Here is a 68,740-nt window from a genome sequence, read left to right as displayed (position 1 = left end):
AGAGAGAAGAGTTATGGCGTCGGACGTGGCGTGCTGTGGGACGATGTTTTCGGTTTATGTGGTGGTTATAATCGGGTTGGTTGGCTTCGCTGGGTTGATGGCTGGCCTAACACTGGGTTTAATGTCTTTAGGCCTCGTCGACCTTGAAGTACTCATCAAGTCCGGTCGTCCTCAGGATCGTATTCATGCTGGTACTCTCTTTCTCTTACCTTCAATTTGTAACCTGTTGATGAAACTCAAACTTAATTTGGAAATTGTTGATCCCTTTTGTTCTAACAATTTACTTAGCCTCCTGGTTAATTGTCCTTATCATCCGAAATTCAATAAAAATGAATAAACCTTTTATACACCTTGGTTTTGATATGGTGTGGTAAAGTGGGCCACTAAGTTGACTAACTGAGTTATCGGTGGATCATCTTGTGTGTGGTTGGGTTCTAACTCATGACATTCTAACTTATGACAATCTGATTCATGAAGTGATCTGTTTGATTCTTTTTGCAGCTAAAATATTTCCTGTGGTGAAGAATCAGCATCTTCTGCTATGTACTCTTTTGATTGGAAACTCTGTTGCCATGGAGGTAAATTGCTAGGTTCTATGTAGTTTACGAGAGAAATAATTGCTAGTTTTTCTCACTCTTGTTTTCTCTCTCTTCCAAATAGGCTCTTCCCATATTCTTGGACAAGCTTGTGCCTCCATGGGCTGCAATTTTGATATCAGTGACTTTGATTCTCATGTTCGGAGAGGTTACTAATTTTTAAACTGATTAAGCATTATTTCTGTGAAAAGGTATCTCTTCTCTCAAGTACTCTAATCTATCTATGATTTTATTTCTGGGCATAGATAATGCCACAAGCAGTCTGCACCCGTTATGGCCTGACTGTTGGAGCAACAATGGCACCCGTGGTCCGTGTTCTTCTTTGGCTTTTTTTCCCTGTATCTTATCCAATTAGTAAGGTGTGACCGATTCTTAACGTCAATGTTTGTATTTTGTTTTTGTTTTTGTGCACGTTTTGTTTGTTATTGATGAGTTGTTTGGAATTACTTTCGCCATTAAATTGAGTTTTGAGAGGTTGCTTTTCTCTTCTTAATGCATGTATAATTGGAGGTTTTGGATTGGATGTTGGGTAAAGGGCAGGGGGTTCTTTTACGGAGGGCAGAGCTAAAGACTTTTGTGAATTTTCATGGCAATGAGGTATCAAGTTTAACATTTCTTGTTTTTGATCAATTGCGCAAACAGGTTGAGGCATATTCAGATCAAACTATCTTAGCCAAATTTTCTGATGAATCATTGCATATGTACACTTTGTTTTTTAGGCTGGGAAAGGTGGGGATCTAACTCATGATGAGACTACTATCATCGCTGGAGCGCTTGAATTGACTGAAAAGACTGCAAAAGATGCCATGACTCCAATATCAAAGGCATTTTCCCTTGATCTGGATGCAACTCTTAATTTGTGGGTTTTTGGATTCTTGTTCATTCTCTTTTGACTGTTTTATGTGTTCTTCATATGTTCTAATTCTCTGTCATTTTAATTTAGGGATACACTGAATGCAGTAATGGCCATGGGTCATAGTAGAGTGCCAGTTTACTTTGGAAGTCCAACAAATATTATAGGCCTTATTCTGGTAATTTCCTTTCTGTGATAAAATATTCTACTATAGTTTATTCAAATAATCAAATAAAATAATATTACACCCTACATATATTTTCACTACCTTACATTTACCATATACCCCTAACTCTATACACATAACTTCTATCACTCCTCCTCAAACTGGAGCATATATATCTATCATGCCCAGCTTGTTACAAATATAGGTTACCCTTTTTCCAACTAGAGATTTAGTAAAGAAATCAGCTAGTTGTTTCCTTGTTCTAACATGCTTAGTGAAAATTAATTTCTGTTCAAATTTTTCTTGCACAAAATGACAATCAACTTCTATATGCTTTGTCTGCTCATGAAAAACTGGATTGTTGGCTATATGTATGACTGCTTGGTTATCACACCACAAGTCCATAATCCCTGGATCACCAATTCCAACTTCTATAAAGAGATATCTTGTCCATATAAGCTCATAAGTTACTTGTGCCATAGCTCGGTACTAAGATTCTGCACTTGATCTAGCTACAACAGGTTGTTTCTTACTTTTCCAAGAAATAAGATTCCCTCAAACAAAAACACAAAATCCAGTCACAAAACACCTATCTACAGATGATCTTGCCCAATCTGCATCTGAAAATCCTTCTACTTTACTGTGGCCATGATTACCATAAAGGATCCCACGTCTAGAAGCCCCTTTGAGATATTTCAAAATATGAAGAACCGCATCCCAATGAGGTGTCCTAGGAGATGACATAAACTGACTTACCACACTCACTGAGAAAGCAATATTTGGACAAGTTATTGTAAGATAATTCAACTTTTCAACTATTCGTCTGCATTGCTTTGGATCATCAAACACCTCTCCATCCTCAGCATTCAATTTTATGTTAATAACCATAGGAGTATCACAAGGCTTGGCTCCAATTAGACCTGTTTCAGTCAATAAATCTAACACATACTTGCGTTGAGACAAGACAATCCTTCTCCTACTTCGAGAAACCTCAACTTCCAGAAAATACTTTAAAGAGTCTTAAGTCTTTTATGTGAAATTTGGAAGCCAAAAAGATTTTCAAACTGTGAATACCAACACTATCACTACCAGTGATTATAATGTCATCAACATAAACAACAAGAAGGAGAATACCAGAACTAGATTGCCTATAGAAGATAGAATGATCATAAGCACTTCTGTGCAAACCAAATTCAGTCACTACATCAGTAAATCTCCCAAACCAAGCACGTGGAGATTGTTTCAAACCATATAAAGATTTCCTTAGTTTGCATACCTTTCCAGACTCCCCTTGAGTAACAAACCCTGGTGGTTGATCCATGTAAACCTCCTCAAGAAGATTACCATGAAGAAAGACATTTTTGACATCAAGTTGGTGAAGGAGCCAACTATAGGAAGCTGCAAGAGAAATAAATAACTGAATAGAGGTCATCACAGCAACAGGAGAAAATGTCTCCGAATAATCAATACGATATGTCTGAGCATAACCCTTAGCAACCAACTGAACTTTCAACTGGGCCACAGGCCCATCAGGATTAACCTTCACCGTGAAAACCCACTTACACCCAATGACTTTTTTGTCACCAGGTAAATCAACGAGATCCCATGTACTATTATGCTCAAGAGCCAACATCTCTTCTTCCATAGCCCTTCGCCATCCATCATGAGCAACTGCTTCAGACACTAAACGGGGAACAGACACGGAATCTAAAGAGGCAACAAATGACTTGGAAGATAGAGACAATGAGTTATAAGAAACAAAAAGGGAATAGGATAAGTACAAGAGCGCTTACCTTTACGTAGAGCAATGGGAAGATCTAGGTTAGAAGGAGGAGGAGTTGGCTTCGGGGGTGAGGCAAGCAGTAGGGGCAATGTCTCAGGTGTCTCAGATGTCGATACTGGTGCTAGTGCCGGTGCCACTTGCTGTGGTGGAGGGCGGCGAGAGTATATCTGAGTGACATGAGGACGAGACAGGGGTGAAAAACTATAGTGAGTAATGGTATAAATAAGAAAATCAGCAGTGACCAAAGAAGAAGTTGGAATGGAATCGTCAACATAAGAAGTGGTTTCGAAGAATGAAATATCAGCCGAGACAATATACTTATCTAAAGTAGGAGAGAAACAACGATAGCCTTTTTGATACCGTGGGTAACCCAAGAATATATACTTGAGGGATCTAGGGTCTAATTTGGAAAGGTGAGGGTGAACGTCTTGAACAAAACAAGTACACCCAAAGATTTTGGGAGCGAGGGAGAACAAAGGTTGAGAAGGAAAAAGAATGGAGTAAGGTATTTGGCCAGACAAAATAGATGAAGGCACACGATTAAAAACTTTACTATGAAAGAGAAGTTTACGAGCGACCTCTAATAAATGACGATTTTTTCGTTCAATAACTCCATTTTGCTGAGGCGTCTACACATAAGATGATTGATGAATAATACTCTGGTAGACAAAAAAGAAGAGAGAAAAGAAGAAAAATATTCTTTGGCATTATCACTTCGCAAAATTTGATAGATAAAGCAAATTGGTTTGGCATCTTAGCATAAAAGGCACAAAATATAGAGAATAATTGAGAACAATTTTTCATAAAATATAGCAACGTAACACGTGAAAAATCATCCACAAAAGTATCAAAATATTTATAACTAGATTTAGATGAAACGGGACAAGGACCCCAAATGTCAGAATGTATAACATCAAAATGAGTAATAGCTCGTTTATTTTTTCTAGGACTAAAAGACACTTAATGGTGTTTCCCAAATTGACACGCTTCATAGTTAAGCTGTGACATTGATTGTAAACTAAGACATAACTTCTTCAAGATTGGAAGAGGAGGATGACCAAAACGACCATGGAAGAGAGAGGAAGACAAATCACTGATACATGCAACATGTGGCGGCACTAGAATAGAGATGTCATCAAGCACATACAAGCCACCTGAGACAAGGCCCCTATCAATAATCTGCTTCGTCCTAAGATCCTAAAAGATACAATGAGTAGGGAAAAAGTAAACACCACAATCAAACGCAATAGTGATTTGACTAACAAATAAAAGATTAAAGAAAAAGTGAGGAAGACACATAACAGAGGAGAGAGACATAGATTTGGTGGGATTAGTAGTACCACAACCCATAATCGGTACAGTAGACCCATTAGCTAAAGTAACAGAAGACAAATCAAAAGAAGGTGTAAATGAGGAGAGAATACCTGTATCACCTGTCATATGGTGCGTAGTACCAGATTCAATGACTCAATTACGACTAGAAGTAGATACACAAGGTTTTGGATTACCTAGCTGAGTTAATGTAGCAGCAGTTAGTAGAATGGATGACTGGGGGCCAGCAAGCTGAGTGAGGCGAGCATACTCATTTGCAGATATAGTAACCTGTGAAGGAGTACGTAAAATATCATCTTGAGCGGCACCATGAGCATATTTCTGAGTGCTCGACATAGTTGGAGGTTTTCCATGTAACTTCCAACAATTCCTTTTGACATGACCTTCAGCACCACAATGGAAGCAAGTACGAGGACTATTACCATTGCCACGAGTACCCCTGATATCCCGATTAGCACCTTTGTTGCCTCTACTACTATTAGACTTCATGCTATCAAGAGCCGCATGATCTGGAGCAAAATTCTAAAGATTCTCCCTGTCTTTAGATGCTCCTCTATCTTCCCCATTACTAACCTGAAGAAGATGAGCATAAACCTTCGTTAGGGAAGGAAGTTTGTTGCTATTAAGGAGTTGTGTCTGAACTATCTCATATTCTGGTCTCAGCTCAGCTAGAAAACATTGCACCACCACTTGCTCTTCTTGTTCTTTCACTTGCACAACATCTGCAGTCACAGGGAATATAGCTCGTTTTTCCTAAAAGGCTTGCTTCACCTCTGTATAGTATTCAAGTAATGTTTTCTCTTGCATATTTGCCCGATAAATCCGCAATAACAGCTCATGAACATGAGACAAGTCCTGTTTACTAGCATACAGAAACTCTAGATACTCCCATAACTCTTTAACTATATCACAATGATCAGTAACATCATCCACTGTGGAATCCAGAGTATTCTGGATCTGATTAAACAATTTATCATCCTCCATGAGCCATTTCTTCTGAATTCTCCTAACACACTCTAATTTCTTATCACTACCCTCTGGTTGCTTATCACTCTCTGATTGTGGAAGTGAATCCGTAGGTGGATCCTCAGTCAAATGATCCCTCATGTCAATGCTAGAAACATATCTCCTAATAGTTCGTCTACATTGAGCATAATTCTGCTTTCCCGGTAACTTCCTATCAGTAATCTTTACAGATGAGTGGACTGAAATTTTAATCACCACCTGTTTACCTTCCACTGCCATAGCTTAATCAAATCAACAATGATTCTCTACTAAGCTCACAGACAAGATCACCTCTAATCACCAATATCCAGCAAACCCAAATCACCAATTCACAACAAATTTACGACTCAAATCCAACACCATAACTAGAACAATTATAAATAAACATAAAAAAAAGGAACACAATAACCAGAAACTGTAGAATAATAAAAAATAATCACCAACTGGAAACCACAATCAGAAAACAGGAGACGCGACAAACTTAGTCATCGGAAAAAGTAACAACCTTGAACAGTGTCTCGTGAACAGTATCACGTAAACAGTGTTGCGTGAACAGTGCCTTCGGGGCCACCAGAACAAAACCCTAAGATTGGTGCTATGATACCATGTGATACAATATTCTACTGGAGTTTATTCAAATAATCAAATAAAATAATATTACATCCTATATATATTTTCACTATCTTACATTTACACATATACCCCTAACTCTATACACAACTTCTATTACTTTCTTCTAGTACATGAGACAATAGTTTTGTGGATTGTTTGTAGTGTGGATACTTCACATTCTTTCTTCAACTACTTTGATTTTGGTTATCATGGTCACGTTTTCTGTTATTCTTAATTGATTGGGAGAAAATGTTACCATAAGATTTTTGTAGTTCTTCTTTATTTTCATAATCTAGAAGATGTACATTTCCTTAAATACAAGGGTGGATGATATATGAGTTAGGCCTATGTACTTTCAGAATTATTCTTTTAAATACTGAAATCGAATAGTTTGATTTATTATCAGAGGTATGGATGCCTGGACTTTTCCCTTATTTCACCTTTTCTTTTTCTGTTCTCTTCCTTGGCCTTTTTGTTCTACAACTTAAAGCTCAAGTTATTTTTCATAGTTGCTCTGTGCTGTTAATCATTATGTCATGCTCGCTACATGATTCATAGCAACTAATTTCTTCATGTTTTTCAAGTTTGCCATCAAACACAATTCTTTGTAACCCTAACCAAATCTCAAACCCTCCTTTTATGTTATGCATATGTAATATAAATGATGTAGATCTTATGATCTCTTTCTTCATGATATTTAGTTGAACTCACTAGTTTCATCTGTAATTTGGGCAGGTTAAAAATCTCTTAACAGTCGATCACAGAGATGGAGTTTCTCTGAGAAAAATGATCTTAAGAAAAATACCTAGGTATGATAATTTTTTATTTTCTCTTGAAGAGAACTATATGTATAGAGCTAAGTGATATTATTTCTCTCTCCCATTCATCCCACAGGGTGTCAGAAGATATGCCTCTGTATGATATTCTAAATGAATTTCAGAAGGGTCATAGCCACATTGCTGTCGTATATAAGGTTTTAAACGGGAAAAAAGAGGGTGAACAGTTTAAGGACAGCTGTAAGAAGCCAAGAGGACAACCTGAGAAATCAATGAAAAAAGGTGAGGATGTTGTAATAGCAATATATTATTACTATGTTTGAGTTGCAGGATCCTGACCTAAGTTTCTTTCCTTAAAGTTTCACATTGTATATTGCTACTCGTAGGATTGCACTTATTTTTCAATGAGTAAACATGTGTTCATTTTTCATTTATACCTTATAAGTCATTATTGAAAAGTTACATTAAAAAAATTCCCCTAATGGTTTCAAATTTCTCAGAAATCTTTATGTGACAGCTGTTGCCCTGACCTCATTTTGTGATCATTCCTGATCAGTTCCTGAAAGTGCTGTTCTGTTACTATCATAATTGTGTTTTTCCTTCATCTAGAATATTTTGTTATTTGTATACGTGGCACGTCTAATGTCTGTGATAGGTTGTCCGTTCCAGTGAGGAAAAAGCCTGTAAATTTCACTGTTCTTACTTCTGCAATTGTTGCTTTCATTATGAGTTTCCATTGATTGCTATTGCAAGACTACTTTACCAGTCTTGGTTCCCTAGGTTGCTTGATCTTTTTCTTCAAATTAAATATAACTGGTCTTTGGTTGAATTCTCAGTTGACAGTGAGGATAATGCTTCTACCCAACATTTGGGGAATAAATTGGAATCAACAAAGAAAAGTCCACCAGCTGCTTATGCCTTTAAGAAACGACATAGAGGTTGTTCTTTTTGCATTCTGGACATTGTGAATGCTCCTATTCCTGAGTTCCCAGCCAATGAGGAGGTTGTAGGTGTTATTACCATGGAGGATGTCATTGAAGAACTTCTTCAGGTAAATCTAAGACTGAAATACATTATGGCCATGTGTTCAAGTGAGAGTTTATGGACAGACCATTATATAGGCCTTAATATGGGTTTTCTTAACATCTATTCAATGTGTTAATAATGATGATATTACGCCTCTTCCCTGAGATATGGGACTCCTAGCAGGGAACTATTACTTCCAATTTACTGCAAGAAACATGCTTAGGCAGTGTACTGGAGTTTTACATTTTTATTGACTGATTATGTGAAAAAGTAGTCTGTCTGAAAATGTTGGTATAATGACTATAACTGCAGTTGAAATTTTTACTTATAGAGTTGTTGTTGCTCTGTTCTTTTAGTTTTAGTTTGTCTGTGCTGATCTATATTTCAAATTTTTGCGTATGTCAGGAGGAGATACTGGATGAAACTGATGAGTATGTCAATATCCACAATAGGTAAAATTTGATTCTTCTATCTCCATCTGGTTCTACTGCTGTGTATTGTTGTATTTGGAGCCTGCTGGTGCTGGTTAACCAAGGTGCTGTTTTCTGTTACAAGTTTTGTTTGTGTCCATGAAAGATGGAAAGCCATGGTTGTTTGGCATCATCTTATTTGTTTCACTGTCTAATATTGCAAGCACGACATGGCAAGGCTTCATCCATCCTATTGCTAAGCAGGATGATAGAACTGCTGATTTCTTCCTCCATTTTTAAATGGATTTAGAACCCTTAAGACTTGTTGATTCACTATGTTGTATGGAATAGCAGTTGAACCATGCAGGTACACGTCTCATGAATGCACTAACCTAGTGGTTCTTGTGAATCCAGGATAAAAGTTAATATGCATGCGTCTCAAGAAAAGGCTCCTGATTCAGATTTGTCACAACCATCATTCAATGGCTCGTCTGCCATACGGAGCTCCAACCCAACATCACCAACACCCATGGGTTTCACTGTCACTCAGAACTCCTCAGTCTCTCCTTCCTTGGTGGCCTCCACTCCAACTCTCTCAATCTCTAGCAATACTTCAGTCACAGGTTCACCCACCCCAACACATCATGTTTTAAAGGAGACTTGTTAAAGTATAGATGAAAATTTGGGGTTTTCTCATGCTTAGTCTTGATATGATAAGTAAGGATATGAACCCTATAATGGAGTTACATAACCCTCAATATACCTGGAAAATTAGGTAGAATGCAGCAAAAGGATATGGTGTTCTTATGTAGAAAGGGGTGCTTTTCTTGTCAGATGTGATGAAAATGAAATTTCCACGGTTTCTACTGTAGGTTGATGTAAAATTATTAAGTGAATGAAATTTTCAGTTCATTTATTGCAGAAGAATTCACATTCCAAAAGGATTAATGATGTCACTGAAGAGAAAAGATGCAGTCATGATTAGCAAACTGTATGAGAAGAAAGGGGTGTAAAACTGTTTCTTTTTTGGTGTACACTGTACATGTAGAGGCAGTATGGAGGCAATGAGACAAAGAAGATAACTAATTTACACGCAACCAAATTAGATATGGAATAGCACAAAAGTATCTGCACCAGATATTTGAAAACTAGAGACTACTGGTGTGCAAGGATTTTAATAGATTTTGGACTCCAATTTGTTTCCTCCCATAGACATGGCAAGACGCAAGATCCTCAATGAATGACTCCAAAATGTGGACTTGTAAAACTATTCTGTGTTCTTATAAATTTGCTAAAACATGACAATATCCCCAACTTAAAACTAAAAGAAATAATTTGCTAGAGGAAGTAAAGCGACTGCAATATTCTGGGGTTCGCAGTAAAATCGGCTTGAAAAAGCTTTTTCCTTAAACATGTTTCCAACGGTTGTACTAATCAATCAATGGATGCCTATAATTTCTTTTTTCCCTTAAAGTTTATGTAAAAAAAGAGAAGAAGAGGAAAACTAGGAGTAAACCACTGGCGGATCTTTTTCTTACGGGCATGCCAAAATCTTTTTCTCATTTCACATTTCATAGCAACTACCACTGGCGCATTATGCGCAGTCACATGCATGTATAAAACATCAGACGGCCCATCTATTGAGTAAGCACTAAGCAGTAAGCAGTGCACGCCCTCTAGCAGAAATTCGGTACTATTATGCCTAAAAAAAGTCAGGTTAATGTGGACTCTTATCAGCAAGAGTCAATCAGAATTCAGAGAGGATTTATGTCATCTAGACGTTTGCCACATCGCGCAATGATGGAAAAGGTATAATTCTCGTTAGTGCAGTAGGTGAATGTCATGCTTATAAGTGGCTAGAAATCGTCCATATGCCCAAGCCTTACATAATTTAAGGTTATTTCTCGTGCAAATAACCAATGAGAAGCGGGTTAGAAATTGTACTCCACTTAACAAATTACAGGCTTATGATTATTACCTTAAATCCTCCCACTATAAATAGAGAGATACTCTCTCATTTAAGAGATTAGTTTATCTTAGTCTTAAACAACATGCACACTCTCTCTCTATTTTCTCTCTAGATTATAACTCAACTCATTATATGCGACCTAACCATAACCTTTTATTAATACAATTACAATGAACGTAAAAATTGCTTTTGAGTATCTGAATCACTTTAAAAATTGTCTTTTATTTACTCTCTTGCTATACATTTCCATATCTGTAATCTCTAAACCCGTTTAACATTTTACACACGTATGAGTCGCATAACGTTGATGTTCAAAACCGAAATTTTCGCAGCTGGTCCTTCCCACTCAAAGTGCCTTTTCTACAACATCTGTCTCACACTCACCCATGCTCACTGATTTGTCCACGCTATACCTCTATATTATCTCAACTCTTAACTTAACCCTTCTCTGATCTCTCTTCTCAGCTCTCCTCCTTTTTGTCTTTTTTTTTTTTTTTTTTTTTTTAAAAAATTTGAATTCGGTAGGTGCCAGCCACTGGCCAGTACAATTATACTATACTATCCCAGTTGATAGCTCAACTAATATTTAGCGTGTTAACCAATCTGTGCACTCCAAATTTCTTGCTTTCCAAGTGTGGTTGTCTTGATGAGATTGAGATTTTCTTCTTTGCTTTTTTTCCAGATTATAACTTCTCCCCTTTAACCTTTTCATTATTTTGTTGTATATACATTATTATTCGTTTCTCATAGATCTATCTCCTCGCTACTCATTTTTAAATTTTTAGTACTGTATTTCGTATTCGATGCGTTTTGTTTGATTACTTCTTTCGAAGAAGAAGATTGATTGCTGAGAAATGGCTATAGCTCGGTTAGCTCGATTGGGCCGCCAAGCAAAACGACCGCATGGATTGTGCATAAAGATGAGTGCAGTTGCAATCTTGGGCCTTTGCTTCATATTCGTTTGGTCTATGTTCTCTTCTCCTGCAAATTCAGTAACCTCTCAAAGGGAAAGCTTTGATGACATCTCTGAACCCGTCGCAGCTAATACAAAGGTAACCAATTCTTGGATTCAATCTCAAGAAAAGAGACCACAAAAGCATAATCAAGAAGAAGACAAAAAGGCCAAACTTGAATCCGATTTGGAAAAGAAAGATGAGAAAAAGGTTAATGGATCTGTTTCTGTATCTGTTCATAAACATGAATCTAAGAAAAAGAACGAAAAAGATGCGAAGAAAGTCAAGCATAATGTAAAGTCACCAAATGAGGAAACAAATGAGAAAACTGAGATTGATGATTTAGAAAATGAAAACGATGAGGAACTAGAAGAAGGACTAGTAGTGGATGGTAAGGAAGAAGAATTTAATAGTGAAGGTGAAGTGATTGTGGATACAGAAGGTAATGATAATTTAATTCAGCAAGAGAATGAAGAATCTGTGGAGAAGGTTGAAGGTGAGAGTGGTGGATCAACAAGTACTGGAAAAAAGAGGAAGATAAAGGGTCCTGTTTTTTATCCCAAATCACATTATAGTTGGAAATTATGTAGCACAAGGAGCAAGCAGAATTACATTCCTTGTATTGACATTGAAAGTGGTACTGCAAAGTTTCTGAGTCATCGGCATAGAGAGAGGAGTTGCCCCAGATCTCCTCCTATTTGCCTTGTTCCACTTCCTCATGCTGGTTATGGACCTCCAGTGCCCTGGCCTGACAGCAAATCAAAGGTGTATAAAAGGGTTTATTCTTTTTTATTGAATTTTGGATAGATTTTGATTGATGTCCTGATCTGGCAGTGTGTTACTCTTTCTGCAGATATTGTATAAGAACGTGGCGCATCCAAAACTTGCTGCATATATTAAGAAACATAATTGGTTGGTGGAGGATGGAGAGCATCTTACATTTCCCCAGAATCAATCTGAATTCAAGGGTGGAGTGCTTCACTATCTAGAATCCATTGAAGAGGTGCATTTTTCTTATTCGTGAACCAAAAGTTGAATCAATAAATTTTCTGTTTGAGCCCCTATACAGAGATAACGATATAAAAGCTATTAAACTAACAAAAGAATTTGAATAGACAAGCTTTTTCCCTCTTCAATATGATAATATTCCATTTTTACCATGCCAAAGGTCACGTAAGCCTTTCAATCTTTCTCAGTTCAATACAAAAGTTTTAACGCTATATGTTTCTCAAGTTTACTTTCTTTCTTTCCTTCTTCTTTTAATTTAACCTCCTTTTTCTAAATCATGTACCTCATATGTGGGAGGGAACTGATGACCCATGGTGAAGATTACTAATTCTAAAGCTCACCAATTGTACCACTCTGTAAATTTGTATAGCTCATCTCTGCTCCTTCAATATCATACCTATGTCAACTCACCATGCCATCTGTAGCACCATAAAATACATGATCCGTTCTGTGTAAGATTGGTGCCTATATAAGCAACAATCAGGAAGTTGCAAACGAACTTTGTGTCTGAATTATCTTAAGAGGAAAAACAAAAAGAGTGGATGTAAATACTTTTAATAGTATATATAAGTATGTTAAATTATTTAGGATATAACATAATTTCTTGTATTTTGTGTGTTATAGTTGCTTAATCAATAATTCAGTTCTTTTTTAGTTTGATTTGCCCATATTGAAAAACCCCATTACTACACTTGGCTGTTGACACTATATTTGCAGCCGCCTACATTTGTATATATCATTTTCTTTTTTTACTTTTAATTGTTTATAACCATTGTGCTCCCAGCTAACTACCAATTAACTGTAACCACAAATTCGTGTTATTGATTGTTTAAGACTTTAAATCCTTACCTTATTTAGCATTTTGAATTTTGATTGTATTTGATAGATGGTACCAGATATTGAGTGGGGAAAGAATATCCGTGTAGTTCTGGACATGGGTTGCGGAGATGAAAGCTTTGTGGCATCTCTCCTTGATAAGGAGGTGCTAACATTGTCCCTTGGCTTGAAGGATGACCTAGTTGACCTAGCACAAGTTTCTCTTGAGCGTGGATTTCCGACAGTTGTTAGCCCTTTTGGGAGTAGAAGGCTTCCTTTCCCCAGTGGTGTTTTTGATGCTATTCACTGTGGCGGATGTAGCATATCTTGGCACTCTAATGGTTTGTGCTTCCAATCCTCTTTCCTTCTTTTTATGTTATTATTAAAATAACATCTATTCTAATTCACATTTCAGTAAGATCAGTGTAATTGTTTTCTTCCACATTCAGGTGGAAAGCTTCTTCTGGAGATGAATAGGATTTTAAGGCCTGGTGGATACTTTATTTTGTCAACTAAACATGACAGCATTGAGGAAGAAGAAGGTTTGGCCTCTGTATGTCTTTTTAGTTTTGGAGCTAATGATGTTGGATACAAAACATGCAAATTCATGAGACATGAACTAGACCTGAAGTGCACTATTTTCCTCCTTAGGATTGATTTCCATAGTCCAGCTGAGGCTATTCGCTTTATTATATTGTTTATTTCTCCCTAGCTCTTTAAAAGTACTTGGAAGGTTTATTTTTTTTCCATCTCAGTCATCTTTATTGACTGGATGGCTATTATTACCATTGGCATGTGACATGCTGATAGGTTGACATGTATATTACTATATTCTATTAAACACCCTTCAAACCTTCACAGACTTGAATTAAAAATGTATGTTTTTACAGAGTTGAATGCTGGACTAGTTTCAACTCTAACTATTCACTGATAAGAAGCACTAAGATTGGCATCCCTTGATGTGCACATTTTAGCTATCTCAACCTATGTATACATGGTGGGTTTTGATGCCCCAGGATCACATCTGCGAGTAGAGCAGTTCATAGTGATTGTCAAGTTAAAGGGAAGATGACTATATACTTCTTGTTGCAATGGCAGAGAACTATTTTTAAAATCTTGCTGTGTGAATATAAGTGTAACCTTTACTAGTCTTGAATTGCTGTTTGCATTTAGCTATATACATCTCATCTCACATGCCAATGTGCAATGAAGTTTCTTCTGACCATATGTACAGAACAACTGTCTAGTCTATTTGCTGGTGCTGCAGTTCTAATAGAAGAAAACTCACATATTCTATCTTGTTTGATATGCTACTTTTTTTTTTTTCAGCCATGACCGCATTGACTGCATCTATCTGTTGGAATATTCTGGCGCATAAAACTGATGAAGTGAGTGAAGTGGGAGTTAAAATATACCAGAAACCCGAATCAAATGATATATATGAGCTGAGAAGAAAGAAAAATCCTCCTCTATGCAAGGAAAACGAAAACCCAGATGCAGCATGGTAGATCAAGATGAGCTTATTTTACAAAATTAATCTTTTTGTCTATGAATTTGTCATCCTATATTTTCTCTGGTAATGTTGCACATATGGTTTAAAATAAGTCAAGTTCACTGTCAGTGCATTAAGCTTAAGTTTTTTTCTTTTCATTAAATAGGAACAAGAGTCAAATTTGATATGAGGTTGATCAACGAAATTTTACAACAACACTTCCACATGATATATAAGTGAATTAGTATCTAGCTTCAGGCAGCCAAAGTGAACGATAATCCAGTGGTGGAATCAATTTTTTTCAACAAGGCTGTACCTTCTGCTAGCGAAGGTCAATTTGAGTTTCTACTTCAAGGATTATTGACTCTATAACTTTGCTTTAATTTGTAAGATATAACTTGAAGATAAGCTCTCAAAACACTCAAATTTTCATCAAACCAAAGAATTTAGTTTTTACTTACAATTTTTTAGTGTCACCATACAAGAATGTTGATCCTTAGATGAGTCTGATGCAAAATATCATTGTTTTGATTTTGTGCCACTTTACTTAATGACTGCAACTTTTTTTCTCTTAACAGGTATGTGCCTATGAAGAATTGTTTGCACACCATTCCATCTTCAATTGAACAACATGGAGCAGAGTGGCCTGAAGAATGGCCCAAGAGACTTGAAACGTATCCTGACTGGTTGAATGATAAAGAAAAATTGATTGCTGATACAAACCACTGGAAAGCTATTACTGATAAGTCCTATCTCACAGGAATGGGTATTGATTGGTCAAACATCCGGAATGTGATGGACATGAAAGCCATCTATGGAGGGTAGGCAAACTTTCAACCGAGTAATTTATATTCTTTGAAACTGCATAGTGCTTATTTATATAATCCATTATTTAAGTAGTAGTGTCCAAGAGCAGGATGAACAGTACATGCTATCTCTTTGATTAAGAGTAGTAGTCTTGCTCTCTCTCTCTCTCTCTCTCTCTCTTCTGATTTTCACCATCTGTTTTCATTACAAATACACTAAAATATGTTAAGAAATGGAATCCTTATGTTCATGGTAAAATGCAGATTTGCTGCAGCTCTTACACAACAAAAAGTTTGGGTGATGAATGTGGTCCCTGTCCATGCTCCAGACACACTTCCTGTTATTTATGATCGTGGTCTTGTTGGAGTCTACCATGATTGGTGCGAGTCTTTTGGGACTTATCCAAGATCTTATGACCTTTTGCATGCTGATCATTTGTTCTCACGGCTTAAGAATAGGTTAAAGTTCTTTCTAGTTCTGGCTTTGTGATAATGAGCTTTTAGCCCTCTCTAGATTTCTCTGTCTAAGCATCGTAACTTTGCTTTTTCTCTTGGCATTAGAAGTTTACTGATCCTTGCTGCCTGTTCTAAGTTCTAAACTTGTATATTACTTTGCAGCTGTAAGCAACCCGTGTCAATTGTTGTTGAGATGGATCGTTTATTACGACCTGGAGGTTGGGCAATTTTACGTGATAAGGTTGAGATATTGGATCCACTAGAGGGTATATTGAGAAGCATGCACTGGGAGATTCGAATGACTTATGCTCAGAATAAGGAGGGCATCTTATGTGCACAAAAAACATCGTGGCGGCCTTGAATGATTCTGCCTGGTTTACCTGTAAATAGAATGACTGCAAATTAGACAGAGATTACTCCCTTTCCCACTTTTACAGAGGCTCTGGGTGAAGGCAGGCGTAGCTGTTCCCTGTGTAGCATAACAAACAATACTGATTCTTCAAAATTTGTGAGGTACATGTGAAATCATTCGCCATTTTTAGCATGACGACTAGTAATGATTTTCAAGTTTCATGCGGATTTCGTATGAAGAACTGCTTGATTTTTATTTTTGGTCAAGTAAATAAATTTATAAAAAAAAGAGGGGAAAGGATATACAAAGGCTTAAACAAAAGGCGGCCAACCTATATCGGGACATGTCCTGAGATAGGGATCAAAAGTAAGCAAGCCGATTCACGGCCAAGAAAATCCTCTTGTGGTCCTATCTTAATCTCACCAAGAAGGATAAGGATACAAGAGGAGTATACAAAACTATATTCAAAGGAACTCAGACTACCACAGGACACCCTTTGGGTTAGGGGAACAAACAAAAGATAAACAATCAGGGAAAACAAAGAAAATACAACCAATATAACGGAACAAATCTTCACCCATCAAGGAGGAAATCAAGCACAACCAAACTTTAAAAAGCATCGTTATATTTGATTTTGACACTAACGATTTGCATATGTAAAGTGTTAAGTTGTTCTTAGAAGTTATACGTGAATGATCAAATAATCTAATGCAAAGACTGAATAATAAATGAAAAACGATTTTTAAAATTGTTCAGATGTTTAACGCAAGTCCTACGTCCACTGTTCTTTTATATATAAGAGATTACAAGAAGTTGCATATAACGAACAGCAAGTAGAGGTACAATAACTAATTATTCAGATATAATATCAAGTTAATCTCTTTCTCGTAAGTTTTCTTTGCTTTGAGAATATAGATTACAATCAAAATGTGAGTTTTTTGTCTTCGAATCCCGAAAATGAGAGGAGGAGTTCTTTACTTATAGTAGAGGAATTCAAGGTAATGATTACACATCTGCAAGTGGGTAGGTGTCTTGTAAGTATTTCCTTACCTTTCATTGGTTGATAATTTGGGAGATATCCTCAAATTATCTAGGATTTGAACATGTGTGCGACTTCTATTCACTTATAGACAAAACTTGAATCTGCCAAGTTGATGACATGCGTATTCTTTCTGTCTTGGGGCGACGTGACAGCTTCTGGACGGTACAAAATCTTCCTGAACTCTGATTGGAGCTAACTGATGTAAGCTTACGTCAACTCTGATTTTTTAGATATAACAATTCGTACTCATCAAATCACCAATGGGGATAGAATCATGGGAAATGGCTTTGAAAATGCTTGAGTTGGTTATGAAAGGAATTCAATTATATAATTTTGATGTGTAGATTGTGTGCAAATCACGAACTGATTTCATTTACATTTTCGTGACATAAAGGTGAAAATTTCATCAGGCGACTGATCTTAAAGGGAGATCTAAAATTGATTCGAGGCCCAGCCCAAAATCCTAAGGCCGCAGACCCATCATTTGAATTGAGCCCAATTTCTATACATACCAAACCCGCCGTCGTCTTCCGCCTCTTCGCCAGCCATTCTCTGCTTCTCTATTGCACTCCACTATGAACTTCACCTAAACAGCATTCCCTAAACCCCAAGATCAAACTCCAAAACCCCAACATGTCCTCTTCCTCAATACGTAGTCGCCTCACAGTTTTGGCTCTCCTTTCTGCCACCACCTTCTATTTCGTCTACAAATCTCGCCGCCTCAACAAACTTCTCAATCTCTCTTTAAACCTCAAAAAGCCTAGCCTTAAAAAGGGAAAGCTCCTTTTCATTTCACAAACTGGCACGTCGAGAACCCTAGCTCGCGGTCTGCACTCTCTCCTAACCTCTCAGAACTTCCCGTTCGACCTCGTTGATGCACAGAACTACGAGCCTGAAGACTTACCCAAAGAAACCCTGATCATAATTGTTGCTTCAACTTGGGAAGACGGAAAGCCTCCAGAAGCAGCTAAGTTTTTCACCAATTGGCTGGCTGAAAGCGCAAATGACTTTAGAGTGGGTTCTTTGCTGCTCTCGCAATGTAAGTTTGCGGTTTTTGGTGTTGGAAGTAAAGCTTATGAAAAATCGTTCAATTTGGTGGCGAAAGATTTGTCTACGAAATTGAGAGAATTGGGTGCGGCTGAGATTTTACCGGTTGTTGAGGGTGACGTGGATGGTGGTGAATTGGATGTTCTTTTTGATGATTGGAGTAAAAGAGTGGTTGGGGTTTTGAAAGGGGGTGATCAAGTAAGGAATGGCAACGTTGAGAGTGCCGTGGGAATGGAAAGTGAGGATGATGATCTTTATGATGATGAGGAGGAGGAGGAGGAGGAGGAGGAAGTCCTATCAGAGGTGGTTGATCTTGAGGATATTGCGGGTAAAGCGCCCTCCAGGAGGTCGGTAAATGTGGCTGAAACTAATGGAACAGTCAAGAATGGCAAGAGAGATATGGTCACTCCGGTTATTAGAGCCAGTTTAGAGAAGCAGGTATTCCTTGTAGTGTACTCTGTTGTTAGGACGATTTGAAATGGACTTTATATACTTCATTGCATTTTGAATTCTGAATTTTTTTTATTGATAAGAACATTCTTTCATGTAAAGAAAAACCATATGTACTTTAGGTTCCGCAACCTGTTACCAAAAGTAGTGATAGCTGGTGAGTTACAATTTTGATAGACACTAGTCCTGTGAACTCCCATCTATTTGTAAAATAGATAAATGTGATGATTAGTTGCTATAGCCCAGAGAATTTATACACAATAAAGAAGGTCTATTTTGCTTCTGATAAACGGTTAACAGCATTAGTTTCAACTCTTGTTTTGATTGGATAAAATTGGGCTCTTTGTATCACTTTCTATTTATGATTTTGGCTTTTGATATGACTGTTTCCTTTCTTGGGATGCGATCACAGGGATATAAAATTATCGGTTCACATAGCGGTGTAAAAATCTGCCGATGGACCAAGTCACAACTTAGAGGCCGTGGAGGTTGCTACAAGCACTCATTTTATGGCATAGAGAGCCATAGGTGATTATGAAGTTTTTATGCTTTTATTAAGCTCTGTCTCTGTTTATTGCTGTATTTATTGGTGATAATTTCATTTTCCTCCAGAATGTCAAGTAATTTGCTAATTCTTAGCTGTATTTACTTAGTCAGAATTTAAGAAACAAATACCTTGTCTTCCCCTTTTCTTCTCCTGGATATAGTTGTTTGACACCTTTAGAGATTAGAAGTTTGACACTTGGTGATATCAGAGTTCTTTTTTTTTTGGGTGGGTGGAGGCTCAGGAGTTAATAGGAAAGTTTGAACCTGTCCACAAACTCTCACACTCACACCCACACACAAATGAGAAAGGAGGAACTATATCATGGAGGGATGGACAATTTGTGGGAAAATCTGTGCATTTTTTTGAAAGCGTATCCTCTCCCACCTGCATCAAGAGGAAGAAGCTTGGATGGACATAGTCCTTTTTCTTCTGAGTTTTCTCTTACTTATAATCTTCATTCTGCCAAAACTTATGATTTACTTAATATTGATCAATTATCAAATGAAACAGATGCATGGAAGCTACCCCCAGTTTGGCATGTGCCAACAAATGTGTTTTCTGCTGGAGGCATCATACAAATCCTGTTGGGAAGAGTTGGCAGTGGAAGATGGATGACCCACTAGAGATTGTAAATTCAGCAATAGACCTTCACACGAAGATGATTAAGCAAATGAAAGGAGTTCCTGGTAATTATTATGTGTCTGCACCTTTTTCTTGTAAGTCCAATATGCTTGTTTCTACTTGATTATTCATGTGTAATGGTGAGTCTTCCCATGGAAAGAAAAAATTGCATCAATAATGGTATTTGCATTGCATCTCCCAATCTCCCATTTCCATTGAACACCATGAATTGGTCTGATTCCAGCACGTGTGAGTCAATAATGCAAACCAGTGGTTTTGAAGGTAAAGATAAAGATTGAATTTACCAGGTGTGAAAATTGGGGGTGGTGCAAATATTGGGGTTTAAATATCAATTCTGAATATTTTTCTACAGTTCAATAGATGGCCAACCTAGTTGTTGAGATAGTTTAACCTTTAATGATGTCCTAGTAATTTCTTGACAAATAATGACCAATCATAACTTCGTTTTGACTTTTAATTTTTAAATGCTGGAACCAGAGTGAGCTTATAAATGTGCTGGATTTAACTTCTTAGGTGGGTCAAAATATGATATCGCCTGTTTGCCAATGTTTTCTCGGATTTTGGTGGTGTCTGCTTTAGCATATGATTTACTGATATGCTTAACATGGAACACTCAAGCTACCTTTACTTTCATTTGTTGGAGTTGCGAAAGCGGCATACTTATGTCTGCATATAACATTTCATGGGGAAAGAAATTAATGTTCATAATTCCTTACTACTAATTGTTATGTCTGCAAGGTGGTTTGTACATGTTTAGGGTTTATTGGAGATTTTTGAAAGGATAATTCACATCATTGGCCTATCCATTGCAATTGATTAGAAAATTTTATGAATGTAGGCGTTACAATGGAGCGGTTAAATGAAGGCCTTACTCCTAGGCATTGTGCCTTATCACTTGTTGGTGAACCAATTATGTATCCAGAGATCAACTCACTTGTTGATGAGCTGCACGGAAGGCGGATTTCTACATTTCTTGTAACAAATGCACAGTTCCCTGACAAGATTAAAGATCTGAGGCCTGTCACGCAGGTCTGTGAGTTCATTTTCTGGAAGAAAACTAAATCCTGTGCGTGGAAAACTGCTTCAAATCTAATCATTGATAGTGAACCTATTTGACTTCTTTGGAACATGCAGTTATATGTGAGTGTAGATGCTGCAACAAAGGAAAGCTTGAAGGCAATTGACAGACCACTCTTTGGGGACTTCTGGGAGAGATTTATTGTAAGTAAATTAGATATATTGATATACTCTTTATTTTAGTGTGTTCTGAAAGAGTGAATTTGTGAATATCTTGGAGAAATAGACCACTGTGGAACTGGAAAGCAAAGTATATGATAATTTAAACTGTAACTAGCCAATTTTTGGTACAACAATCATTGAATATCTTATGGCTTACTTTTTCATCAAAGTTTTTCCAGATCATCATGAGTCTTTTTTATGTGTGGGTGTCATGGGAAAACCAACATGGCAAATGGTTGATGAGATGTTGGTATGAATTCAGCACCTCAGGGATTACTTATCACATTGTTTTTTCTTATATTGCCAGGATTCCTTGAAAGCTTTGAAAGATAAACAGCAGCGAACAGTTTATCGCTTGACACTGGTCAAAGGGTGGAACACAGAAGAAGTCGATGCTTATTTTAAACTCTTTAGCATTGGACATCCTGATTTTGTTGAAATCAAAGGCGTTACATACTGTGGATCGTAAGCTTTTTAATCCTGTCATGTTTTATATTGGCGATGCTGTTCTTGCATAATCTTGAGGAATTTCTTACAGGTCTGCTACATCGAAGTTGACAATGGAGAATGTTCCTTGGCATTCTGATGTGAAAGCCTTTTCAGAGGCTTTGGCTTTAAAAAGCGAAGGGGAGTATGAGGTTGCATGTGAGCATATCCACTCATGTTGTGTTCTCTTGGCAAAAACTGAGAGGTTCAAGGTCAATGGCCAATGGTTCACATGGATCGACTATGAAAAATTCCATGACCTGGTTGGTAACAGCATCAATTCAAATCTTTAAGAGTCTAGAATTTTATATCATTATTATGTATTATTTTATATTTGAGATGAAAATGCAGGTGGCTTCTGGAAGACATTTCAACAGCAAGGATTACATGGCTGCAACACCATCATGGGCTGTCTATGGAGCTGAGGAAGGTGGATTTGATCCAGATATGTCTCGATATAGGAAGGAGCGACATCACAAATCAAAGCCGTGAACCACGGGTTGGGGATCAAGAATAGATTTTGAATTGTCAAAATTTCAACCCCCCTTTTTTTTTTCAACCACGGGTTGGGGATCAAGAATAGATTTTGAATTGTCAAAATTTCAACCCCCCTTTTTTTTTTCAACCACGGGTTGGGGATCAAGAATAGATTTTGAATTGTCAAAATTTCAACCCCCCTTTTTTTTTTTTCAATATTTTGATTTTTTTTCTTTTTCTTTGTGATTATGAACGGTTTTGTGGTGCCTGGCTATACTCGAGGGTAGAAGTTATTGGGTTGAGATGATTTTTTGACACTATTGTATTAGTTGTAATCACTGTTTTAAAAACTGGATCGGGACTCAGGGCCTTCTCCGAGTCGGGTCACTCTTTTTAATTGTTTCAAGTTTAAAATATAACAAACACACCCTTGATTCATACGAATCAATCCCTAAAGGTTTCAAATCAAGCAAACACACCCTCTGGCCAAATGCAAATCGGCAATGACCTCCCCTTTTTCGGCGACCTTCCACCTTCCCTTACTGTCGAAAACCACCCTCTGAGTTCTGACTTTCTCCGACATTGTCACGCTTCATCTTCAGCTATTGCGTGATGTTTCGTCGTCCACCTTTGCCACGTGATTTTTCTTTCATTTCCCGACGTCGATCGGCCTTCTCCGGCATCGACAGGGTTCCTCAGCCACTGATCTACCTTCTCTCAAGCTCCCTTGCCATCGTTCACGAAGATCCAGTCATCTCACCAAAAAAAGTCATTGCAACCATTGACTTCCACCATCAATCTGCCATTTTCCGGCGATGCCTCTACTTACTAGCTGCTGATTCGCCCTCCCCATCATCCGATCTACCCTTCCTGGTGTGTCGCCGTTGCTTTCCCAATTGATCGTCGATTTGCATTTGGCCAGGGTTGTGTTTGCTAGATTTCAAACCTATAAGGTCTTATGGTATTTATCAGGGGTGTTTTTGTTAGATTTTAAACCTGTCAAACCATCAGTTTAACTTACGGTCCAACCGGTTGGACCAGTTGAACCGTGACGCGGCCATCAGAGCGGGTTGCCCTCCGGTCCGGTTTTTAAAACAATGGTTGTAATCCATCTCTTATAGAGGTAAATTTTGTAATGCTTTACTTTTGAAGTTGTTATAGTGCATTATTCATTGCACATTTTAGGACTCATCGCTACATTTTTGTTCCTATTTTAAAAAACAGAATTCATAAAAATGTTACTAATCAATTTGGCTGCCAATTCTCATTTTTCCCGGTTGTGTTAATGCCTGTTCTTTCTTTAATACACACTCAAATACTCAATTATGTCTCTTTGATTTAATGCCTTTACATACACTCAATTTTATGCCTCTTTGGATTACAAACTGTGGGGGAAAATTTAATTGGGCCTTTAGCTAATTGACCATATCAGCCTCTAGTGGGATGAAACTTTATAAATTTCTATCTCGTTTCTCTTATGTTGCTTCTATCAAAGTCAGATATCTGTTCGAAGATTATGATATGTTGGTTCAAGCAATTGTGCTAAGCATTTCAGGTTTTGTTGGGCGAAAATGTAAGTCGGAATGCCCATCAGATGGCCGTCATTTTCCCAGTGGCAACTGGAGCTCATATTTGCCGGAATCTTGTTGATATCACTATCGTGGATTTAAATATGGTATCAGTGGAGTGTCCTAAGTAATCCTAATTCCAAGAACCAATTACATAAACAAACCTTGACTTATTAGATAGGTCATTCTTTATCAAGAAATGTCTCTTTCTACTATATCACTTTCAGAGTTTCAGTTTCATAAATTTTATACATCCCTACCTTTCACCATTTTGGCTTGTGTTTTACTTGCCCCTTCATCAATGTTTCGTCTTTTTTTTTTTTTATCTGTGTTTTAACTTTTATTATTTGTCCCTTGTTCTTGTCATGAACATCTCCATCTCAATCTTGGGGATAAGTTACTAGCTAAAAGGGAAATTCCAACTTTCTACTTGCTATCTTATTTTTTAGTAGTTTATTGATTTTATTTTTTATTTTTTGGGGGGAGGGGGGTTTTTAAATAACCCTCTTGGATCTCCACAAGATCAATATATATGTTAAATTATTTATAATAAATAAATAAAATGGGTGCAGAAAGAAGAATTTTGTTTATGTTCAATTCAAAGCAGAGACAACGATTTACAACTGTAAAACAGCGTGAAGTTTCTCTTCCAGTCCCAGACTGTCATACTGCTTAAATTTTGGAAGAATCCAGTTAACAACCACTCGTACATTGGCCGTTCCATATATTAAATTAGCCATTGATGTGTATTCAGATTGAGCCACCACGCATTCAGACAAAGAACACAAATATACAACCATAAACTGTGAATTAAACACGTGTCGGTTAAATTAAATAAGGAGAAATGAACTGGAATGGAATCCCTTAGTATTTCTCTCGTCTCGCCAGGTCCTATCATAGCGAGACAAATACAAAGTCATTTCTTATAATTTCCCAATTATATATGTACAGTACAGCGACAGCAGCAGCCTGAGGCTCTGAGAAACTGCAGATATTTATCTACAATTTTATTTTTAAGTAAAAATGTGGGCGCTATCAGTAGTTGGTTTGATTCTGGTTCTAGGAATTTGTAGTTGTAATGCTGTTATCGTTTATTTACGCAACGTAAGGGGAAGCCCAATAAAACAGTAAAGCGCGTGGGAAGAGAGAGCGTGTGGGGATTGAATTGAAAAGAGTAGGGGAGAGTTTGTACTAAGTAATTACGTCTGTCTCACTGTCCTTTGGGTTTAGCAAAACTCAGCTCAGCTCAGCTCTGCTGTTACTGTTACTTTCCTTGTTTCTTTTTTGACTTTGTCCATTACTATTATTATTATATCTGACCCCATTTCGACACCTCTTTTCTCATTGGCTTTCCCTTATGTTCTCCAGTCGGCAATATCTCTTCCTTCAACCTCTCAACAATCACGTGCTTCTCACGCCCCTTCTTTATCTGTCTTACACTATCCTAGAAATACCTATTCACATTACAATTATACAAAATAAAAATTTGCATAAATACTTGTGGAATTCGTATTAGTATTAATACTAATAGCCAAAGTATCGATTTCAGAAGTGATTGGTGGTGAGTGAGGCCGCCAGGGACTGTGTTTAGTTTGGATAATAATTGAGCGTGAAAATCACGTGGTAGTGAGAATGAGTTGGGATGAACATGTGTAAAGTAATTATAAAACAGCGTCAGCTGGTAATAGCACAGAGCTCAGCTGGCAGTGACACTGGCACTGGTCTGGTAACAACAATTACCCTTCAGTTTGGTCTTCCCCACCTCTTATCTCTATTCAATTCCACCAAAATACCTTCAGAGAGTAACTCTTCCATCAACATTTACATGGCCCCCATCATCATCTTCTCTCCCTCTATTATGTTAGAAACTATCATGACAAACAAAACAACAACCTTCTAATCAATACCTTTTTCTATTTTATTGCCACGCTGATCACAGAAACAAGAAAACAAAACCTATTAGATTTAATTATATTCATTCCAATGATATATAATAATCACCCAAAACTAAACTATATGATCAAGAGCATGTCTCTTCAAATCTTCAACTTCAAATATATGATTTAGAAACCTGTAAACAAGTCGATAAACACAATCATTGCAATCAAACACAAAAGTGAACTTCTTTTATTCTTCTTTCTGGTTTTCGTTTCATGGAGAAATCAAGGAATGATATATAAATATATATAAGCTACCTTCATCATGATGATACCAACAGTGTACATGCTTAGTAATCATGAAAACTCCAGGCTCCATAACAAATAAAAACGACGTCAAGATTTTGAACACAAAATCAGTTGGCTTTCTATATTTTCTTGATTTGAGTTGCCATCACCATAGAAAAAGGAAAAGAAAAATACCCGGAAACATTGAATAATTAATACCAAGTTTAGCTGCTCTTTCTGGGTTTGCTTTTTCTCCTAGCTCTGCTACTTCTTGGAGGCTGTCTTGATGGCTCTCTCTCGGAAGATTGACCCTCTCCTTTCTTCATACCTCCCGTGGAAGCCGATGATGTCTCTGCCTTGACCTGTTGTTTTTGTTCTTCTTCACTGTTTTTAACTTTTTTTGATCGACTCTCTGCCGGCGCTTGTGCTTCTGTTGCAACTTGTTCTTCAATATTAATCTCTTCACTTTCAATCTTTTCAACAATCTTTCGAGGTCTGCCTCTCTTTCTAGGAGTCTGAGGCTGTGGTTGCTGCTGGGTTTCATCTCCTGCTGATGAAGCTTCAGCTATTGCTACAGAAAGCTCTTTCGTTTTCCTTGTCTTCTTTTTACCCATCAATATCTTTCGTTCTCTATCAATAACTATCCACACAATAGCTTGATTATCTTATAACCCCCAACTCATAATCAGAAATCAAAACTTTTTACAACTTTTGATGTTCTACACCCCCTGGCCTCTCTACTGAATCCCTAAATCCATTCCACAAACACTCAGTTTATTTTTATTTTATTCTGATAGCACAACTCTCTTTGTCTCTCGCTCTCTCTCTCTCTAAGATCCTAAAGCAACTGGACCAATATCTTTGACTAATATCCCGATTCTGGAAACCAATTAATAGTCTACTGTGTGTGTGTTTGTAATAAGCGTGTGTGTGTGTGTGTGTGTATGCTCTTCTTACTCAATATGACCCAATAAAAAAACCAAGAAGGACCTCCTATATTTTGAATAGAATAAACAATGTTTAAAAGCTATAAGCCACTAATATTATCTTTCTTTTTCTTTGTATATTATCCCTTTCTCTTTTGCTGCAGAAGAATAGACAAGGTGGAGAAAAAATGAGGTCCAAAGCCAGCGTGCACAGAAATAATAAGCCCAACTCTAACCATGGTTAAGTTTTTTAGGGTTTGTACAGAGTACTGAATGGAATTGCTGTAAATGTGAATAGTGGGTGTTGTTCTTTTTACGTGTGTTAAGTATAAAGTTAAGTGTACTATGTGACTCAGACTCAAGTGTCTCAGTCGACTGCCCTCCCCACTTGTGTCTGGATCCTGGTCCAAGTAATCTAAGGACTACCTGCTCCATAGATTTACTTTTTAATATATAAATACTTATTGGATTTCTATAATTATCATGTTTTCACCTAAATGGTTACCCTTACCCTACGGTAGAGAAGCTTAAGAATTTAATATAAAATATACACCGGTTGAGTATTTGATCTCCACCACCAATCGATGATCGGATGTTCTAAAGCAGCTTTAATAGTTTTGTTTAATTAATTTGGGTGTGCATTTAAGCTATATGTATACACTGATATGGTGTTGGCAAAGGAGACTTTTACATGAACAGACAAAGACTTAAACGTGTGGACGACCTCTTTGTGTCCACATTCAAGTGCTAGAAGAATGGCTCGGTATGTGTTTGCTTGCTTTTGTTACTGTTCAATATTCCTACCCAAAATTTTTGCTGTGAAACGAAACATTAGAGGAAACTTGTGCAGGAGGTTTACCTTGTTCGTTCTATGTCATGTCCTTGGTGAAGAACATAAGGATATTGCTTATTTTTATTTCACATATAAAGTATATATCATGATCAAGTCAATTCATATTTTAGTAATATTATGATTTTAATACAGCGTTTCAATTGTCTACTTTTAAAACAAATAAAAGATCGTTTCTTAAAACCAGCAAAAATAAGTGTCATTGGTGGAACTGTAAATACAGTTTAATGCATGGTCAATTTATATGAAGTCACAGACAATTGTCAATGGTTTTAAACGCTGCAAAATTAGAACCACTAATGTCAATGAATTGTAAGTATAAATGAAGTGGATGAAGAGAATAAAAGAGTCACTATAAAATTAAATGATCACATTCGATAAATTTACTACACTAATTGAATAGATATTAATGTCTTCTTCGATTATCTAAATGAGCAACAAATCGTGTATACTTTAACCAAATGAGAAGTCATTTTTGCAATTAGACGGGAAGAGAAAAGAAATAATCCTAAGGATAATAATACGGAAATACAAAAAATCTTGTGTCATGAAGCTCTAAACATGCTTGACAAACTAAAAATATTCTGGCTTCAACAAAAAGGTATACATGCTAACGAGCTATTACGTTCTCGTAAGATAAAAGATATGATAACAACTTTAAAACATAAATCATTATCTTAAATAATTTTAAATAAATATTTTATTTCATTTTAAACTTTTAATTTTACATAACATATAATTTTTTTTTTGTAATATGCAGATAATTATTACTATGTAGAGACAACTCTCCTTAAGGCAGAAATTAGAAAAATTATAATTTATTACAATGGAAAGTTTATTTTTATTTATACCTATCCTAAATTAATATTAGAATTTTTTATGACTATATAAAATTTATTTTTATATAAAATATCACTAGATTTTACCGTATATTAATTTCTCAAATTAAGTTGATCAAAGGAGGCAGTTGAAGAAACGAGTGAGAATTACAGATGATAATGGATTAATATGTATATTTCGCCGAAAGTATTTTATTTTTATCAAAAAAGAAAATGTTTGACTGGTGGAAAAAGTTGAAGATATAATTAAAGTCAAATTCGAGACGTCTTGAGGCCGTAGCATCCATGCGTGACTTAAAGCCGGCGTTCATGATTGTCTTCGTAACCGTGGGTTCCATATTTGATTTGAAAATCACTGCTGGTAATTTAACGCATTCACACTATTAAATTGACAATGTCCAGATCAAACCAGCCAGAACAGATCATTTATTTGTAAACTAGAAATTGACATTAACTTGATTTTTGGATTTATTGTGTAGATGGTGTAGCTGTTTTCTTTACCCTAAATAAATAGATAGCTCTGAGAGAGATGCTTCATTATGTTCAGCTAAGTGATCAAATATAAAAACCTAAGCACTATATTTCGTATGTTTTACCTAATGTTTGTTTTCCGAGAAAATTCTATGACCATATAAGTATCTAGTTTGAATTATTTGACAATGATTCATATATGTGAAGAAAACTTTCTCATTCTCATTTATTAACATTAACTCTCCGGATTAATCCTTAAGATTCTTGAGTATATTATTCAAAAAAATTTAAATTTAAATCTTTACAACTTCTAATAAGGGATAATTACTTAAAACTTACCTGAAAAAGTATACTAAATTTGATGGGTAACGTTCATATAATTTCTACTTTTTCCGTATGAGAGATTTTGAATTAGAACTACTTGGAACTTGGGCCTCTTTATATCAGATTAGTAAAACTGGACTACTGTTGTTACAAAGGGGCTTTGAGATATCTAGAATCTATTGGAGTTGGTAGCATTTCTGGCTGATGAATGATGATCACCAGAAAAAAGAATCTTTAGAAAACAATGGATTTTGATGAAAGAAGGTGGTTTCTGACTGCCCACAGTTTAGTATATTTAATTGCTTCATATATTTCACGTTCTTTTGAAAATATAAAGCTACCAACTTCAATGGCAACGTACCCTTTGTTTTTTGTTTGGTTCTCATTATATATTCCTTATTATTACTTGATTAAGTAGTGCTGTTATCCGTTGATTTTCTTGTAAGAAACCTAAAGAAAAAGCTTTCCGCATCAAGCCATCAGGGCAACTTTTTTTAGTCAGACGTGTCTTAGTTAATTTATACTACTAATTTTAGAATCCTAAAATTAATAACCAAAGAGAATAGAACTCAAAATCTCTTGAGTAATATACCTAAGAGTCTCTATCGTCTCACCCTATCACACCAACACAACTCGCACACATGAAAAGATTTATTGTTATGCCTAAAAAATAAGGGCTGACATAAGCTTACATTAGTGAGCACCAATCGAAATTAAGAAAGACTTTGCGCCCTCTAGAATCTGTCATGTCACCCCAAGACAGAGAGAATACGGTTTTTACCAACTCAATAAGCTCAAATTTTGTCTATGAATGAATGTGATCAGCACACCCGTTCAAGCCTCATATAATTTAAGGATATTTCCTAAGTTATCAGCCAATGGGACGCAAGGAAAGATTTGCACAACACCTACCCATTTGTAGACTTATAATCATTGTTTTGAACTCAACGGCTATAAATAGAGGACTCTTCCAAATAAAATTGGGATTAGACTCTCTGAATTTAACAAAGCAAATAGCAAAGATAACCTACGGGAAAGAGACTGACTTAATATTTACTTAGAATAACAAGTTCCTATAATTTTGCTGGCTGCCAACAACCTCTTGTAAACTTGGCTAATCACTAAGAACACTCTTATAAAAGATAATGGTAGATGTAAGAATCGTTTTAAGAATTCGAACCACTATAAAAATTATCACTGTCTCATTTATTATTCAGTCTTTGCTATTTTTAACATTCAATCAATTGTTCACTTATAATTTATAAGACTCCCTTAACACTTTACACGTACGAAGCCGTTTGTATCCAAATTAGACATAAACATTTATTAACAGAAGATTGCTATTTAAGAAGCTAATAAACAATAAAGTATAACATTGAATAATGATAATAATATTATGATCAGCGAAATCGTTAACAAATATAAACATAATTTTAGTTTAGTTTAGTGATCCAGCACTTGATGACTTAACAAGAAATGTTTTACGTTTCTGGCAATTTATTTGATTGTGATTGAAAGAGTAGTGGGGGAAATTGCTGTGTTTGGCATACTAGTTCGAATCCTTTTTTTAATATTCCAAATAATCTAAACAGTAAGAATGAGTCTTTGACACGTCTTCTTCCTCCTTCACTCGTTCACCACCGAGCCAAACTTTCTTTCTCTCTTTTCCCAAATTAATCTTCTCTAAGATTTTTACTCTCTCTTTCCCCTGAATAAAAAATCTGTCCCGGCATTGTTGACAGCTCTCCTCCCCCTAAGTCAGAGCTCTTTCCCAAAATTGCAAGTTGAAACTCTAGACCACCACCACTCACCACCGTTATTCTCTCTTCCTCTTCCAACACCGTCCAATCCTGTACAAAACCCACACGTTTCGGGCTTCGACCACTACCAGCACGATCTGTCCACTACCACCACCATCGCCGGCTGTCCTTTTCCAACACCAGGTGAGACTTTGACGGTAAAGTTTATTTTGTTTCATGTCGGACTGCATCGTTTTTGAAAATACAGGGTTATTGATCTTAAACATAAACTTATTATCTTGATTCCATGAAGTGTGAACATCATTAATTAGGCAAACCATCAAATCCGGTTGGACTTTTCTCAAAAGGTCCTCTTCAATCTAGTATAAAAAGTAAAACATGGACCACCATCTCGCAAATGTTGACTGCTTCATCAACTGTTCTTTTCCCCCTTCTCACTAATTTACTTTTTCCCCTTCAAAAATCACACCTGCCCTGCCATTTTACAACCATTTGTCTTTGTCTTCTTCTTGCAACTTCCCAACTATTTCATATAAAATGTTACTGAAGCTGGCAACAGTGCCACCCCTTTTCCGCTATGCTCTGGATTCTGATTGATGTCGATTTTAATTTGGGAGAGTTTGCTACTATTTAAAGTGACAAGACTAAGACATAGTAGACTGGAATAATAATATGAAATTAAAGAACTAAATTGTAAATGATTGGTTTAATTATTCAGTTACCTTGGGTAAAAAAGTTGAGAAGAATTTAAGGTTTCTATTTTAGAAAAGTTTTCTATTTAACTTATAGGGATAATGTTAAACAGGTTGATTAATGAGACAAAGCATCACATTCTCAAAGCAGCACATCCTTCTGGTTTGTCTGCAAATAGAGGCTTTTTGGCTGTAGGTTAGTTTGATTACATCCTCAAAGTATCACATTATCCCTATTTAACTTATAGGGATAGTGTTAAACTGGCTGTTTTTGGTCTGGTGGTTGTGTTTGGAATTTGTGTTGATTGTGGTTTGGCTGTGTGGGCAGCATGTTGTTGGGTTGTATGTGATAGGTTCAGGGGCTTATTTATTTGTTGTAATAAGCTACCGTATGTTGTTTTTCGGGATTTGTCTAACTTATGTATTATTTGTTTTGCAGATTCGGTAATGTAATTTGATCGTAACAATGGATTATGATGCTATGAACAAATGTAGGTGTAATTCAGCCCACTGTCACAGGATTGATTATTACTTTTTACAGAGGAAAAGGCTTTGACGTTTTTTCGCGCTTGGAGTACACCGAGACCCTATTGGTCTACTTTGACCGTAGTATCTCTTGTACTTACCGCTTCAAGTAGTGTTGGATCAAACGAGGTAATAATTTCTCTCTATTTAGTTTATAATGTTTTAAGTTGCATATGTTCGTGTTGAGCTGTGTGCTGATTGTTAGAATGTTTGAATCCTGGTTGTTGTTCCCACCCTACTGTTATTAGATGAGTAAGCCTGTTCAATGGACCCTTTACCTCACCCATCACTTTTTAGTTCTGGTGGCTAAGTATGCGAAAACAGCTCATGGTACTGCAATTAAATCTTCTGATTACCAGATTATTAGTGAAAAGTTAGTTGATGTAATTCAGCCCACCGTCGTAGGATTGATTATTATTTTGACAAAGGAAAAGGTTTCGACGTTTTTTTGCACTTAGAGTACTCTGAGGACGCTATTGGTATACTTTAATCATGGTACCCCCTATACTTTCTACTTCAAGTAGTGTTGGATCAAACGAGGTAATAATTTCTCTTTTTTTAGTTTATAATGTTTTAAGTTGCATATGCTCATGTTGATATGTGTGTTGATTGTTACAATGTTTGAATCCTAGTTGTTGTTCCCAGCCTACTGTTATTAGATAAGTGAGTCTGTTCAATGGACCCTTGACCTCACCCATCACTTTTTAGTTTTGTTGGTTGAGCGTGCGAAAACAACCCATGATGTTGCAATTAAATCTTCTTATTACAAGATTATTAGTGAAAAGTTAGTTGATGTAGCTAAGAAAAAACTTGAAGTTAGATAATTATCTTCCAAGTATTTTCGGTTGAGATCGACATATTACTCTTGATGTGCGCTACTTCAACATACGGGGTTCGGTTGGGATCATCAGTCGCAAACTCCAACATGTCCTGAAGAGATTTTGGAAGAATATGTAAAGGTAAACAACAATTTTTTTTTTTTTTCAATTCTTATAACATAGTAGTTGGTATGCATTTTTTTTTTTGGAGAATATGAATTAACGTATGTCTGTTTTCATTAACAGCAAATCCCAGGGGCACAACACTTCCTACATATGGGACTTGTTGACAAAGAGTTATATGAGGTCATATTCAAGAAGCAAAATGCAATTAGCAGATTCGCTTACTCATATGCGTCTCAACCTGCAGTATCTAACATGATTTTTCTCGATCCTGTCGAGACGGACATGGATCAAGATGACTTCGAACCTGATCTAGATAGATCAACTGGGGAAAAACAATCTAACAGGTTTGGATCTAGCTGATCCGTAAATAGGAAGAGGAGATATGTTTGGGAAAACCTACTAGTAGGTGTGATTGGTTAGTTGGCAGAAACTATTTCTAATAAGACTATGAGATTTGCGGCATCATACATTAATTCATATTCTCCAAAAAAATGCATACCAACTACTGTGTTATAAGAATTGAAAAGAAAAAAAAAATGTTGTTTACCTTTACATGTTCTTCCCAAATCTCTTCAAGACATGTTGGAGTTTGTGATTGATGATCCTAGTCAAATCCCGTATGTTGAAGTAGCGCATGTCAAGAGTAATATGTCGATCTCAATCGAAAATGCTTAAAAGATAATTGTCTGACTTCAAGTTTCTTCTTAGTTATATCAACTAACTTTTCACTAATAATCTTATAATCAGAAGATTTATTTGCAGTACCATGAGCTGTTTTTGCACACTTAGTCAACAGAACTAAAAAGTGATGGGTGAGGTCAGGGGTCTATTGAACAGACTCACTCATCTAATAACAGTAGTGTAGGAACAACAGCCAAGATTCAAACATTCTAACAATCAGCACACAAATCAACAAGAACATATGCAACTTAAAACATTATAAACTAATCAAAGAGAAATTATTACCTCGTTTGATTTAGTTCTAGATAATTTTGATTCAAGTTTCCCACATCCTCTTCCAAGTATAACTAGCTTCTTTACGTTTTCTAGCTAAATTGTAAATATATTTTTAAGATTTTGCAAAGAACATTTAGTATGTTATTATGGGAAAATATTATTTAATAAATGCGGGTTATGCGAACAAAGGTGGGTTCCTTGCCCCACATAGACAAGTTCCTTACCATGTTCCCAATGCGCGTGGTAATCTTTTTAGACCCTTAGAGTTGTTTAATTACAAACATGCATCGCTTCAGAATATTGTAAAGAGAATTGTTGGTGTTTTTAAAAAAAGGTTTCGTATTCTTGATAGCATGAAAAATTACCCGTTGTAGAAGAAGCAAGCTAAAATTGCTATGGCATATTGTGTAATTCACAATTTTATCAGAAGATTTGATATGCAAGACCCCTATCTTTGAAAAGTTTAATGCTGATAGAGTTTATGAGGAAGGGAATGGGGTGGGTTCAAATCAATTGCATCAGCGTAATACATATAACATGGGAACTCTGAGGGATAGCATAAGTAATGCTATGTGGGCACAACATGAATCTATTTTAATGCAATATAGGTGTACGAAGGTTTCTAAAGAATGATTATTTGTAACTTCGTATTATTAATTTAGATATGTATAAATGCCATGTTTTTAAAATGATCTATTAGTAGTCGAAATTATTATGGAGAATTGGTTTTTAATTTAGTGATAAAAAATTATCAAACAATTAATTAATATATTTAAATGTAAAGTGAAAAGTGAAAAGTCCCAAATCAAATAAAAAAAATTAATAAAATGTACCAAAATATTCTATCTAAAAATCTTTTTTGAAAAAATATATCAAACAATTATTCAAATTTATTTAATTCTAATATAATATTTAAATAATGTATCAAACATATTTTCAAATTTAAATTCTATTATATTAAATATAACTCAAATTTGATTTTTTTTAAATATTATTTTAAAAAGTGCATAAATAATATATCAAACGGACCTCTTGAGGTCCAGTGGGCTTGATGAGCCCAAAAAAAAAAAAAAAAAGAGAGAGACAACGGTCATGCAAATTGAGCCGTTAATTTCACTCAAAAGGTTTGAAGATGAATATCCCTTTCAAAGAGGCAGCAGCCTCGTGATTGTAAATTCGTGGTTCGTAATCGGATAAGATCATCATATGATATGAACAAAGTCAGGGGCCCATTTCCTCCATACACACGTCTTTATAATTTCACAGATTAAATACCATGAATGTCACATCACTGTATTTCATATTCTTGGAGATTTTCAGATTACGTCTACCTCCACATCTAATGCAAAATAAGAGTAAATGACATATTCCCACCCAAAGTTTGACGAAATCCGAGTTAGTACTCCAGGTTACATTTATTCTAGATTCTTACCATTCAAGTGATAAAAAAATGTTTGATGTGACTGTAAAGAGGTAAATTGATCATTTTACATGGGTGGTGCACGTTAGCAGACCGTCACCTCTAACAGTCATTTGGCGCACGTTGTCTCTGACGTTTTTCACCATTTTTCTGACGATTCTTCCACCCAAAATCACCCTTGTCACCACCATTTAAACCCCTATCCTCCCCCTCTCATCACTCGCCGATCGTCGGGCATGACAGCAATTACAGGCGGCTGATTTTTGCCGGTTTCCAACTATTTTGAACGGCGAAAACCCTAACCACCACCACCATTTGACTCCTCGCATCCTCCCCTACAAACCCCTAACCTTCCTAGGCACAGCAACTCACCGTTTTCCATCTACCACTTCACCAAAAAAGAGTCGATGAACATGAACTCTCGGTAGGCGAACGACGATGAAACGATTGCTGAGGACATAGGGGTTTTATATGTTTGGAGACAGTGGTTCCAGTGGTGGTGTCCAATTGGATTTTTGCTGTCGGAATCGATCAGAATCCAGCGAAGAACACCGAAATCCTAAGCCTAATGGCGTTGGCGATTAGAGGGGCCAATGAGTTAGGAACCAGAGGGGTTTTGGACGACGGACTATGAGGAAGGTGATGGAGGTGACCACAGGGTGGGTTCGATGCCACCGAAAATAGCCCAGATCGGGCTGTTTTCGATGAGGGTATGTAGTGACTAAGGGTGTTTTTGATATAATTTGAAAATAAAATGGTAAGTTTTATAATTCTACTAATTTAGAGGATAAAACATAATTTATTAATTTAAAGTTAAGAGCATTATAAACTTGTTAACACTAGGATAAGAATTTGGAGCAAACGTAACTGCTCAAACCTTGGGCGAGAATATGTCGTTTACTCTGCAAAACAATAATGAATTCATTCTAACATGGTTGGCCACGAATTTTGCTTGAAAGATCCAAAGCATTAAGCTTAAAGCTAGAAAGAGATTTGCGAAGTGACTTGTTGGAAGATTAATTTGGAGCTGATGAATGATTATACTAGTCCAAACCAAGGTTGTGGATGGAAGATTTTCTTAGTAAGTATAAGCCTTTTATGTTTTTGATTTTATTTTTCGTTTGTGGTTCTGTACTCTTCTAGATGAAGGGAGAGTTTTTATTTGTATGTATGACGTGGGTGTTACTTGTTTATAACCGGCTCTTTTGTCTGTAAGCGTTGCGTTTTTTACTATTTTCTTTCTAGGAGAAGAAAACATTGTTAAAGGTTTCATCTCGATGTTTTTCTTACTCCGAACGGAAAGAATGAAGATATAAAACTTTCGGTGGGTTTATTTCTCTTTTATATATTCAAATTAATTGGCTTTCTTGTAGTTGAACTTCTGTTCTTCCTTGATGGTTTCTGAAATTCTGAACTGAGGATTGATAATCTTGAACGAAGATTGTTTTTCAGCTCTATTTGTAAGTTTTAGCGGCATTTTTTGTTTATTTAAAGTAAATTTTGTGTAAAGAGGAACTGAATCATTACTTGACTCTGTTTTGGTCTTTGTTCTTCATCGTTTAGATAGAATCGCTCTGAAATCTGAGTCTTGAGCTATTAATGGGATAGATATTACAGAGTGTATATACTTTTTGTAACTTTTTTTGGTTAGATGGTAATCTTGGCTTTCATTTCTCTCTTCTGTTATGATTTTTTTTCCTTCTCTTTTCCTTATTTACAGGGTTTCTGTTCCTAAATATCAGTTTCCACTAATAGACTCAAGTAACTGACGACCTATTTTCTTTCTCTTCACCACTTGTAAGGATACGACTTGACCATTTGGGTCTCTGGGTTCTACTCTCTCTCTCTCTTGTTTCCTCTTCGTTTCTAGTTCTGTTAACCGTAAGAATAATTAATTAGTGACCTGTTATTGTTTGTTTGAAAAGCAAAACTTTGTTTGATTTTGAAACAGGTTTTCGTCGGTCCGCTGATTTTAGCAACTCGTATTGTATTTACCATGTCATCATGTCAATCAATATGCGAGGGTTTCAGTAAGGAATAAGCTCTCGAATCATGGAGAATCATTATGAAACACCAAGCAATGGTGAAGCAACTGATCCCAGCCTTCAAATTATTAAGTACTCTCCATATCAACTCTCTACCAAATTATCATCATCTTGGTTTGATTTGAGAGTTTTTTATGTGAGGGTCAGCAATTTTCAGGTTGATGATTTAACCCCAGAATTTCTCACTCTCAACCATATCCCTTTAGGCCCCGACACTGTTTTAGAAGTTAATGGCGGTAGAAGTAGCATTTACTCTGGTGGCGTCTCTTCACTTCTTAGAAGAGATAGGGTAGGCAAGAAGTCTGAAGAAGCCACATTTGTTAGCACAGATAGTATTCGGTTGTCCGGAAGTGTAAAATTTGAGGTCTTTGACAAGGAAGATCTCATTTTATCTGGGGTTCTTGAGATGTTTAATAGCAATGGCTTCATAGGGGAATCAAAAAGCAATGTCAAGCGTTGGAGCATGAATTGTGAATCTGAGATCACTGCTGACACTGGCTTTTTGAAGGGAAAACATGTCACAGGTCCTGAATCACCATTGCCCACCATTGAGGTTTATGTTACTGGTTGCTACTCGGGGACACCTATCATCTTAACCAAGACTTTGCAGCTCAGTTTTCGAAAGAAGCATAACAGGAAAGGCATGTTGGATGCAATCCCAGAGTATGAAACGACTGAAAGTGAGAAAAATCTATCAGCTGGACTTGATTTACAGGTAACATTAATTAAAACTTTTATATATAATGTTCTGTTTGTTCTTCTGACGAGAGATACAAGGGTATAGATAATACTTCAGTGCTGTGCTATAATAGCATGCATTCGGCACATTCATTAGAGATAAAATCAGCAACATATAGATATGTGATATTGTAATTAAAACTTTGGTAATGCAGAGGATTCCGTCTTTTTTTTATCCTTGTCTGTATGCTTCCTGTCTTGAAACATTATATGGGAAGAAGTCCCATTTGACACTGGTGCTTAGGCTGGAAAGTGGAATCTTATCCTAAATGTGACACAGTGGTATGGGCAGGGCACAATTTTCAATTGATGGGATACTACTCAGTTGTTCTTTTCATTTATGTAATTTTTTTTTTCAATATCCCTGTTCTGCCAAAACCTGACCTGCAGTCTTATACCCAAAGTCATATGGAGATTGGTCTCCATATGTGAGGCCCACTATGTGTTAAGCTTCTCCTGGGCATTATCATGTTGGCTTTTGTATCACTGAGAATGTTTTGAATGTGAATTAATCTATCTAGTTTCTTGCATTATGGATTCCCAAAGCTCGCATCAAGCCAATTATTGTTTATGAAATACATCCAACTTGAGGTCTTATTAATGACTATATTTGAACCTGCCTTGAAAACTACATGTATTGTATTGCTTTCTTTCTCATGTGCCTCACTGTATGCCATTTACTTCAATAGGAAATATGTGGCGCCTTTTTTCATTCAATGTGGGGAGATTAAATTTTGAGAGTTTTGCAGATGCTGCTGATGCATAATCACACGGAATTCTAGGTTTTCTTCATCTAAGCCTCTTTCATTTCCAGAGCCCCTTCAAACTGCTAATAATTCAATGAAGAACCTCCTGTCTGCCTCTTTTTTCCGTCTTCTGAACTAATTCGTCTTACAGATTTCTGCTGGCAATCCAGTTTCTATTCACAGCAGAATCTTCTATCTTATTTGGTAAATGCCATCCATAGGCTGCTTTACATGCAGTTTCTATTCAGCAGCATTTGTTCCTTAGTCAAGACTGTTCCTCTTTATTGACAACTTAAACTAAATGTGCTTAGCTAGAACTTCTGTAATGACACAATTTTAAATACCTCTCAGAGTCAACCAGCTGCCAAACCTCCTGAGTCCACCCTATAATTAGTCTAGGAATCTTGCTCTCTTCCAAATGTTTGATCGGTGCTGGCTTTAGGATTAATGGAAACGAAGATTTCAACCATTGATGTCTAGATCTCTCGCATTTCATTCATTGCTGGGTTTGACAACTTGTTGCCCCCAATTTTTCTGATTATAAAACATGCTTAGAAGACAATAAGCATTATAACACTTGTGGCTCTTCCCAATGCTTCAAATATCTAGAGATGATAAGCTTCATACCCAATCTTTTTGACTAATTCTGGATCATATATGCTGTTATAATCTTTTTCTTCATAATCAGGCTACCATTCCTATGATGTCTTTCTTTAAACTTATGTGGAACTTGAATCCGCAGGTAGCTGACTTCGGTAACTACAAATCAGAAAACGATGAAAACTACAGCAACATGTACTGGAGACGAACAGAATACATAGATGGTGAAGATGGTGAACTCTCGTGGTTCAATGCTGGTGTGAGGGTTGGAGTAGGGATCGGGCTAGGCATTTTTCTGGGCCTTGGTATAGGAGTGGGCTTGCTGGTTCGTACTTACCAAGCTACCACTGGGAACTTCAAAAGGCGGCTTTTGTGATCCCTTTCATCTGAGCTGCTATACTCTCCAGTTCCTTCCCACAAAATCCGAAGGCTGCTAACTGTATGCATCATTTTGACTACAGATTTTGACTGGGTGATGCCTTAGTGTAGCTAACGGGTCTGTTGTCCTTTTAGTGTTTTTGTCTCTGTTCAGACTTTTTGCAATCTTGTGTTTGGTTCTAGAGGAATGTGATTAGATTAAATGTGGCTACAGCCTACAGATGACATCATTTACGTTGATATGAAGGTTATACATATTTAAGCTTGTATGACTTGAATTCCCATGTAAATAAATCTAATTCTGTGAAGCTAAGGTTGCATTTGATTTTGTTGTAGTGGCAAAGGTCCATTCTTGTGAATATTTATAATCCGAATAAATGCTGTGCCAAATATAAATTTTCTAGATGATAATTATAATATGCATGGCTAATTTCGTTAACTTCAACAACAAAGTGCTGAAATCAATCAAGCGAGAACCATTATTATATGCTTTATTTCGTTGCACTAATTTTGCGTCTGGGTTAAAAGCGGACGGAAAAAGAGTAAAAGAGACAACATTTTCCCTCCTATCTCATAGAAGCAAGTGATCCTTTTTACCTATTGGAGAATCACTGAATCAGATAATTGATTTTCCTATTGTTCTCTGATTCACTAAGTCTATATGGTTCATTACATTGATGACAGCTCAGCTGGCAGATGGTGCAATGCAGACTGGCTCAGGCGCAACCTCAGCTCCAAAATGCCCCTTACTAACAAGTTGGAGTTTATCATCAAATCCCCACAAAGTTGCCGATTTTGCGTCATCTTGAACCATCATTTTGGAGAACTCTTCATGATCATAGTTGAATGTAGCTTTTCCTCCGAACTCAGTTGGCAGATTTTCCTCATCAAAATATGACCTCATGAGCTCAACGCTATCTTTATTCTTGGGATACACAAATTTCACCTTCTCAAATGTTTTTGCATCCAGAAAGTACTTGACAACCTGCCGACATGGAGGCACAACATGTTAATTTTGCTAAAACATCATTCTTCGAAAGCTGATGAATAAGTACAAATGAATCAACAAGGAATTGACAGAGATAACCAAGATTAAGAGAAACGTATTAAACGCCAATTGCCAGGAAAGTGATTACATTCAACCAACACAGAAATACCACTCGTTTCCTTATACATCTTCCCTCTCTCTCATTCTAACTAGTTACGAGATTTAGAACTGTTAAGGCGCATGTCTAGGCTTTAGAGTATGGTTCAAATTTTTTTCACGCATTAGCAAAAATTTAGTCATTACAAGTCTAAGATCATAATAATGCAGTAGAGAAAAGTTGAATCCAAACCTTCCAAAATGCTTCAAAAATGCGTGGGGGATTGTAAAGAAATGCTATGCCCAGCCTCTCAGGGTAGTGGTTTTGTAATATATGGATAGTTTCTCGAGCTGATTTGACAGGGACGCTGTTGCTTAGAGACCACCCAGTGAAGTCTATCAACCATGCCATTTGTTCTTGACCCTCTGGAAGGTTCAGTATAGCATTCTCTATGAGATATACTAGATGTCGCATCTGATTGTCTATTGCTGCTGTGTTCTGCAACAGCATTAGTAGCAAACAGTTTTAGGACTGTTAGAAGCTCAAAAAATGTGATGAAAACTACCAAAAGAACTTACTTGTAATCCTGGTTTCAATATAAGAACACTCCTGCCCTGCCGATCATGGAAAGTAGCTCTGAACAATTTTCCAGTCTCACCTTCAACAGCAACTTCACGCTGTTAACAAATCCTTTAAAATGATTAGCGAAAGATGGAACTTAACAACCTCAAAGAAGGAACTAATTATCATTATCATTTTCAGTGTTATTAGTTCAAGCAGGAAACTTCAAACCAACTAACCCAACGAATTTCCTCAGGTCCATAGGTTGATCTCCATTTGAGTGACTCTTCCAACATTTTCTTTGCTTTGTCCACATTCCAGTTCCGAGCTTCAAGATATCTCATGAAGCATGCATCAGTGCAGAACTGCAAGCTACGTCCAGATAATGGTCCAATTGCAACCTTAAGCTCCTTAACCTGCTTGTAGATATCTTTTTTTAAATTAAGGTCGTATTTGAAAATCAAATTACATAAGTTATAAATCTGTGAAGTACAATGCTATATTTACCAAGTGTAATTTACAAGTGATGGACTATGGTCCAGGATACTTCTTCCACAAATACCAACTTATGGTCTCATAAGAAACCTTTGCGTTAACATACCCGAAATAAAGGAATATAAAACATTGTTTGTTTAACTGGAGCATCAACTGAATACTAGAAACCCAAATAAATGATTATTGTGAACAACTGAAGCAGTCAAATCAATTGATTTATCACCTTTGACTCACGATGCAAGCTGTCATTCTCTGGCCGGTCCTGATGAGAATTACTCCAAAGGCGAAACATAGTGACTGATCCCACAATTTGGCAACTGAATCAACCTATAAGACTAAGAGTTGGTAAAGAAAACATGAATAATCTTCTCAATCACCGACTCAAAGACAGGATGGCTGCTTTTGATTAATGCGCATGCATACAACTCAAGACAAGGGGAAACCTATATACAAAAAAGCATAAATTATAATATCAAGAAACAAAAACTAATTCAAGTATCAAAGTGGGGACAAAGGCATGATCAAGAAACACAAAAAATATCAAAGTGAAAAAGTTGAAATTTTATGCTTGGTGGAAATTCAGCCCACCTAGATTAGGTAAGAATACTAGTAATCATAACAAATTCAGCTACAAGACTAGCAGGAACATGTATGTACTCAAAGAGAAGTATTAATGTACAAGCTACAGGTCAAACTCATTGACTACATTTGATTTGCAGCTTGCAATTAGTGGGCCACTTTCCTGGATGGATCTCCAGTAGGGTTAATCATGATTTCACATCATTGGATTTGTACCAGATCTATGAATTAATTTTTTTTTTTTTTAAATTATCAACAGCCCACAGAAGCAATTCCAATAATACGACAGTTGCATTTGTAGTCAATAGGATGCTCCAGACAGTATCATAAGAAAAAAATTGACAATATCAATAGATGAAGCATGATTCAACCAAACATCCACTAGCCCTTTCATTTTTCTTTTTGCAACAACGCAAGCTGATCCAATTGAATCCCATTAAAACAAGCAACTAACAGATTCAATTCTGTGTTCAAAACTGCAACTGCAAACTGATTGGAGATAACGTCTGTAGATTAATTCACTTGAAAAGAGAAAATTGAAGTTCAGTTCACATAGAAAACCGGAAATAAAACGATATCATTATAGCTAGTCTTTCAGATATCTTATTACAACGGGTCAACGGCCCCCAAAGAAAAAAGTATCCTATTGTCTCGGCTAATTAACAATCTAGACTAAACGAGATGGATGTTCCAATTTTTGTTATGAGAATTCCAGGAAACGAAAATATCCAAGATCAGAATATACAATCATGAAATTAACTCTCTTACAATCTCGAAACAGTCATATAATTTGAACAAACAAAAAAATGAAATGATAAACGAAACAATTAAAGAGAAAAAAATAAATAAACAAAAGGAGTGAAAGAAAAGCACAACTTACTCTGTACCGAATCTCCTCCTCTTCACCAGAAAGCCAGAGAGAGGTAGGGTTTCAACAAAAAACCATGAAAGTAAATAAGGAAAGAAGAACAAGAGGAAGGGAGTGAGAAGCAGCAGCTAAAAAATGCCTAAAATACAAAAGACTAATAAAGGAGTTGGCTTTTGTCGTTCGATTGGAGGATATTTTATTGTCGAGTCATTGTGACCCTGCTGAAAGGCCGTACGGTCACAGTGTAGAGCTGTGGGAGAGGACTAGAGGAGAGTGTTATGTTAGGGGCACTTCTTGTTTTGGTAACTCCCCGATTCCCCATCACAGAAGTTGGGTTTTAACGTGTAAAAGGAAAGCTCTACATTTACTTTTACTTTTTTACTGTGTACACGTGCGTTCTAGAACATGGATTCATTCATTGTGTTTAGCTTAGCTGTCCATAAGGATACGACACCAATCTAGATTTGATTTGATTTCTTTCTTCTTTTTATTTTAACTTTTTTTTAGTCCAAGAGGGTAAAGGTATGAAGAAATTGATTTTATGATATGATATTCTTTTTACTTTTTTATTTAAAGTGATAAACATATAGCGGTTTGTTCGGGGATCCGGTAGACTTTGAAAATTTTATTGTATTAGTTGAGAAATTGGTTGATGAAACAATAAATTTGATGTGACCTAGACAAAAAGTAGTGGAAGTGAGTATGTATGTTTATGCTGAAAATCAAAGCCAAAGGGACCAGAAGACTTTGAGACTAATATGCAAATGCAATGTGACATTCCCATTTCCCACTCATCATCCACTTTCTGTCTTGTCGCAAATGCAAGTCCAGAAAACACCCGAAACTAACCTACAAACGCTAATTTCCCCATTATTTATTCCAATAACATCTAATATTTATAATTGATTAACGACATTTCATATCAAAAGATATCACTTTTTTTTGGTAAAAACTTCGAGATGTTCTCTTATTAAAAGGTACGAGACTAATTCTCTACGGAAACTCCTTTCCAATAAGATTCAAATTCCTGATATTACAGGTAAAATTCATCCACTGCTAGCCTAATTACTACTTAAACCATGACTCATGGTTTAATGGAGACCACTTTACCCAAAGATAATTAAATGTCCAACCTTCCTTTTGCTCGTCCAATAAAAGAGAATGTGCGTGACGGTGGCATCATGACTTTAACAATGAATATTTAAGGGAGATATATAATTAATTACATCACTTTGTGCGCGAACCCCATTATTCATGTGGCTTTAGGAAGAAAAGTGGAGAAGCCAACAATAGGGAGAGCATAATATTCTATAATGGAGAAAATATAATAAGAGCGTGTACAGACTACTGTACATGTTGAAAGAATGAATAAAGCTTCAAACAGCTGTTTAAATAATATACGTGTAGTAATTTCACTTTAAGACATCGGATGTTTGTATATATCCAATCTGTAAAGAGATGATACCTGAGAAACTGTCAATTCTCTCTGACAACTCCCAGTCCCAATACACCTGAACACCTAAGGAAAAAAAACATAAGTGATGTGTAATTACTTAATTAGATCAGCTAATTATGTGTATTTCAACTAATCTTTGAAGTCGTGAAAATCTAACTCAATAACTCTCCATTGACCACCTTCTTAGCACCTAAAAGGATTCAAACAAAAAGTTCTAGGAACTCATTTGAATGGTTTTATCAATCCCATATCCTTAACACAAATCTCAAAAAAATGATAAAGGAAACTCCATGTTATCATTGTTGAAATCAAGACATACCAAATACAGAGATATTTCGATCAGCCAACCCGGTGACCTGACCGGGTCATTCCCTCGGGTGGGTTTTAAAACCCTGTTCCTAACTATTGTTTGGAGAAGCAAAAATATTTGACTAATAAAATTACATTTATGCTGTGGCATCTTAAGATTCTGATATCAGATAAAGTTGGGATTTCATGAGTATTGCTGCTTTTTGAAAGGAGGGGAGTTCAAATCTCGAGTAAAGACTATAAAAGGATCTAAATTCCATTATTAGGATGGTATCACATGTAAATTTCCTTCCATACAAAACATCTTTATTAGCTTTTCTTTAAAAAAAAACAAAAAAAACATTAAAAATATTTAAAGTGAATTACCCATTCTAGATTTAAAACAATCGTGATGTGTTGAACGATTGAGAACCTTCTTGAGAAGGAGGAATTATTTTTGTAGCCTATGGATAATACTTTATACTAGCAAAGGTTAAATAATGTGCAACGCACATATTCTAACTTATGTCCATCTACTACCCTAATACTTTTCAAAGTGACATTCATGCCCTTTTTTTTTAAATTCCAAGGAAGGTTACGGAATCTTGAACTTTTGCTATTGGAAGTAAGTTTTTGCACATAATATGCACAGGTGTTACTAAGTAAAATGTCTCCTGTCAACTTGAATTTGGAAATTATTTGGGTTCCATAATCTTTTAGAGAAAGTTGAACCAAATAATGAAGGCTTATTTTACGAGAACCCAATTCTTTTGCGTAGAGTGAGGCTATATATGTTACAAATTACAAAGTGATGTAATTTCTTTACCAAATTTTAATATTTATTACGCTTTGTTTTTTGTCCAGGACATGACAATAATAAGAATGATCTAACATATTGTGGATAAAATCCTAACAATAAGATTTGCTTACTACAATAACATTAGTAAATTTGCTTCGGAACCTGAGCTCTATGTCTCAAATTGAGTCTTCTATCTTTGCTGCACAGGTGTCTCTGCCAATTCATAGAGGAAAATAATCACAAGCATACACATTTAAGGGTATATTTTTCAAGATTACAACATATTATTTTAATTATTTAGGTTTGTTTAGAATAGTAATAATGGTAATTTCTTAATAAAATTTCGTCCCTAAAATAATTAAAATAAAATTTATAAATGAATAATAATTTATGTGAAAATTATTCTTGTTATGCCTCAAAAAGTCAAGCCTATGTCAGCACTATTAATGTCTCTCTGTACCAGCTGCCAAGCCCATATCTCCAAAGATATTCTCACCAACTTTATCTCATTTCAAAGAAATGAATGGACGAGAGCCTTCCATGTGTCAAGGCAGCTTGCAAAACACTCATTGCATTGAGTGTTTTGTGAATAAATGGATTTTTCTCTTCCCGAAGAAGAGAGGCTGGTGGCTGGGCTGAGATTTAGTTTCATTTTCATTCTCCCTGTAAAAACACTGTACTTTATCATTGTATGCCTTACGGGCAAATTCATAGAAGTAGTGAGAGATCAATAAAATAACAGTGGATGTAGGAGTCGCTCGTTGAGCATCCGAACCACTATAAAAACCCATTTTAGCAATCTTTTATTTATATTTTCTGCAAAATATATAATCTCAGCTCCATATTCAAATCTCATGGATCCATCACGTGTGTCTCCTGAGTCAGCTCAGCGTTTCCCACGTGCAAGTCGTTGGCGTCCAAAATCAAGCGTCAACAATTCTAAAATTTTATTACTTTTAAACGATTTATAAAAATAATAAGAAATAGGAATGGAATTATTTTAAGTTGATACGCGACGAGAAGGGTAAAATAGAAATTTAAATTTAAATTTAAGTAAAACGTAACACTAATAGTGGAATATTTTTAATACTTTCTAAAAAAAAAAAAAAAACCCTAAACTCCAAAAAAATATCAAAACATAACAATGTTCTTGTGTTATTTTAATTATTATGAAATTGAAACATTTAAGTTTATAATAGCATTGGTTGAAAATTGAGATCATCTTCGCTTATAGAGGTTTAATTGTTTTTGAAGACTTTAAATATATGTGTTCAAGGACTTATCTCATAACATATCATCTTGTCTATTTGTCTTCACTAAATGCCTGACTATTTTCGTTTAAATCCTGCTTACACAGGCAGCCAAAAACTATACTGAATTAGACGTTTGACTGCATTTTAAAAGTTGTTTAATTTAAAATATGTTCATTATTTTAATTTTCTCTTTGTCTGATTTGTGCAAACCTGGAGGTGATTTACCATGTTTCATTATGCCCTCTATTAATAATATGTTGTCAATGTGTATTCTAATTGTAGGATCTCCATTATTGGAGGAAAGGAGTTAGATTTGCATCAGCTGTTTGTGGAGGTTACTTCTCGTGGGGGTATTGTGAAGGTAAGTTAAAACAATTTTTAAGAAATTTTTCTAGTACTTATTCAATCATGATAGTTTAAGAAAATTGTGATCATGCTTTTATGAGTATTTTATATTACAGTCTGTCTTTGATGGTCCACGCAATATGATTGAACTTTATTTATTGGGCAATAAACTAGTCTATTGTAATTCTAAACAATTTACAAATTTGGGGTGATGATGGGAACAGTTATATTTTATCTTTCAACATTTTTTGGCCTATGATGGTTATTTGAACGTTTGATGGTTATTTTAATATTTTTTGGCCTAGTATTAAAGAATGATGGTTATTTGAACATTTGATGGTTATTTTGATATTCTCTGTTCAATTGATAGTTATTTTGATGGGATCAGTCGCAAATTTGCCTTGTTTTGTGGTTACTTTGATGTTATCTGTTGAATTGATGATTATTTTGATGGGATCAATAAAAAATCTTGCCTTATTTATTGGTTACTTTGATGTTCTCTATTCAATTGATAAATTATTAAAATGGTATATTTTTTCTGTGTATCATATCAGTCTAGCAAGTTTTCAAGTATAGAGTTGATGTTAGAAAGATGGAAACATCATGAAAGCAAAGAGATTAAAGTATTCTAGGAATTTACGGTTTTGGCAGCATAAATTATTTCCGAAACAACTTTTGGAAGTAGTTACTTAGAAGGGGAAAATATATTAAATATGTTGACAAAGTTCGGGTGTAATCATCGCTAGAAATCATTATAAAATTAAATATCCTAATCCATAAGGCAAAACTTCTTCACACTTTTGCTTCTCTATTAATTCCACGGTACTATTTTTTATTTTTACACAAAGTTTGTAAAAACCTACTTGGTATTGAATTCCCTATTCTTATTGGGTTTCAATTGACAGATATATATATGTGTGTGCAATTTAAAAGTTTGGATTCTTATTTATGCTAGTACTTTGTTTTATTTAAGTTAAATTGACAAAATTTAAATATAAATGACAATTCAGGGTTGCAGCAACTAAATGGTAATTCTACGGGTTTTAAACTTTTAAAAATCAAATGGTAACTTCATATTTTTGAAACATTATTTTTAATAAAAAACAAGTACAAATTGGTAATTTAATTTTCATATAAAGTTGAGAGCATACTAGTAATTTTATATTTAAAAAATAATTATTTTAGTAATTGACCCTATTGATATGACAAAAAATAATAAAATCAAATATGTAAAAGTATTTTCTGTCTTTTTAATCAAATATTAAAAGAAAACACTAAAAGCCAATAGAGGGTGGAAAAATGTTACTTTGAAACTTGATGGGTGGAAACACGTTTCGCCAACCCAGCGGTGAAAAAGTCGTTCTCCCTTAAATAAAATCCTAACAATATTGATTTGCTAACTACAAAAACATAGTACACTTGCTTCGGAACTTGAGCTCTCTGTCTCAAATTAAGTCTTCAATCTTTTGCTGCACAGGAGCACACACATTTAAGGGTATATTTTTCAAGATAACAACATATTATTTTAATTATTAAGGTTTTTTTAGAATAGTAATAATGGTAATTTCTTAATACAATTTCGTCCCTAAAATAAGGAAAATAAAATTTATAAATGAATAATAATCTATGTAAAAATTATTCTAAAATTTTAGTACTTTTAGATGATTTATACAAATAATATTAAATAGATATTTAAATTTAGATTTAGGTAAAACATAATAGTAGAATATTTGTAATACTTTCCAATAAGAAAAGGCGAGCTAAACACCAAAACTCCAAAAACGAATAGCTGACTGATATTTTTAATACTTTCCAATAGAAATTGGCCAATTTGCATTTGACAGACAAATACCATTACCAATTTAACCAATCACAAACTAATACATAGCAGTTGTGAAAATAAATAAGTAAAAAAGTTTGTACAAATAATATCTAAACTAAGAAGACCCAGGTGGAATCGAACCACCATCCTCCCAAACAAAGAGTTTGAGCGCTCTAGCCTATTTGAGCTTATGGGTCTACCCATACAATATTACCGTCCTACCGAAATAAAAGCAATGCCACATAAAATTATCGACCACATCATGAACCTAATCCTCTCCACATTTGGTCTCCAACAATAACCCCAAGTTGAATTCCACATTAAATTATTGCCTTAGATTACATAATTAGTTTATTAATCCGGGTGTTAAACCTGGGCTTTAGGTTAGTTATTGCGTTCCGTTCTTTTGAAACATTTCACAAAAATAATTTCCACCGTGAAATTTCACTGCTACTAAACGCTAAACTTCAAATAACTTTTTAAAAACACGTTAAAAAATTAATTACCTAGCAACTTCTACATCAAATACCATACTGACGTGAATAAAATTTTCTTTCGGGAAAAATGTTCAACATCAGGAAGATTTCTGCCTCATCAAAGTAAATAAGAAATAATTTTTAAACTCTTAATAAGGCAAACAAAAGAACAATTATTTAAACTGTCTTTCGTCATTGCGAATTCCGACGCTAGTATTTAATATTTTCATAAAACATATCTATCGTTCATTCAACCTCCAGTTGGGCAAATTATTCACCTGCAGAAAAACCTCAAAATTGCATTAGCTTGCCAACTAAGGATTTGCACACATCTTGCTCATCATAATATTTCAACAAAACTGGGTATTGCAACCTACATCTAATTGAAAACCCAACCATACTATAGAGAAATAACATAATTAGTTATACGCAAAAAACGTGACTACACAACCACATTTAAGCGGCGGAGTACAGACTAATAAAAAGCCCAAAAAATAAACAATTGAACAAGTTCGTAGACGAGATCTCCAGAATAACAAACAAATGGTTACCTCTACAAGCAAAAATATTAGGACATCAGATAGCCAAAACTCCGATAGACATCCCTTGCAGTTCCAGTTCATCACCAATGGAAATCCAACACTGCAATATACAACACACGGTAATAATAATAGAACAGGTATTATTTAAAAAAAAAAATCAAATTAACATAACATAATTATGCAAATAACTTTCGATAAAAACATCAGAACCGATCTGACTGGTTACACATGAAGCATCCGCCAATAAACACGAACGACTACTACGAACAAACGAAAGAGAAAACATTAAGTTCACCTTGCACTACTCTTGTCAGATCTTATGTAACAGATTAAATCAAAAGCAAAAAACAGTCGCCAGAGGTACATGTAAAAGGCAACCATCAGAAAGCACGCTGAAACCAGAAGGCAAGCTCTTAGTCGCCAGACATGATGAGACATGTCACAAGGTAGACCTTAAATGTCTCTCCGATCATAGCAGAACTGAACATTATGAGGCAGAACTGAACAAGCCAAAAACACCGTAAAATGCCTGCTGAAAGCGATGGAACCTTGTATGAGTGGATTACTAGTTTCTTCAACAGTTGCCGCGCAGTAGACCACGCCAGGAAGATGGTTCCATCAGTCGGTATCCAAAATCAGATATTCACATGCAAATATTTGGCATCATATTCCTGCAAGTAATGATAAATCATCAAACTTAATGCTGCTAAAATAAAAAACTCTCTAATTAGCATAATTTACAAATATTACCAGAAATTTACCTCATATAATAAAATAATTGACGCGTCCAAAAGCAGCTCCAAGACAAGACCTTGACAACCAACATAAGCAGAAATAATCTTTCCACCGCGGTGCTCCAGCTGGTATCATTCCACATCCAACAAAAGAGAATCTTCACAACGATAAAGTTCTCAGATGCTAGGTACAACAAGCTTCATCCCCTTACAATATGATACACAAATACAAGACCTTCAAGAGTACAACAGCTCCTAACCCCCACCAATTAATAGACATCAAAAATCATAAACTAAAATGGTCCAACAACGAATATCAGGACCAAATCACACAGAAGAAAATGGTATCGTTTTTTATCGCATCACACTAAAATCGCACATAACAAAAATAATTGATTTGACAATCTCATAACACCTTATAAACCCAAAAAACTGAATTACGAAACAGGTAATAATATAATTTATTTGCCCGTACCATGATTTATAGGTTCATTTACTCTCAATATACCCATGCTAATTTCACATATTTTCAGTTTATTAGATAAGAACTGAATGACAGCCTAAAAATTGTGTATGGCTATGCTATACTAGAACATAAAATTTGGCAAAGATCACAGTGAAGAGATCGCAGATTGATAAAATGTTAGCCACAATGTATATAAGATTTAGAATGATTATTAAAATATAAATCAGTATGATTACGTATAATAATTTAGACTGATTAGGAATGACAATTTAGACTGATTATGTATGATAATTTAGACTGATTAGGTATATAAGACAAGAAATGACGTGGCCGATAAACAGGGTTTTTCAAAGTGATAATCAACTTGAAAATATTCTTAAAAAGTGATTTCTTAGAGCCAGTAGACAGGTAAGTTCAAAATGATATAATTAAGACAAATGTTACTAATAGTCATTTTGCGTGATAAAGTGGTTGGTCATATATCCGATAAAAGATTGTGTTTAAAATAATATACGCAATATGGAAATAGACTTCTGATGAGCATTGTTAAAAGAGCCAATATGTAAATGTGTGCTGAGATAATTAAAAGTATTGTCATACTACATGCGATGCCTGTTACCATTCTTTATGTACTAAATGAGCCAAATAAGAGAAGACAAATTAAACTTATGTGTCAGTGGATTGTACCTTGGGATTGTTCCTTCGCGAAGAGTGCCCTGCACTGTGTGCTGATCAATTTCAAACTGTGTGGGGAAATCTATATTGCCTTTAGACTGTAAGTGGTTGCATGTTTGGCATAGAACCAAACAATTCAGTCAAGCAGCAAGAAACCAAAGAGGGAAACACAGGAAAAAAAAAGGCAAGAACACCAGCAAGGGGGAGAGCCGGGGATAAAAAAAATAAAACCCCCGTACCATCTCCCCCGAAAACAAAAATAATAATAATTTTATTAGGGTTTTTGACCTGCCATGCAAGCGCACCTGACATGGCAAAGGTCGATCACAACCACACAGCGTAAATTCATCTCTCACATCTTAACCTCACAAATCTTACCTCTCTTTTTTTTGCTCACTATCACATAATTTTTTCCATAACATTCTTTTCCAACGCCACAATTTTTTTCTTCCTCACAACACATAACTTCTTCAAAACCATAACAACGATAATAAAACAATACTGTGAATAAATTACCCAGCATAAGTCAACCTTTGTCTAGCTTACTATAATTCCTGCCAACTATTAACAGCTTCTATGATCTACCGCACCATAACGATCTCGATCCCGTCTCATAAGGCAGCTTCAGCAGATCTGATCTGATACGCACAGGTAGGGCAGACATAAAATCCGTCCATCCTTCGTCCAGATCCAAAGACCGTTTCCAGAAACAGCATAAGCCTGCACGTGTGAAAGTAGAACAATAAGTAAATCATTGAAAGATTAATAAATCGATCGAATATACAGACCTTTTAAAAAAAAAAAAAAAAACAGCTAAATCTTAATTTAAAATTATTGAATAGATATAAAGAGATTCTTGGACATACCTAGATCTACTCGATTGGAAACAAGACTGTCCATGGATCATGACCTCGCAAAAGCGGATCAAACGATCTATTCGTGGACATACCTTGATCTGCTCGATTGGAAGGCATGACCAAACGATAGATCATTTCACGATGTGTTCAGATCTATAAAGAAATTTGAGAGAAACAAAAGCAAAAGAAACAGATCTGATAATTAGCATGTCCTGAATAGAGAGAAGAGAGCCGACTGAAATGAGGTATCAGGGTTGTTGTGACTTATAGTACATGAAAACCGACTTAAATTGGAACCCTAGATGATCCAACGGCTTTTATGATTTGACGAGTTATATGGTGGACGGTTGGATTTGCGCGATATTAGTAGGTATCTGTCTGGCTGTCAGTAGCGTGTTGTAATTGACAAGGTATGGACGGCTATTATTTCGAGGAAGGTTCTCGATGAAAATGAATTTTTTTTTCTTTTTCAATTGGACGAAAAAATCAAAGCTAAACACCTTGTTTGGCAACTTGACCTTATGTAATCCATACACGTTTAACGCTACCACCTTGTTTGCCTACTTGGCCTTATGTAATCCATACACGTTTAAAGCTAACACCTTGTTTGCCTACTTGGCCTTATGTAATCCATACACGTTTAAGGTAGTGATAATGATAAGATAAAAATAGCATTAATATGAACCACAACGTTATGAAAAATTTTAGATACTAAAATCTAACAAATTTTTTTTTTTTTTTTTTATATATATATATTGAGGGATTAAATTATTATTTTGTTATTTTCCCGTCTAAAATAATATAGTACATGGTACTAACCCTATTTTAGTATTGTATACTTTTTCTTTTTTTTTTTTACTTTAATTTAATTATTGATAAAAATATTGTGAAAACCACCATAAATTTTTATGTTAAATAATTAAATGCTAATTGTGTTAAGTATCTCTAACAAACAAACCTAAGTTAAGCATATGAGTATATATATATTGTTAACTAATATAATATTAGAATTTATTTAAAATAATAAGTTTTTCTTAAACTGTGTATAAGTTTTAGGTAGCGTTTGCTTCCAAGTCACAAAAGATAATACCAATAATCTATCTTTTAATTCAGTAATTACTACGTTTTGGTATAAAGTAATCAAAGATTCCGGTAATCGATCAATATCAATAATAATTATTGTAGGTAATATAAGGGATAATTCGATTTTCATATGAAATGATGTTATTTTTTTATTATCGGGGAAATCAATTGTTCATACCAGTTTTACCCTTAATTAGTAAACATTTTAGTCACAAATGTCCTCATATGTCTACTAAATAACAATTAGCCAAAATGTGCGAACTGACTTCTTTAATCTCATATATTAATTTTTTGGATAGAAAGACCCTCACTATTTACATGGACAAAACCTAAAATACCCTTAGCCATCCAAGACAATTGCCGACTGTCGACCACTGGCAATAGTAGTCAGAACAACACACGACCGACCAGATTTAGCTGATTGTGTGCCAATCTAATCGTTTATGGCCAGATCGAAGGTTGGAAATGGCCAAATGGTCGTGGATCTGGCTGAAAATGATCAGATCCACAACGGCGAGATCTGTGGCCGTTTACAACCATGGATATGGTTGTTAATGGCCATAATGGATATGGCTTTCTAGCCAAATCGATGCACGATCGGCCAGATTTGGTTGGTTGTGCGTAGGGTGTTATCGAGTCGAGTCGAGCCAAGCCGAGTTTTCGGCTTAACGAGTTCAGCTTGTGAGAGGGGAAGAGTAAATGAGCCTAGACCGAGCCGAGCCAGAAATTATATGGCTTGGCTCGACTCGGTAATGGATTAGGCATATTTCGAGGCGGCTCGCGAGCCATCTCCAAATAATTTTGTTTTTTTTTTTAATTTTTTTTTACAAAAAATTCTCTGGGCAGCAGTCTGAGTCGTCTGACTGCCCACCTCCATTTTCTTTTGTTTAAATTATTTATTCTTTTATCAATAACAAATCAAAATAATTTTTTTAATATTATTTTCTTCATTTTTCAAAGGCAGAGGGCTGTTCAAATTCTGTTGGCTTGCGTTTCTTTGTTCTCCAATGTCTGAAATTCAAATAAATGCAAATCATAATTTAACTTTGTCTGGGCAGCATCCATCTCCAAATAAAATTGAAGAAACCCCAAACAAACAATTAAATCTCAATCGACCGATTAAAGTCCCCTACTGACCGATTAAAGTCCGACGACAATCCGACGAAGATGATGACGAACCAACGATATCCACTTCAGATCTGACGATGATGATGACGAACTGACGATATCCACTTTAGATCTGACGAAAATCCGATGAAGATGACAACGATGACGAAGATCCAACGGCTGCCGAAGGTCCGACAAAGATGAACAATATCCGGCGAAGCTGACGAAGATGAACAAGATCTGGCCGAAAATCAACACTTTGGGAGGAGTTTGATTCAAATTACACGGCAAGGGTTCACTGCTGATGGATTTTTCGTGATTTTGGGATTTTAATAACGGGGCCATTTTGTTATTTTTTAAAACTTGTTTGTATTATTTTCAATTAAATCCCAATGGTTTAGAAATTCTCAAAAAAACCCTCCACTTTTTCGAGCCAGGCGCGGCTCGCGAGCCTGACGAGCCAAGCCTTGTATGGCTCGAACTCAGCTCGTTTTGTCGGCTCGTAATCAGACGAACCGAGCCGTTAACAAGCCGGAGTCGAGTCGAGCCGAGCCGGCTCTCGAGCGGCTTGGTTCATTAACTAGCCCTAACTTGTGCATTGTCCCAATGATTGTCATCATCAGCCAACAGTCGTCCTAGGTGACTGGGTGCATTTTGTTAAATTTTAAACTTTTGTTGTTTGAGTATTAAGCTAAATTCTCAAATATAGAGGGTTAAAAATAATGTTCTAAATAATAATAATAATAGTAATAATAACATAATAATAATATTAACAAACAAAGACAATTCAGTATAAACTCCTTCGATAATATTTTATTCCTTTCAACCAAACATATTAATTACTTATACTCACCAATCTAACAAAACATATTAGTATAACATTCCCTCATTAATCTTCAAGATAATTTATCTTAATAGTAATCCTATTTTTTTAGTAATGAAAAATTTGCGCTACCTTAGTGTATTTACAAATTACGTGGTATCATTACCTATAATTTTTTGTTTTAATTTTCATACTCAAGACTTGACTTCATAAGTTGATAGTGAAATTTTGTACCATAAATTAATTTAATCAAACAAAATTTTACAAAATTTGTTGGTTAGGTCCTCGGGTTTCCCAAATGGGCGGTATATTAAAAAATACCCATCCGTTTACAATATACATTCAGTGAAACCTCTCGATAATAATCCTTTATATAGGAATAATCTATGTATAGTCATAAAAAATTGTAGTCCTTATTTAGGATAGTTATAAATAAAAATAAACTTCACATTATAATAAGTTATAATTTTTCTAATTCCCATTTTAAGAAAATTACCTCTACGAAATAATAATTATTTGTATAGTACAAAAAAATATAAGTTACGTTAAGGTTTAAGATGAAATAAAATATTTATCTAAAATTGTTTGGGACAAGGATTTATGTTTTAGAGCTATTACCGTATCTTTTAACTAACGGGTATAGTACGTAAAACTCACTAGCATGAATATCTTGTTGAAGCCAAAATATTTCTAGTTTCTCAAGCATATTCAAAGCTTATTGGGACGAAACTTTTTGTATTTTCGTAATATCATCCTTAGGATTATTTCTTCTTTCCCTTTTTTTTTTTTTTGTCTAATTGCAGTAATAACTACTAAAACAATGAATTGAAATCTTAATACATACTATTAAAACGTGAATTATAAAATAAGAAATCAAAATATAACTATATATCTATTAAGTTATAACCTCCTTATGATAATAAATTAGTTTGATCTCAACATTATGACACTAGAGAGATTTTACTGTATATATTTTTATAATCGGGTTATCCAAACCAGCTTGTGTAGATCTCAACTAATCATTAGAGTCATTGAATACCTTATATGTCCAATATACAAATAAATCACATACATACCTCAAATTTTTTATCATTTTGGACTTTATCACTAAAATCACACAACAAATCCACGGATTGCGTGGATTTTGATAAGAGAAATTAGTTGGGAGACTACAAAAAAAGAAAATTAGAGTTGGTTTAGATAAGATTTAGCTCGGGAAGTGCAAAAATCCCATTTGTTAATGTTGTTTTACGATCTTAATTACTGATGGTGCTGATAAACAACCTGAGCTTAACCAAACGAGGATTTGCTTGTTATCCATATTTTGATTGATTTGATTAGTTGATACTCACTCTCAACCCACTGTTTTTGTTTTCACCTGCGAGGTTGTGAGTTCAAAATCCAAAACACTGCAATCCCAACCCAGTTGTTTCATGCTGAGATTGCCCATGAAAATTTTTTAGTTGCTTCATAGTTTACCTTACTCATGTATGTGCGTGGAGACAAAAACTCTTTTAGTCCACACCCTAATTAATGCTATTCTTTACAGGCAATAAGTCCAACTCATTCCACCTACTCTCTTAAGTATTGGACACCTTTTTTCTCTTAATTTTTAACCAACCTTAGACCAAATTACCTTAATAAAAGTTATTCAAATTTTTGTTATTTTATCATTAGACCACCTAGTGGTGGTTACTGTTTGTAAATTCTCTTCTTTCTTTCTTGCATGTGCATTACCCATCTATATATCCGATCTGAACCATCATGGATATATAAAGAGAAGAAATGGAATGAGGAGATGTAGGAAATATGCTAGTAAAGAAGGCTTGAAGCGGAAGCTCTTTGAAACATCAGCAATTGCTTGGATTAGAATCAAAGTCAGGACAGTGGAAATGTAACAGAGACCCCCACTCGCAGATATAACTGACGTTCACGTCAATCTTCCCATGTCAATATTTCAAACATCATTTTATTATCGCGTTGGACTGGACTTCCCACCACACCCAACTTTGAAAGAACCTTCCCAACTAGAAAAGGAATTACAAACATTCTCATTCTCATCCTCTCTTCTCTGCACTAGCAATATTCCTAAAACAATGTAATTAAAACACATTATGCTATTTCTGGGTTAAGAAGAAGTGTTAGAGATAGGAACTGGGTTCCCGTTTCAGCTCCAAGCACGAGATGGCGAAGAGATCAGACTTTGCACAGAAGCTGTTAGATGATCTCCGGTTGAGAAAAGAACGACTGGCTGCCACTGAGAGTTCAAACCGAACAAATAACACAACAGTTGCAGGTAAGTAATTCTACAAATCTTTGCATTAGAAACCAAGAAGAGAATGCATTCATAGGACAACTTCATATTGAAGTTCCACGGATACAAGAATCTTAACTTAGCTTTTCTCAGGATCATGATTCTTGTTTCATGGCTTCAAGCAAACTAGAAAAGTAGCCGGTACCATTTGCCTTTTAGTACGCAGGTTAGAAGGATAGGTCGAAATTCAAAAGGGAAATTAATTCTTTTACATGTTGCATTCTTACTCTCAGTCTCTACTGTCGACATATATACGTAATAAAATACTGAGAAAAGCTACTCTTAACACAAATGGTAAAATGTTAGATTGTGTTTCAGTTTAATAACTAACAAAGTCGGAAGGTTCAGAGTAGTACTTTGTTCTGGAACTCTGCCTGAAAAAAAAAAAAAAAGAAGAAGAAAAACACCAGCAATAAAATCGGCTAGTTTTAGTCAAAGAAAATTAAGAGAGGAAAAGACTGCAAACGTGACTTTAATTATAATGTATTGGACTTTATTGACTGATGTACATCGACCAAGATAATTCTATGATTATTTTATAATGAAACTAATGAAAATTAGATGTTCAATCACAATAGAAATGTTTAATTAAGTGCAGCGTTTGTTCTGCTGTGTGTAACAGATGCATATTCGTATGCAAAGAAAAACTACCGAGGATCCAGGATTTCAAAACAACTGAAACTGTAAGTTTTCAAAGCTGAACTTTGTTTAATTGTTGATATATATATATATATAAGACTTAAATACAGGGAATTAACTTGTTAAGTTACAATTTATTGTTTCCAACAGATGGTTTAAGGCCTGGGACGCCGCAGAAAAGGTATAAGGAGGCAATAAATTCACCACTGGTGAAGCTTCTCAACAGGTTGTCCTTTTGGGAGAGGCCAAAGCACAGGAAAAATTGGAGATTTGTTAGCTTGGCTTTTGCCCTTGAGATGGAGGAAAACTCAGCATGATGGATTCGTCGGGCAATAATTCAATTCTGGCATTCCTGAATCAGATTGGGGGCGATCACTGGACTATGAGAAGATGGGAAGAAGAAATAGCATAGACAGGCATACTTCAACTAGCCACTTCCCTACCCTCTCTCATCTCCATCTCAAAGAGATATCAAGGGGGGCTCAAAAGTTAAATCAGATCCTTACAGCATGCTCTAATGGCCTGAAATTTGATAGATATTCAATGGAAATTGGAAATGAACTACTGAAGGGGCCAAAGATTTGGAAGAATCATTGCGGATGCTTATAAACCTGCAGGATGCTTCGGAGTACATGAGCACCCCACGAAGAAAAAGTCGGATCACTGTTGAGGAGGATGAAGATGAAGATGACAATGCTGTTAATTTGGCTGAGCAGAAGCAGCTGGCTCGGCCACAATTTTCATTCGACAAGCCCTCAAGAAACTATCATGGCACCCCAGATGTTGCAAGGAATGATCTCAAGCTGAGGTCGCAGCTCTTACTTACCCTTCGGAAGCTACTAATTTCATCTTTGAAAAACAATCAACACCTCACAGGCTATCAGTTAAGAGTAGCTCCAATGTCAAACTCCAGCTTCATTTTCAGAACAGAAAAAACTATTCAAGTTCTTCTCAATCCAAAATGGAAAAGGCGAGAATTCCAAATGTAATTGCAAAATTAATGGGGCTTGATGAACTTCCAGAAATGTAGAATCAAAGCACGCCATACAGAAAGACTCAAACCTCTTGAAGAAAACTGTGCAGGGAAGCACCAAGAAGGCCAAAAAGAGGACAGAAGATGCTGAGAATTGGTACACTTAACGTCAAGAAGAAAGATGATAAAACCCAACAACATTCCAGCAGTTCAGAACAGTGTTGCATCACAAGCAGAAATTGAACTGGCTGCCCGCAATGCTGGCTTTCAGGTGGTAATTCACGGTGGAAAGTCACCCTGGAAGGACTTTGAAGGTACAAAACCAGTGACAGGATTTGAAAAGGCCAGTATCAAAGTAGACAATCAGCAAGGCAATATCACCCATGAACCCTAAACATTGGAAACCAAAAGGATAATCGAAGAGCAAAGAGAACATAGAGGTGCAGAAAGAAAATGAAGAACCAGTTTTAAAGGATGAGCTGCAGCGGATGCCACCTCAAACACATAAAAGGTCAGAAGCGACAGTTATGTCGGAAGACAAAACAGGGTTGAAGGAAGGTGCGCTTCGAAGAGAAAGCGTTTACACAAACAAGCTTGTAGCGGGCACTCGGCAGAAGTCTCAAACCAATCTCGGATACCAACAACCACACATGCTTCGGAAATCAGAGCCTCTAGAAGAAAAACAGCAAGCAGAAGAGAGGGGACAACAGAGTGTAAAACAGAAGTTGCCAGCAAGGAAACAAAAGGGAAGTGAATCAATGTCCCCTGCTTTTTCAAAATCCATGCATGCTGAGATTAATTTGCAAAAGAAGCAGTCACATATAAATCATGCCGCAGTTAGTAAGAAAAATTTCACAGAAGCTCCTGATGCAATGCAATCAGAAAGGTTTTCAGATGGCAGACGTCAAGAAGATCTGGTCAGTAACAAGAGTTCTGCTAGCTTAAATGTCAACACAAGAGGCCCAGTGAGCGGGAACTCAAATCAGGATACATCTTCAAGAGAGCAAGAATCTAAACTAGCAAAATCGAAAGCTGCCGTTCCACCAATTATGGAAAAGAAACCTGTTCATGATCCAGGCACCTGGAACACTGAAAGCATTAAGGTGCATAGAAGAGAGACTCCTCGAATGATCAATGAAGTAATGGTCAGAAGAGGAGGTGCCCTACAGAACTCTGCCAGGGCACAGAAACGTAAAAATTCCATTTTGCAAGAAGTGAAACAGAGAAAGAATGAAAAACTCCGTGTCCCCAGAGAAGCAAATCAAACAAGGATTGGCAAGTCCAAAGAACCTGAAGTAAGCATCATTAAAACAAGAAAATTAGTTGCTAGCATAGAACCAACGGCTGTTGCACAACAACAGGAAAGAGAAGCTCAGGAGGCTCCCACTTTGCACAGTCCTACTGAGCATGGAAGCCAAAGCGCAAAAGAAACACAGACTCTAGTTCGGAATGACAGTGTCAGTCCATCTTTACACCAATTTTGAAGTTATTATTTTCGTATATCTCAAAATTCTAATTTGAGTTTCATGAGGAATATTTATTGTGTTAGGATTAGAAACCACATTCGAGGTAGAAAAGTAATTGCTTGTTTTGGGGGAGTCATATTGGTTTGGTGTGTTGTTACCTGCCATACTTAAATAGGATTTTATTTTCTCGCAGCTATTTCACATTTTGTTTTTTGGATGGATGATGTGCAGTGCCAGCAGACAGACTCTACGGTTATGAGTGATCAGCAAGGTGGAGAACCACTGCTTAATGGAGGTGTAGAACAGAAGTCTCACATTACTGAATCTAATCCACCAAATGGTAAGTACAACCTCGTAGTTCAGTTTCAAATGTGTTTCCCCACAAGACGACGTGTAGTGTATCTTTCCGGACGAAATGTCATCTCATGAAACAACAGAAACGACATTAGAAGTGTGGAATGGAAAAACGTTTGATAGTCAAAGCTCTTTGTTTTAATTTTGCAGGGAAGCATCAAGGCAGCACTGATATCGCTTATCCCTCACAATTGGTGTACCAGAAAAGTTCTAGAACAGAAACAGCAAGGCCACTAACAGAGGGTGAAAATCATCTGAAGCAGATACTGATTAAAAGCCAGATATTTCTTAACACTGCAGAGGCTCTCTTCAAACTCAACATTCCTTTTGACATTCTTGATGCCGGTGGCCCTGACTGTCAAGATGAGGACAGCAAGCTCATATTAGACTGCGGCTATGAAATAATGAAAAGAAAAGGAAGAACGCAAGAGCTAAGCGTTCATCCTTTTATTAAAGTATCAATCTCTGCAGTGAAGATAAGATCCTTGGACGACTTGGTTAGACAGTTAACTAAAGACTTTGAGAAGTTAAAATTCTACGGTGGGAATGTGAATAGTGAAGTCATTTTGGAAGAGTTTCTGCCTAAATTGCTTGAGAATGATGTCTATAACAAGGACCCAGATGTGAATTGTATGTGGGATTTGAGTTGGAACGAGATGATGTTTGCATTTATTGAAAAAGATGATGTTATAAGGGATGTGGAGAGATTTGTTCTCAGTGGACTCGTAGACGAGATTACCAGAGATCTTTTAATATTCCAAATTCCAGCGTTTTGATGTGAACTGATGGAAAAACAGGGGAAAATAATTTCGTTCTGCATTGCAGTTTGTAAAGTAAACTGAAAATTTTTATGGGTTATTTTTTTTTTCCATTTTCCCTAAGGTAATATTAAATTTGTGTATATGCCAGTTTGAATTTTGATCATTGTCCATATCAAATATGCAATATCTATGAGCATAATGTCACGGAACCCGTATTAGGGGAAATCTTGGACTTATAAGAGGACTCCCTCCATTTAATGATTAGCCCTTTGATGTGAAACTCCCCATTTGTAATAATGGTATCAGAGTAAACGCACTCCGTCTTTTGGTGTTCTGTCACAGACCCCACATTGAAAGCTATCAAAGTAAACGTGATCCGTCTTTCAGTGTTTCGTCACACTATCACGGACCCTATATTAAAAGCGCTTAGGACGGGAGTCCGGTAATAGCGAAACTAGTACTAAATGCCATTGCCTACATCAAAACGTGTTTAGAAAATATTGGGTTTATTATGTAAACTTATCTTCAATTTAACTAATGATTGAGGGCTATCTGGCAAAGAGACGGGAGACATTAAGTATGACTCAACACTTTACCAATAAAGTAATTAGATTTTTTTTATAAAAAAAAAAAAAGTGTAAAAAGCCTTTGTAACGGATATTTCTGAACAACACTTTAGATTTAGAAGTTGGATTTGAATTTGTTTTATTTGACATACATAAACGATGAAGAGTAATGTTATAGTCATCGGTAATAGTATATCGAATTTATGCACTAAATAACATGATAAAATTCTGACCATTTATTAATATTAAGTTAAAATTAATCAACGATCAAGATTTTATCACGTCATTCGATGCACTATCACCAGTGACTGTATCATTTTTTAATGATGAAACCACTAACATAAGCTGGTCAATAAAGGAGCTGTGATGAGGCCTTTGATAGAGTGGGTCTCCATAACATCTTATTTAAAAATGAAACTAAAGATCACGAGCTCAAAATTAAATTATTAACCCAAGGGTTGCTAGGGTGGTTAAAAAGGTTTACTCATTTCCTTGAGTTTGGGTTCAAACCTTTGATCCACTTAACACAACAATATTGTAGTTTATCTGATCCTTTAAACTTGTAAAGTGTTTAATAGATTCCGAAGATTAGTTGAGATGCGCGTAAACTAACCCGAATACCCTGATTACCCAAAGAAAAAAAAATATGGTCAATAACGGCAACCAAGAAGAAAGCTTAATTTTGAAGGTATCAATCAAAGTTTTCCTTCCCATTTGAATTGCTTGTGCGCCCATCATACCTAGCTTTATAAAGTTACTTCCCCTTTGTGCTTTTGCATTTTGTCACCTCAACCCTCAAGCCACCCGCAATATTCTATTCCATTTTATGCTTTACTTTCTATAACGTCTTTAAACTTTAAAGCTCTCTTCCCCTGTTGAAAATTTGACTCCATTTTCTTTCTTTATTATATAATATATATGTCATTTCTTAGTGGAGAAGAAAACCACCATGAATACTTGAAAGGAGGAGAATTATACGAATTCCCAGTAAACAGTAACGTTAACGATTGGCTCATCATGATTTATTCTATTCAAATACTTGAAAGGAGGAGAATTATACGTATTCCCAGTTCCCCACGTGACTAGGATCCTTCACTCAGGAGTTTCCACTTTCACGATGTAGTAGAATTTACCATATGTTTTTCTTCTTACAATTCTACCCTCCACTCCATAATCCCTCTCTTATTTATAGAACCTCACCTTCACGAAACAATATCCAAAACAGAGACTGCACTGCATTTATTCCATGGCCGCTGTTCGTTGCGCTGTACTTTTGGCCCTCCTTCTACTGAACGTAATAGAAACTGCATGTAAGTTGTTGTTCAGTCTTATGATTCGGAAAGAAAGCTTTGTTTTGAAATTTTGTTCCATTTTTTTTTTTAAATTCATAAATACTGTACGTACTGGCCTGAAAGATGAAATATCTTTTTAGTGGCTGAGAATTCTTACTCAATCATGAAACTCTTACTCTGTCCGTGCAGACTCAGAACCATTCATAGGTATAAACTATGGGCAAGTCGCGGACAATCTCCCGGAGCCATCAGCCACTGCAAAGCTAATACAAACCACTGCAATTGAGAAGGTCCGGTTGTTCGGGGCCGACCCAGCCATCATCAAAGCCTTTGCAAACACCGGTGTAGGAATTGTCATCGCAACTTCAAACGCTGACGTTCCAGCATTAGCTTCCGATCCTAATTTTGCTAAAACCTGGATCAACACGAATGTAGTTCCCTTCTATCCAGCCAGCAATATCATCGTCATAAATGTGGGTAACGAGGTTACTCTATCTGGTGACCAAAATCTGGTCGCTAAGCTTTTGCCAGCGATGCAGAACATCCAGAATGCCCTCAATTCTGTCTCTTTAGGTGGTAAAATTAAGGTTTCCACCGTTCATGCTATGACTTTGCTAGCACAATCTGAACCGCCCTCTTCAGGAGTCTTTGATGCAAAATATGTTGACGTTTTGAAAGGATTGCTCGCGTTTAATAATGCCACCGGTTCGCCTTTTGCAATTAATCCATACCCGTACTTCGCTTCCATGGGTGATACTAGACCTGAGACGAAACCTTTTTGTTTGTTTCAGCCCAATAAAGGGCGATTCGATTCAAACACCAAAATTAATTACATGAACATGTTTGATGCTCAGGTGAGTTAACGAGTTATGCTTTGCTCTTTGTTTTATATCCTTTTCTTAGCAAGAGTTTCTTATGTGCTCAAATTTAACTAAAAAATAACTCCATTAATTGTAGGTGGATGCAGTACGTTCTGCGTTGAATGCCCTGGGTTTTAAGAATGTTGAGATTGTGGTTGCTGAGACTGGATGGCCGTCCAAAGGAGATAGCAATGAACCAGAGGCAAATGTTGAGAATGCCAAGGCTTATAACGGTGGTTTGATTTCACATCTCCGATCCAAGGTGGGGACTCCATTGATGCCTGGGAAATCAGTGGATACTTATTTATTCGCAATGTACGATGAGAACTTGAAACCAGGGCCTCTTTCCGAGAAATCATTTGGACTGTTCAAGCCTGATCTCACCATGACTTATGACGTTGGCCTTGCAAAGGCTGGAGACCAGGTGAGAGTTTTTCCAAGACTAGTTTGAAGATAAATTAGTAGTGATAGCTAGCTATTAGTAAGCTTTTCTAACTTGGAACTTTTTTCAACAGAGCCCAGAGTCTCCATCAAATAACACCAACAATTCACCAATGTGGTGTGTGCCCAAGGATGGAACACCTGATGCCAAATTGCAGGAGAATCTTGATTTTGCTTGTGGACAAGGGATTGATTGTAAAGAGATTGGACCAGGTGGTGCTTGCTTTGAACCTAACACAGTAGCATCACATGCTGCATATGCCATGAATCTATTCTATCAAAAATCTCAAAAAAATCCATCCAGCTGTGACTTCTCACAAACAGCCACCCTTTCCTCAAAAAATCCAAGTTAAGTTTATGTTTATCTGTTTAAAGACATTTATAGACTAATGGTAAATAATGCTCAATTTCTGAAAGCTTTTCATATTGATTCGTTACATGATGCTTTCTTTCTGGTTGTTTGCAGGCTATGGTGGTTGTACTTATCCTCAGAGTTCCTAAAGACAGAGTACCTCTGTTCTGTTGATTGGTTGGCTGCGAGCAAATGTTTGTGTTTGTACTTTGTACATGTATTATATGGCATGTGATATAAGATTGACGGTGGAGTGTATGAGATGGATATAAACATGTATTTATTGGCATGTAATTTTAGTTTTTGGCTGGAATGGATGAGAGTGAGATTGGTTTGTTTAATGAATTTGTGCTTCAAATCTTCATTTATTTGTATATGTTTTGTTACTGGCATGAAGCCATTCCCATAAGTTGGACAATAGAGAAGATCAACGCAGAAGTAAGCTTAATTTTTAAGGTTTGAAAGCCTCCATTGAGGTCAGCTGATCAACTGCTGCGTGTGCACCAATTATACCCACCTTTCTAAAGCGAATTAACCTTCGTGCCTTTGCTCCTCAAAGCACAAGCATCCACAATCTTCGATAATTTCATGCTTTAATTAACTTCATTTGCTTTACTTTTACACCATCTTTAACTTTAAAGCTCTTTTCCTCACTTGAAAATGTATTCCCATATTCTGTAATGGATATGTCATGTCTTAGCAGAGAAGTTACCCACGGAACCTCCATCAACACAGGTGATATTTGTAAAACAGATAAACAGAAGCGTTAAGAATAATATTATGTGCACTAACTAAATTGCACTAATTCAAATATTAACAATTGAAATTTTGAAAGGAAAAAAAATTTAGTTTTTCGGGAGGAATTGACGTGGCAATAAGAGAAGTCTGTCACTTCAATTAGTACTTAGATTGTATGATTTTTAGTTAGTGCACATAGCATTATTAACAGATGTGAGTTTGTTGTAGAAACAAGAAAAAATAGAAAATCCAAGACTTGTTATAAACACTATCCTCAAGAATTATTTCGCCACAATAATTATTTCAAGATTGTGAAAATCTCCCAGGATTTAACAGGTGTTTCTGAAATAAATTGCAGGCACACAAAACAATATGAAATTTTAATTAACCCAAAGAAGAAGTACAAAGATGAAGGTTGATGACTTATGAAATTATGAAGAACAATAACTCTTTTTATAGTGTAAAATTATAACGTTATAATAATGTTGACATCAAGAAAATATAGGAGAAAAATAAGGTTTATGAACGTTATGATAATGTTACCTTCTAATGTTAACTCTAGCGGTTAATAAAACTTCTTGTTAAAGTTTGGGAATAATAGGTCAGTAGGATAAAAACAATAACAGTCCTCACAAATTCTTTTTGAAATACCAATACTAATTCAGCAGAGTTCTCATTACTCAAGCTGATACATGTTTCTATTATCAAATATGATTACAGATGACATTTAATTCTATACATTGCAAATTATACAAGAATCCTACAGAGGTTTTAGTCTTATGAAAAGCTTAGACATCGTTTATGATATTACCTTCTAATGTGTAGCCAAAACTTATGCGTACTTCAACATGAAATCTTTTATCCTGTACACAGGTCTGTATCCTATGTAAACACTATACATGGGTCATGGAATGACTCCAAGACTTTTACAATAGTAATATAATTACAAGCAGTGATGGTTGCCTGTTAGATGTTGTGAGAGATATAATTCATTTGAAGAAAGGCATTCGATAATCATTCAAATCCGTTGTCGTCCAGCGGTTAGGATATCTGGCTTTCACCCAGGAGACCCGGGTTCGATTCCCGGCAACGGAATTTCAATTCTTTTTCTTTCTAATTGTCAATTTTTCTTTCAAATTTTAATTTCTTATATATATAAGGGATGATATAGCTTTCTCTTCTATCACAACACTCCATTAATTTTATATACATAAGAGATGATAACAACACCAATTAAAAGCAATCAATTATATTTTACTACATAATATTGTATAAAAAATATTCTATGTGTAGTATTACTTAAAGATTATGTCACTTCATCTTTTACAACACTAATTTTCTGTATATGAGGGTTTGATATCATAATACTCAACTAATTTTA

The 68,740-nt window shown here is 35.8% G+C and overlaps 8 protein-coding genes, 1 long non-coding RNA gene and 1 other non-coding gene across 23 annotated transcripts in view; 7 read left to right on the top strand and 3 right to left on the bottom strand.

The window, feature by feature from the left end:
• The window catches only part of LOC116122056 (DUF21 domain-containing protein At1g47330-like), a 9,645-nt gene extending 159 nt beyond the window's left edge, over positions 1 to 9,486 (top strand). Inside the window, exons 1-12 of one of the 2 annotated variants that reach the window (XM_031407975.1) lie at positions 1 to 191; positions 502 to 578; positions 661 to 744; positions 842 to 955; positions 1,107 to 1,193; positions 1,316 to 1,455; positions 1,540 to 1,627; positions 7,083 to 7,156; positions 7,242 to 7,405; positions 7,960 to 8,174; positions 8,555 to 8,601; positions 8,974 to 9,486. The exon at positions 1 to 191 is cut by the window's left edge and continues 158 nt beyond it. In XM_031407975.1, coding sequence (XP_031263835.1) covers positions 14 to 191; positions 502 to 578; positions 661 to 744; positions 842 to 955; positions 1,107 to 1,193; positions 1,316 to 1,455; positions 1,540 to 1,627; positions 7,083 to 7,156; positions 7,242 to 7,405; positions 7,960 to 8,174; positions 8,555 to 8,601; positions 8,974 to 9,226 — 1,521 coding nt within the window. In that variant the 5' untranslated portion in view covers positions 1 to 13 and the 3' untranslated portion in view covers positions 9,227 to 9,486. The remainder of the gene's footprint in view (positions 192 to 501; positions 579 to 660; positions 745 to 841; positions 956 to 1,106; positions 1,194 to 1,315; positions 1,456 to 1,539; positions 1,628 to 7,082; positions 7,157 to 7,241; positions 7,406 to 7,959; positions 8,175 to 8,554; positions 8,602 to 8,973) is intronic. The other variant, XM_031407976.1, reaches the window with a different exon arrangement.
• A 1,529-nt stretch (positions 9,487 to 11,015) lies between these two features.
• On the top strand, positions 11,016 to 16,666 carry LOC116122050 (probable methyltransferase PMT28). Of its 2 annotated transcripts, none has more exons than XM_031407963.1 (8): positions 11,016 to 12,246; positions 12,335 to 12,484; positions 13,376 to 13,646; positions 13,755 to 13,847; positions 14,635 to 14,809; positions 15,376 to 15,618; positions 15,868 to 16,062; positions 16,222 to 16,666. In XM_031407963.1, exons 1-8 carry the CDS (start codon positions 11,383 to 11,385, stop codon positions 16,418 to 16,420), a joined length of 2,190 nt encoding a protein of 729 aa, XP_031263823.1. In that variant the 5' UTR covers positions 11,016 to 11,382; the 3' UTR covers positions 16,421 to 16,666. The 2 variants fall into 2 exon arrangements, with proteins under 2 accessions (XP_031263823.1, XP_031263822.1); XM_031407962.1 differs by having other exon boundaries at positions 12,332 to 12,484.
• A 1,319-nt stretch (positions 16,667 to 17,985) lies between these two features.
• On the top strand, positions 17,986 to 22,407 carry LOC116122051 (S-adenosyl-L-methionine-dependent tRNA 4-demethylwyosine synthase-like). Of its 2 annotated transcripts, none has more exons than XM_031407965.1 (8): positions 17,986 to 18,938; positions 19,363 to 19,478; positions 20,008 to 20,183; positions 20,978 to 21,168; positions 21,274 to 21,360; positions 21,686 to 21,843; positions 21,917 to 22,127; positions 22,216 to 22,407. In XM_031407965.1, exons 1-8 carry the CDS (start codon positions 18,087 to 18,089, stop codon positions 22,354 to 22,356), a joined length of 1,932 nt encoding a protein of 643 aa, XP_031263825.1. In that variant the 5' UTR covers positions 17,986 to 18,086; the 3' UTR covers positions 22,357 to 22,407. The 2 variants fall into 2 exon arrangements, with proteins under 2 accessions (XP_031263825.1, XP_031263824.1); XM_031407964.1 differs by having other exon boundaries at positions 20,978 to 21,205; positions 21,290 to 21,360.
• Positions 22,408 to 26,298: 3,891 nt separating this feature from the next.
• Positions 26,299 to 26,688, bottom strand: LOC116122054. The gene has a single exon (XM_031407974.1). The coding sequence runs from the start codon at positions 26,686 to 26,688 to the stop codon at positions 26,299 to 26,301; it is 390 nt and encodes a 129-aa protein (XP_031263834.1).
• A 9,959-nt stretch (positions 26,689 to 36,647) lies between these two features.
• On the top strand, positions 36,648 to 40,694 carry LOC116122052 (uncharacterized protein At1g01500). Of its 5 annotated transcripts, none has more exons than XM_031407967.1 (4): positions 36,648 to 36,863; positions 37,156 to 37,242; positions 37,503 to 38,542; positions 40,054 to 40,694. In XM_031407967.1, the coding sequence occupies exons 3-4, from the start codon at positions 37,835 to 37,837 to the stop codon at positions 40,285 to 40,287; spliced, it is 942 nt and encodes a 313-aa protein (XP_031263827.1). In that variant the 5' UTR covers positions 36,648 to 36,863; positions 37,156 to 37,242; positions 37,503 to 37,834; the 3' UTR covers positions 40,288 to 40,694. The 5 variants fall into 5 exon arrangements, with proteins under 5 accessions (XP_031263827.1, XP_031263829.1, XP_031263826.1 ...); XM_031407969.1 differs by lacking the exon at positions 37,156 to 37,242 and adding an exon at positions 37,028 to 37,106; XM_031407966.1 differs by having other exon boundaries at positions 37,028 to 37,242.
• Positions 40,695 to 40,745: 51 nt separating this feature from the next.
• LOC116122053 (phosphatidylinositol transfer protein 3) lies at positions 40,746 to 44,195 on the bottom strand. Of its 3 annotated transcripts, none has more exons than XM_031407972.1 (6): positions 43,890 to 44,195; positions 42,654 to 42,873; positions 42,175 to 42,351; positions 41,953 to 42,051; positions 41,627 to 41,872; positions 40,746 to 41,274 (listed from the first exon to the last, which is right to left on the bottom strand). In XM_031407972.1, exons 2-6 carry the CDS (start codon positions 42,720 to 42,722, stop codon positions 40,975 to 40,977), a joined length of 891 nt encoding a protein of 296 aa, XP_031263832.1. In that variant the 5' UTR covers positions 42,723 to 42,873; positions 43,890 to 44,195; the 3' UTR covers positions 40,746 to 40,974. The 3 variants fall into 3 exon arrangements, with proteins under 3 accessions (XP_031263832.1, XP_031263831.1, XP_031263833.1); XM_031407971.1 differs by having other exon boundaries at positions 42,654 to 42,765; XM_031407973.1 differs by having other exon boundaries at positions 42,654 to 42,757.
• A 6,245-nt stretch (positions 44,196 to 50,440) lies between these two features.
• Positions 50,441 to 53,667, bottom strand: LOC116122049. 5 transcript variants are annotated; one of them, XR_004126825.1, is made up of 5 exons: positions 53,600 to 53,667; positions 51,620 to 53,453; positions 51,048 to 51,529; positions 50,868 to 50,958; positions 50,441 to 50,594 (listed from the first exon to the last, which is right to left on the bottom strand). It is a non-coding gene; the product is annotated as an uncharacterized LOC116122049 (long non-coding RNA). The 5 variants fall into 5 exon arrangements; XR_004126827.1 differs by having other exon boundaries at positions 51,154 to 51,529; XR_004126828.1 differs by lacking the exon at positions 50,441 to 50,594 and having other exon boundaries at positions 50,728 to 50,958; positions 51,620 to 52,831; positions 53,250 to 53,453.
• A 7,355-nt stretch (positions 53,668 to 61,022) lies between these two features.
• On the top strand, positions 61,023 to 63,353 carry LOC116122058. Its single transcript, XM_031407979.1, has 3 exons — positions 61,023 to 61,986; positions 62,227 to 62,335; positions 62,500 to 63,353. The coding sequence occupies exons 1-3, from the start codon at positions 61,057 to 61,059 to the stop codon at positions 63,123 to 63,125; spliced, it is 1,665 nt and encodes a 554-aa protein (XP_031263839.1). The 5' UTR covers positions 61,023 to 61,056; the 3' UTR covers positions 63,126 to 63,353.
• A 1,361-nt stretch (positions 63,354 to 64,714) lies between these two features.
• On the top strand, positions 64,715 to 66,294 carry LOC116122057 (glucan endo-1,3-beta-glucosidase 7-like). Its single transcript, XM_031407977.1, has 3 exons — positions 64,715 to 64,986; positions 65,158 to 65,822; positions 65,926 to 66,294. Exons 1-3 carry the CDS (start codon positions 64,923 to 64,925, stop codon positions 66,277 to 66,279), a joined length of 1,083 nt encoding a protein of 360 aa, XP_031263837.1. The 5' UTR covers positions 64,715 to 64,922; the 3' UTR covers positions 66,280 to 66,294.
• A 2,088-nt stretch (positions 66,295 to 68,382) lies between these two features.
• On the top strand, positions 68,383 to 68,454 carry TRNAE-UUC. Its single transcript has one exon. It is a non-coding gene; the product is annotated as a tRNA-Glu (tRNA).
• The last annotated feature ends 286 nt before the right edge of the window (positions 68,455 to 68,740 follow it).

This window comes from Pistacia vera, unplaced genomic scaffold, assembly GCF_008641045.1.
Source record: "Pistacia vera cultivar Batoury unplaced genomic scaffold, PisVer_v2 Contig1301, whole genome shotgun sequence".
NCBI lineage: Eukaryota > Viridiplantae > Streptophyta > Magnoliopsida > Sapindales > Anacardiaceae > Pistacia > Pistacia vera.
Note: the sequence above shows the minus strand (reverse complement) of the source record. Positions and strands in the feature narration are given on the sequence as shown.

What these genes read in the sequence shown, in the direction of transcription:
- LOC116122058 (XM_031407979.1), top strand. Translation starts at nt 61,057, where the DNA reads ATGTCGGAAGACAAAACAGGGTTGAAGGAAGGTGCGCTTCGAAGAGAA. An exon ending in CTCTAGTTCGGAATGACAGT is followed by an intron (nt 61,987 to 62,226) that starts GTCAGTCCATCT and finishes GATGATGTGCAG; the next exon opens with TGCCAGCAGACAGACTCTAC. An exon ending in TGAATCTAATCCACCAAATG is followed by an intron (nt 62,336 to 62,499) that starts GTAAGTACAACC and finishes TTAATTTTGCAG; the next exon opens with GGAAGCATCAAGGCAGCACT.
- LOC116122054 (XM_031407974.1), bottom strand. Translation starts at nt 26,688, where the DNA reads ATGGGTAAAAAGAAGACAAGGAAAACGAAAGAGCTTTCTGTAGCAATA.
- LOC116122053 (XM_031407972.1), bottom strand. Translation starts at nt 42,722, where the DNA reads ATGTTTCGCCTTTGGAGTAATTCTCATCAGGACCGGCCAGAGAATGAC. An exon ending in GCTTGCATCGTGAGTCAAAG is followed by an intron (nt 42,352 to 42,653) that starts GTGATAAATCAA and finishes ATCTACAAGCAG; the next exon opens with GTTAAGGAGCTTAAGGTTGC. An exon ending in GACCTGAGGAAATTCGTTGG is followed by an intron (nt 42,052 to 42,174) that starts GTTAGTTGGTTT and finishes ATTTGTTAACAG; the next exon opens with CGTGAAGTTGCTGTTGAAGG.
- LOC116122052 (XM_031407970.1), top strand. Translation starts at nt 37,835, where the DNA reads ATGGAGAATCATTATGAAACACCAAGCAATGGTGAAGCAACTGATCCC. An exon ending in CAGCTGGACTTGATTTACAG is followed by an intron (nt 38,543 to 40,053) that starts GTAACATTAATT and finishes TTGAATCCGCAG; the next exon opens with GTAGCTGACTTCGGTAACTA.
- LOC116122050 (XM_031407962.1), top strand. Translation starts at nt 11,383, where the DNA reads ATGGCTATAGCTCGGTTAGCTCGATTGGGCCGCCAAGCAAAACGACCG. An exon ending in CAGCATTGAGGAAGAAGAAG is followed by an intron (nt 13,848 to 14,634) that starts GTTTGGCCTCTG and finishes TTTTTTTTTCAG; the next exon opens with CCATGACCGCATTGACTGCA. An exon ending in TTCTCACGGCTTAAGAATAG is followed by an intron (nt 16,063 to 16,221) that starts GTTAAAGTTCTT and finishes ATTACTTTGCAG; the next exon opens with CTGTAAGCAACCCGTGTCAA.
- LOC116122057 (XM_031407977.1), top strand. Translation starts at nt 64,923, where the DNA reads ATGGCCGCTGTTCGTTGCGCTGTACTTTTGGCCCTCCTTCTACTGAAC. An exon ending in GAACGTAATAGAAACTGCAT is followed by an intron (nt 64,987 to 65,157) that starts GTAAGTTGTTGT and finishes CTGTCCGTGCAG; the next exon opens with ACTCAGAACCATTCATAGGT. An exon ending in TGAACATGTTTGATGCTCAG is followed by an intron (nt 65,823 to 65,925) that starts GTGAGTTAACGA and finishes CATTAATTGTAG; the next exon opens with GTGGATGCAGTACGTTCTGC.
- LOC116122051 (XM_031407964.1), top strand. Translation starts at nt 18,087, where the DNA reads ATGTCCTCTTCCTCAATACGTAGTCGCCTCACAGTTTTGGCTCTCCTT. An exon ending in GCAAATGAAAGGAGTTCCTG is followed by an intron (nt 20,184 to 20,977) that starts GTAATTATTATG and finishes TTATGAATGTAG; the next exon opens with GCGTTACAATGGAGCGGTTA. An exon ending in CTGGAAGAAAACTAAATCCT is followed by an intron (nt 21,206 to 21,289) that starts GTGCGTGGAAAA and finishes ATGTGAGTGTAG; the next exon opens with ATGCTGCAACAAAGGAAAGC.